The 72089-nt window shown below is 49.6% G+C and overlaps 1 protein-coding gene across 1 annotated transcript; it reads right to left on the bottom strand.

Moving 5' to 3' along the window:
* Positions 1 to 16311: 16311 nt before the first annotated feature.
* On the bottom strand, positions 16312 to 63816 carry LOC146073557 (solute carrier organic anion transporter family member 1C1-like). Its single transcript, XM_083180752.1, has 15 exons — positions 63682 to 63816; positions 61996 to 62116; positions 56258 to 56399; positions 46118 to 46250; positions 45923 to 46029; positions 40052 to 40198; positions 30623 to 30721; positions 29954 to 30169; positions 29578 to 29742; positions 27723 to 27918; positions 26815 to 26980; positions 19042 to 19226; positions 18210 to 18274; positions 17989 to 18106; positions 16312 to 16851 (listed from the first exon to the last, which is right to left on the bottom strand). The coding sequence occupies exons 2-15, from the start codon at positions 62101 to 62103 to the stop codon at positions 16635 to 16637; spliced, it is 2064 nt and encodes a 687-aa protein (XP_083036878.1). The 5' UTR covers positions 62104 to 62116; positions 63682 to 63816; the 3' UTR covers positions 16312 to 16634.
* Between the last annotated feature and the right edge of the window lie 8273 nt (positions 63817 to 72089).

Genomic DNA, 72089 nt, shown 5'->3' with positions numbered 1-72089 from the left:
GAGAGCTGTAATAACTGGGGAACACAGGGGTTGGCGGGGGAGAGCTGTAATAACTGGGGAACATAGGGTGTGTCAGGGGGAGAGCTGTACACAGGGGGTGGCTGGGGATCACGCGCACCGGGCGCTGGAGGGGGGGCACTGTCAGGTTCGGGGACAGCCAGCGGAGGTCCGGTGACAGGCAGCGGGGTTCCGTTTAGCTGCTGTAGCACAGCTTGACTCCATCCGTCTCTCCTACTAGAGTGGCGGCGGGAAGCGCTCATGACTTTGAAAAGACTTGCCGGACGCTGATTGGCTGAATTCAGCCAGTCAGCGTCCGGCAAGTCTTTTCAAAGTCATCAGTGTGTTATATATTTGGGGCAGATATACGGATGGTGTAATGGTTATAGCATTACTGCCTCACAGCGCTGAGGTCATGGGTTCTATCCCCACCATGTGTTATATATACGGGGCAGTACGGACGGTGTAATGGTTACATTACTGCCTCACAGCACTGAGGTCATGGGTTCTATCCCCACCATGTGTTATATATACGGGGCAGTACGGATGGTGTAATGGTTACATTACTGCCTCACAGCGCTGAGGTCATGGGTTCTATCCCCACCATGTGTTATATATACGGGGCAGTACGGACGGTGTAATGGTTACATTACTGCCTCACAGCGATGAGGTCATGGGTTCTATTCCCACCATGTGTTATATATACAGGGCAGTACGGACGGTGTAATGGTTATATTACTGCCTCACAGCACTGAGGTCATGGGTTCTATTCCCACCATGTGTTATATATACGGGGCAGCACGGACAGTGTAATGGTTACATTACTGCCTCACAGCACTGAGGTCATGGGTTCTATCCCCACCATCTGTTATATATACAGGGCAGTACAGATGGTGTAATGGTTAGCATTACTGCCTCACAGCACTGAGGTCATGGGTTCTATTCCCACCATGTGTTATATATACGGGGCAGTACGGACGGTGTAATGGTTACATTACTGCCTCACTGCGCTGAGGTCATGGGTTCTATCCCCACCATGTGTTATATATACGGGGCAGTACGGATGGTGTAATGGTTACATTACTGCCTCACAGCGCTGAGGTCATGGGTTCTATCCCCACCATGTGTTATATATACGGGGCAGTACGGACGGTGTAATGGTTACATTACTGCCTCACAGCGCTGAGGTCATGGGTTCTATTCCCACCATGTGTTATATATTCGGGGCAGTACGGACGGTGTAATGGTTACATTACTGCCTCACTGCGCTGAGGTCATGGGTTCTATCCCCACCATGTGTTATATATACGAGGCAGTACGGATGGTGTAAGGGTTACATTACTGCCTCACAGCGCTGAGGTCATGGGTTCTATCCCCACCATGTGTTATATATACGGGGCAGTACGGACGGTGTAATGGTTACATTACTGCCTCACAGCACTGAGGATATGGGTTCTATCCCCACCATGTGTTATATATACGGGGCAGTACGGATGGTGTAATGGTTAGCATTACTGCCTCACAGCGCTGAGGTCATGGGTTCTATTCCCACCATGTGTTATATATACGGGGCAGTGCGGACGGTGTAATGGTTACATTACTGCCTCACAGCGCTGAGGTCATGGGTTCTATTCCCACCATGTGTTATATATTCGGGGCAGTACGGATGGTGTAATGGTTACATTACTGCCTCACAGTGCTGAGGTCATGGGTTCTATCCCCACCATGTGTTATATATACAGGGCAGTACGGACGGTGTAATGGTTAGCATTACTGCCTCACAGCTCTGAGGTGATCTGCAAGGAGGGTGTGTGTTGCAGGTGCTCCAGAGAAGGTAGAGACTCAGACTTTTGCAGTAGCTCCTCCTCTGGGAATCCCCAAGCCAGGGGACCCTGGTGGGGGAAGCTTGCAGGCAAGGGCCTGCTGTACCTTTCTATGGTACGTGGAGGAGGCCGTGCAGTTGAGAGCCGGTCCAAGAGGAAGAACATCCCTGCTGTTGCAACACCTGCAGCAGGAGCCTCAGACAAAGATACAGTGAGTACAATGGAAAATGTCCCCCCGGATGAATCCGGAGGTACCCCTGTGGCAAGCCAGCCACGGGGGGAAATGATGGAAGAACCCGGCGGGGATGCAAACGCCGGTGGTGACATAGCAGTCGCTGCGGGGGGACCTGGTGAAATGGTGTCAGAAGAGTCTGAGGAAGAAATGCAGTCTGAGGATGAAGACTTAAGTGCAGAAGAAGATAATGCTTTTGAGAAAATGGGTCTGGAGGAATTAAATAAAGAGGCGAAAAAAGTTTACCAAAGAGTCTATAAAGCAAAGAAAAAGAGAAATTCTTGCCTTTCATGGGAGCGCCATGTATGGAGAGATAAGATTGTTACAAATTCAAAAATCTTGTCAAAATTAAAGACTCATATTGCAAAAAAAATGAAAGGCGAAAGAAAAAGCAAAGATTTACCTCAGGCGGAGAAAGGGTTAATTGCAAGCCAGGAGCTTCAGGATTCCCTTGCTCCAGCTGATGCAGATGAGTTAATGGAGAGCAGCTGCAAAGGAGGCGGCCTATTCCCTGCAAGTCCAGATCAGCTGATGGAAAAAACCAGCAGCATGGAGATGCAGCTGCAGATTGAGAAGCCCATGCAAATGAACTCAGAGGAAAAGAGAGTGCAGCTAACAGCTGAGGTGGAAGGCACTGAAAAGATGAAGCAGGTCCCCCGGGACACAGTAAGTATGAAAGTTGCAAATGTTGTGTCCCGGGGAGACTCTGGTGCAAAGTCTGAAACCAATGAAAAAAACTGTATGATACGGGACAGTGCTCTAACTCCGGCTGTGGGTGCAGGTAAAGGGGAAAGTTTTGTCTACATTGCAGACAGTACTCCCAACCTTGCAGGGACAGCTGGGGGAGGGGGAAATATGGACAGTGAAAAAATGGATACAAATTGTGCGATGAAGGATGATGGGCAGATGCCCGGACCGAGCAATGTCACTGCTAATGCCCAAAAATGTTTTAAAGGTGTTAAAGAAACGGCTGAGAGTAATGATAATGTTTCTAACAGAAATGTAAAATTGTGTGAAGCTGAAAAGTTGGCACAGGGCCAAAAATGTTTAAATAAGGCAAATTTAAAGGCTGATGAGGCACAAATAATGCAAACTGTATATGGGGATGTACTAGTACCTGAAAGAGCTGGGGCTGCTTTCAAGTTGATTGCAGAAAACATCCGTACAAAGAAAGTGCAGGTAAAAGCCGGTGATGGTACTGGAGTTTCTGAGCTTGGAACTCCAGACCCAATTCAAATGCCAGCACCTATATCGTATGCCAATATGATAAAACAAACAAATAAAAGAAATGAAGACAGACAAAGTCAGGTCATGAGCCAGAGTGTCATTCAGAGAAGGAGAAATGTGATACAGTTTAAGTGGGTTCAGTCAGATCCGGTCCCCACAAAAGAAAAATTTCTTAATTTAATCTTTACTCTGGATTGCAGTGCTCATGACCTAACGGCATGTATTCATCCAGAAAGGTCTCAAATTTTTGATCTCAGTTTTGTTTTTATGAGGAAAATGAATGAGGTTGTAGACCAATGGCAAGTAAGAAAATTTGAAGAAGCTTATAAGGGCTATGAAATTGTATCAGTGTCAAAACCAGAGAATGTCAGAGCAAGGATATTGGTGAGGGATGAAACTATCCCAGCTGACGACATAAAGTACTGGTTGAGTAGACAATGCATCTGGATAGGGGACATGGTTAAGGTTGGACACACCTTAGGAGTCTGGGGAGGTGCATGGTCTGTGCAGATAAGATTACACCAAGTTGAAGGAAGGACAAAACATCTCCCTTCGGCTGCTTATATCGGGAGAGACCGTATACAGGTGTTCTATCCAGGCCAGCCAAGGACCTGCTTTCGTTGTGGCGAAGAGGGGCATATGAGCAGTGAATGTGGAAACGTAAAATGCTCCCTCTGCAACGAGGCAGGTCACCCCTCGAGGTCGTGTAACATAGTAAAATGTAACTTGTGCGGCCTTGAGGGGCATCCCTACAGTAGATGCCCAGAATCTATGCGTCATATGGATAGAACACCTGGAGCGGGAACAAAGGGGAAATTCAAAAAGGCTACAGTAGAAGAGGAGACTCTGGTAGTTTGGGAAAGAGACAAAGAATCAGAAAGGGAGGAACAGTTTCAGGAAGTGAGGAAGAGGAAAAGTGCCACAAAAAGGAAAGGGGATGAAGAGATAGTGAGCATATCCAACAGGTTTCTATTTTTTTCCGAAGAAGATGAGGATAGTGAGGAGGAGGAGGAGGAGGAAGTCTATAAGGAAGGGGAGACTTTAGCTCTTAGGAAAGTTGAGAAAGAAGTAGGGAAGAGAAAGAAGAAAAAAGCAAATAAGAAAGGGAAAACGCAAGGGAAGAAAAGTAAGAAGGAGGAAGGAAAGGGGGAGAAAATAGAAAAAGTAGCCTTGGAGACAGGGAAAGTGGTAAAATTAATTAGTTCAAAAGAGAAAAAGGGAGAAGGGGAGCATGAAACAATACACAGAGAGGTGGTGACAAGGGATGAAGGAGAGCAAGGTGACCCGGAAAGAAACAGAGTCAACTTGCTAAATGTCTCAGACAGGCCTCCTGATCCTGTAAAAAGGAATGATGGTTTGTCTGAGGGTATGGCTGAGGATATGGATGTGTTGGGTGGTGGTGAATGTAAGGATGGTGGTGGGTCTGGTGTAAATAAGTAAAGGATTTGGTATTGCCCTACACTATGGTTTTTTGCATGGATCCTCACCCCATAAGATGTGCCACAATTAATGTGGCTTCTATACATTCTGAGCGAGCTCGGTTCATGGCTTTTGATTTTTTTAGAACAGCAGAGGTAGACATCTTTTTCCTCCAGGAGACCAGACTGAGGACCCTAGAAGCCTTGCATAAGGCTAAAAGGGAATGGAGTAGGGGGCCCTCATTCTGGTCTCTTGCGGCCGAGCCGTATACTGGGGTGGCGGTACTTTTTTCCGACATGGTAACCGTGCACAGAATCATAGAAATTGAAGTAGGAAGATGTATGGTTTTGGATGTCACCTTTAGAGGACATGACCTAAGGCTGATCAATATCTATGGTCCCCAAAAAGCTTGGGATAGGAAATGTCTTTTTGAGGTGATAAAACCATTCTTATTCACAGCCCAACAGGTCGTTTTTGGTGGTGATTATAACACTGTTGTAAGAACCAAAGACAGAGGAGGTACCAGAAGCAGTAGGACCTTGGGCTATGATGCAAATTATTTAGTTAGAATGGTTAGAGAGGCTGGTCTGGTGGATGTCCATATTAGGCATACTCCGGACCTCACTGGGTACACTTTTTATAGCGGTCAGAATAAAAGTAGAATAGATAGATTTTTTGTCAAAACAAATTCGAAAACTCTGCCTTCCAAGGTGGAGCCAGTAGAATTTTCAGATCACTGCTTTCTTAGTTTTTCATTGAATGCTTCACAGTCCATCCAGAAAGGGAGGGGTCTGTGGAGGCTGAACTCAGAGCTCCTAAAGGAAGAGAGTGTGAAGCAGTCTCTCAGAGGTCTCTTTGAGGATCATGAATCACTGTTGGAGGCAGGATGGAGTAAATCAGAGTGGTGGGAGGAAATGAAAAAGAAGGTCCAAGGTTTTTTCAAAAGACTGATTAAAAACAGAGGATTGAAAAAAAAGAGTGCCTACTATGTTCTTAAAAGGAAATTGGATTTCTTGATCTCTGAGGGTGGAGATGGTGGGGAAATCTCCCAGGTGAAGGCTCAGATGAAGGAATTTCAGTATAACCGATTGGCATCTTTGATTCTGGAGAGGGATTATGGTACATACCACTCACCGGATCCCTACCAGAATTGTAGAAAAGCCGTCGAGGCAAGAGAAGTCAGTGGCCTATATGATGGAAGGGGTGTGCTTCAGGAGAGGAGGGAAGGCATCCTGGAAGTCATTAGAGCCTATTATTCTGATCTCTTGTCTGAGCAAGCACCTATCAGAGAGAAGATGGAGACTTTTCTGAGGGAGACACCAGGTCTGATGGAGCCAGATGGCTCTCTTGAGTGTTTGGACAATAAGATTGGAGTAGAGGAAGTTAGGGAAGCAATTGATGGTTTGACATCAAAAAAGTCACCTGGACCGGATGGTCTAACATCGGAGTTCTATAAGGAATTCTCTGATGTATTAGCTCCCCGTCTCACGGATGTGTTCAATGCAAGTTTGGAGGAAGGAAATCTGCCTCCTTCCATGAGACGGTCGGCTCTAATCTTATTGTCCAAAGGAAAAGACCCAGCCCGTATTGAGAATTGGCGCCCCATCGCTCTTCTTAATACGGACAGGAAGATTTTGGCAAAAGTTTTCTTTAACAGAATAATGGAGTTTTCTGAGAGGCTTCTCTCCCCCTCCCAGCACTGTACAGTGAAGGGGCTTAGCACTTTTAGTGCGGTCCTTGGTGTCCGGGAAGCCGTGGAGCGGTGCAGGGCTGGGGGGGAAGGAAAATTCCTGCTGGCCTTGGATCAATCTAAAGCTTTTGACCGTGTCAATCATGAGTATCTTTGGAAATTACTTGAAAGGTATGGTTTTCCGTCAAAAATGGTCAATTGGTTAAAGGTTCTTTATAAAGAGGCCGAGAGCTTCCCGCTTGTGAATGGTTGGGTAGGGCCCAAATTTGGGGTAAGCTCGGGTGTGCGTCAGGGTTGCCCCCTGAGCCCTCTTTTATACGTGTTTGCAATTGATCCTTTCGTGAGGAGGATTGAGAGCAGCAGGTTGGAAGGGGTGCAGCTGTCACCGGAGTGTACTCTAAAGGTGGTAGCCTATGCAGATGATGTTACGGTGGTCTTGTCAGCGGAGGAGGAGGCAAGTGACATCAACCAACTAGTGACTGATTTTTCTGAGGCGTCTGGTTCGAAGATAAATCAGGACAAGTGTGAAGTTTTCTGGATGGGGGAGGGAGGGAAAGAATTTTCTCTCCCGGACACCCTCCCCAGGCCTAAAGATAGTATCAAAATATTAGGCATCCAATTTGATCACGGAGATTATTCCTTGCTAAATTGGGGAAGAAAGCTAGATGATGTCACCAAGAAGGTCAATTTCTGGAAAGGGTGCAAGTTCTCCCTGAGAGAAAGGGTTGACATTTGCAAAACGTATTTGATACCAATGTTCCTTTACATCAGCTATGTCTGTTTTTTGCCTCAGTCTTTGTGGTCTAGATTATGTTCCGTGTTTTTTCAGATGTTCTGGGGAAACAAGATGAACATAGTCAAGAGAGGAATCACGTACAGATCGAGGGCAGAAGGGGGCCAGGAAATGGTCAATCCTGTAGTCCTTTTTGTAACAACTTTTTTGAAATTGAATGTGGGAGGTCTATTTTTAGACAACCCCCCTCGATGGGTACATGGTTTCATGGAATGGATGTCTCCTTATTCTAGAACATGGATAGATGGTGGTCGGATGGGAAGACCTTGGACCAGGCGAGGTTACCTTCCGATTTACGTGATTCAATCCATAAAGATGATTACCAAGTGGAGTTTGAAGGTGGGTGATGTGAGAGATCTCTCGAGAAAGGAGATGGGGAAGAGGATCTTGCAGACCTACTTTTATGCTCCACTGGCTTTGAGAGATTGCCCAGGGGATGTCTGTTCAGCTGGGTTGAAACTGCTTAATGAGCAGAGGATCCCACTGAAGTTTAGAGACATTGCCTGGCTTTCTTTCCAAGGGAGACTTTACGTTAAAGGGAATATTAAGTTTAGAGGTGCCAATACCCGTGATTGTCCACGTGAGGAATGTCCTGGGGAGGAGGAGACAATGGACCATTTCTTTCTTAAATGTCCCTTCAATGTAAACATTTATCAAGATGTCTCAGTTGCTCTAGGGATCCCTTGTCTTTCGGGGCTAAGTTACCCGGAGTGGGTCTATGGGGCATTCAAAGGTTATGGGAATTTTGATTTATGCACAATTTATATGATTAGTTTAGCAGTCAGGTATCACACGTGGAATGCACGGTGTCATGTTATATTGAGACAAAAGATCCTCCCTGTTAGGACGGTGGTGGGTCTTATTCTACATGAGGTGAAGGTAATGATGGAAATGGAAAAGGAGAAGCTGGATGCCATCAGCTGGTCTCGCTTGTGGGGCCGGTTGAAACCTCCTTAGTAGGTGGCAAATAGTAGAACCTGGAACATACTGGGACTCTGTTCTTTTTATTTTCACACAAAATAGGGGGGATATGGAATATGAAATAAAAGAATGTTTTACATACATGTTTTGCTAGTACCAGATCCTTCACTTAAAAAATAAATGTAGGTGGAGAAAATGGTTGGGGGGAGTAAATGAAGAGATGAAAGGCGTCTTGTGGGTAAGGGTAATGAATGTGTTCTGTATTAAAGGTGATGGGTATAGTGGTGAAGGTGGAGGAGAGGTATGATAGGAATGAATGTAGTGAGAATGAATGAAGATGGAAGGACGGGAGGATAAGGTAAAAATGATGGTAAGTTTAAAAGTGGAGTGGAAGGAGAGATGTATGGGAAGGTATGAGTATGAGAGGGTATGGGTCAGGGTGGATGTTTTGGAGAAGGAGAAATGGTGGAGCTCAGGATCAGGAGAAAGTACAGAATAGGAAAGTTTATTTTGTATAAGATTGTTAGGTGGTGAAGGTGGGAAATTAAAAAAAAAAAAAAAAAAGGGGTGGGGGGATGGTGGGAAGGTATGGGGATATGGATCAAATTGATGTTTGTAAATTTATGTGAAATTATATTTTATACTGTATATGAAATGGTATATATTTTTGTACAAAAGGTTGCAATCTTCAATAAAGAAGCATTGTCATGGGTTCTATTCCCACCATGTGTTATATATTCGGGGCAGTACGGACGGTGTAATGGTTATATTACTGCCTCACAGCACTGAGGTCATGGGTTCTATCCCCACAATGTGTTATATATACGGGTGAGGTTACATTACTGCCTCACAGCGCTGAGGTCATGGGTTCTATCCCCACCATGTGTTATATATACAGGGCAGTACGGACGGTGTAATGGTTATATTACTGCCTCACAGCGCTGAGGTCATGGGTTCTATCCCCACCATGTGTTATATATATGGGGCAGTACGGACGGTGTAATGGTTATAGCATTACTGCCTCACAGCGCTGAGGTCATGGGTTCTATCCCCACCGTGTGTTATATATATACGGGGCAGTACGGATGGTGTAATGGTTACATTATTGCCTCACAGCGCTGAGGTCATGGGTTCTATCCCCACCATGTGTTATATATACGGGGCAGTACGGATGGTGTCATGGTTACATTACTACCTCACAGCGCTGAGGTCATGGGTTTTATCCCCACCATGTGTTATATATACAGGGCAGTACGGATGGTGTAATGGTTAGCATTACTGCCTCACAGCACTGAGGTCATGGGTTCTATCCCCACCATGTGTTATATATACGGGGCAGTACAGATGGTGTAATGGTTACATTACTGCCTCACAGCGCTGAGGTCATGGGTTCTATTCCCACCATGTGTTATATATACGGGGCAGTACAGACGGTGTAATGGTTACATTACTGCCTCACAGCACTAAGGTCATGGGTTCAATCCCCACCATGGCTCTAACTGTGTGGAGTTTGTATATTCTCACTGTGCTTGCGGGGGTTTACTCCGGTTATTCCGGTTTCCTCCCACAATCCAAAAATATACTGGTAGGTTAATTGACTTCCAATAAAAAAATAAACATAAACTAACCCTAGAATGTCTGTGTGTGCGTGTACATGTGGTAGGGAATATAGATTGTAAGCTCCACTGGGGCAAGGACTGATGTGAATGTTAAATTATTCTCTGTACAGTGCTGCGGAATTTGTGTGCGCCGCTATATAAGAAACTGTTAATAAATAAATAACAAATACCCTTTGTATCCTCTCCTGCTGCCCTCTTGTGGCAGCCTCAATAATTACACCTCATCACAATCACTGCTCCTTAGGACAGTGGTTCCCATACTTTTTTAAACCACAGCACCCGGAAGCACCCCAAAAATGTGGAAAAAAATTAATAAAATTGCGTAGATGTCATCCTGAGGGTCAGTTATGTGGCGAGGGACAGGATTTGCTGTTTTTCCTCAGATTTTAGTCTATTACACTGACCATATATCATTTTAATTGGTCCTGGACCACCAACCAGAGGCACCCCTGCAAGTGTCCTGAGCAGACTTGCCTACCCTCCTGGATAGGCCGGGAGGCTACCAAAAATTGGATCCACCGCCCGGCCCCCCGGGAAGGTAGGCAAGTCTCCCACTTGCTTACTAGAACCCCTGCACCCCACCAACTTTTTTTTTGAAGGGGGGGGGGGCAGTTGGGAGTCCCCCCAATCTGACAGAATAGACACGTGCGCACGCAGTGGCCGAAAACGTGGCACGACCTAATTTGCATAAGTGAGCACCCTCATTTGCATACACCACACCCCCTTTTCAGGCTTCACCGCACGAGTGTCCCTATTCTTCAACTGAAAAAGTTGGGAGGTATGCCTTCACTGGCGACTAAAATCCCAAAATTCACGGGTCCACAAGAGGGGCAGGGCTAATATGCAGCAATTAGCGTAAATTTGCATCATTTATGTCTCGCCCGTATCCACGTTCCCACGAATCACGGCATTTGTAGTACATGAGGGCGGAGCTTAATGACATTACCCTCATCCCCGACCCCTCAACATGTTGCCTTTCTGGGCTTCTCACGGAGAGACAAAATTAAAAGTAGGCAAGTATGGTCCTGAGGCCCCTGCAAGTGGGTTACTGGTACTTGTTGTAATATCGGTAAATAATTGCTGATTTATTTCAAAAAATAAATCTCTTAACATTATAGATATCTTTCTGTGATGATAAGCGCCAGAAATATAGATACTTGTAATACCGTGTACTGTTATTAGTGATACCATGTACTGCTACTAGTGACATTATGTACCGTTACTAGTGATACCATGTACCGTTACTAGTGATACCATGTACCGTTACTAGTGATACCATGTACCGTTACTAGTGATACCAAGTACCCTTACTAGAGAAACCGTGTACTGTTATTAGTGATACCATGTACTGCTACTAGTGACATTATGTACCGTTACTAGTGATACCATGTACCGTTACTAGTGATATCGTGTACCGTTACTAGAGATACTGTGTACTGTTATTAGTGATACCATGTACTGCTACTAGTGACATTATGTACCGTTACTAGTGATACCATGTACCGTTACTAGTGATATCGTGTACCGTTACTAGTGATACCGTGTACCGTTACTAGTGATACCATGTACCGTTACTAGTGATACCATGTACCGTTACTAGAGATACTGTGTAGTGTTATTAGTGATACTGTGTACTGTTATTAATGTCACTGTGTACCGTTACTAGTGATACCATGTACTGCTACTAGTGACATTATGTACCGTTACTAGTGATACCATGTACCGTTACTAGAGATACTGTGTAGTGTTATTAGTGATACTGTGTACTGTTATTAATGTCACTGTGTACCGTTACTAGTGATACCATGTACCGTTACTAGAGATACTGTGTACTGTTATTAGTGAGACTGTGTACTGTTATTAATGTCACTGTGTACCGTTACTAGTGATACCATGTCCGTTACGGGATGCAGTTAAGATCCCGGCGGTCGGGATCCCGGCGTTCAGAATCCCGACGCCGGAATCCCGGCCGCCGAAATGCCGACACTTTCTCCCTCCTGGGGTGTCCACGACACCCCTGGAGGGAGAATAAAATAGCGTGCCGAGCGTAGCACCCCCTTGTCGGCATTTCGGCTGTCGGGATTCCGGCGTCGGGATTCTGAACGCCGGGATCCCGACCACCGGGATTCAATACTGAATCCGTCCGTTACTAGTGATACCATGTACTGTTATTAATGACACATTGTATTGTTACTAGTGATACCATGTACCTACTAGTGATACCATGTCCGTTACTAGTGATACCATGTACTGTTATTAATGGCACAGTGTATCGTTACTAGTGATACCATGTACCTACTAGTGATACCATGTCCGTTACTAGTGATACCATGTACTATTATTAAGGACACAGTGTATCGTTACTAGTGATACCATGTACTGTTACTAGAGATACCTTGTACTGTTATTAATGACCCAGTGTATCGTTACTAGAGAAACCATGTACTGTTACTAATGACACCGTGTACTGTTAATAGTGATACTACTATGTACTGTTACTAGTGATACCATACCTCCCAACTTGTGTCCGGATGAAATAGGGACACTCGCGCGGCGAAGCCGCGTGAGCGCCCGAAAAGGGGGCTGGGCGTATGCAAATGAGGGCACGGCTTATGCTAATTAGCCGTGACCTCATTTTCATACGAGAATAGACGCTGTGCGCATGCGCACAGCGTCTATTCTACTAGATTGGGGGGTCTCCCAACTGCCACCCCCGCAGCGGGACAATGCCTGCCGCGGTTGGGACGTCGGGACAGGACCCGAAAATCGGGACTGTCCCGACGGAATCGTGACAGTTGGGAGGTATGGTGATACCGTGTACTGTTATTAATGTCACAGTGTATTGTTACTAGTGATAGCGTGTACTGTTACTAGTGATACCATGTACCGTTACTAGTGATACCGTGTACTGTTATTAATGACACACTGTAACGTTACTAGTGATACCGTGTACTTTTATAAATGACACAGTGTACTGTTACTAGTGATACTGTGTACTGTTACTAGTGATACCATGTACTTTTACTAGTGATACCGTGTACCGTTACTAGTGATACCGTGTACTGTTACTAGTGATACCTTGTACTGTTACTAGTGATACTAGGTACCATTACTAGTGATACCAGGTACTGTTATTAATGACATACTGTAACGTTACTAGTGATACAGTGTCCTTTTATAAATGACACAGTGTACTGTTACTAGTGATACCATGTACTGTTACTAGTGATACCATGTACTTTTACTAGTGATACCGTGTACCGTTACTAGTGATACCTTGTACTGTTACTAGTGATACCGTGTACCATTACTAGTGATACCATGTACTGTTACTAGTGGTACCGTGTACTGTTACTAGTGATACCATGTACTGTTATTAATGACACAGTGTATCGTTACTAGTGATACCGTGTACTGTTATTAATGTCACAGTGTACCGTTACTAGAGATACCATATACTGTTACTAGTGATACCATGTACTGTTACTAGTGATACCGTGTACCGTTACTAGTGATACCATGTACTGTTACTAGTGACACCGTGTACTGTTAATAGTGACACTGTGTATTATTAATAGTGACACCGTGTACTGTTACTAGTGACACCATGTACTGTTACTAGTGACACCATGTACTGTTACTAGTGACACCATGTACTGTTACTAGTGACATCACGTACTGTTACTAGTGACATCATGTACTGTTATTAGTGACACTGTGTACAGTTATTAGTGACACTGTGTACTGTTATTAGAGCCTTATTCATGCTGCATTGCTGGTGGGGCAGATGTAACATGTGCAGAGAGAGTTCAACATTTTAATGTAAACCTTTTGCTTGTGGATATTACAACAATTTACTAGTGAACGTTAAGGGTTATCCATCACACGGCTGCACGGTTTCCCATTCTGTGGGAGGTCCCAGAATATATTCATTTTTATTTATATTTCCAAAACCTTTTTTTTTTTCACTTGATTTTTTTTTTTAGTTGTTGCAAAATGACAGAAAATTTGTGTCTATCGCTTATGACCTCATAGAAATAGAGACAGACTTGGGGTGGGAAGGGGCACATAGTAAGGCTATTTCGCACTGTGCATCTCTTGCACTCACCGTGCCCGCGCCTGTCCGGAGGTGAATATGGCGGCAGATAAGTTCTGATGCTGACAGTTATCCACATGGACCGCGCTGTGCCATAAGCCAAATATGAGGTGTGTTGCGGACATTTAATAGTCAGTGTGATAGGGATTTTGGGATGCAGTTGGCAGCTATGTACAAAGCTCTTTGTTCTATGATATCCCTGGATGTATAAGGGAATGGCATACCGTCCAATCAATAGGCCGGAGGTTGCTACCTCATGCCTCATTGAGGACGAGGTTAATTCCCCTCTGGGAGAGCAGCCCTGTGCACAGAATGCCTGATGACAACTATCCCTATAACCGGTGCTGTGCCTCCCCAATGATGTGCAGTAGAAAATAAGGGGTTGGGTCAGTCGCACAAGATAACAATTTGAAATATAGGACCCCTCAAATGTTCAATCTTAAGCATAGATGAAAGACAGGGGTGTGCTACCTAGGGACAAAAACATTTGGACAGGTATATGGAGAGGAAAGATATGTCCTTGGTTAGGTGCACCTCAGAAAATAAGTTTAAAAATTAACCTTTATTAAGTCTTTATTAAAAGGCTGCGAAAATAATACTAAAATGACATACAACATACATGGATGGGGTTCACACAATTTAAAAACTGTGGTGGCAGGCAGAAAAAGCTGTTGTAATAAAGAATGTATTCAATGTGTGTCCGTGATTTAACCATGTGTAGGCTACCTGGATCTGTACAATAATCGCAGGTCTGAGTACTCTGCGATGAATGCTATCAGATCGCACAGTGAGGTGCCATACTGGAGTGGTATCGCTCCCTATTGAAAACTCCTTCTCTGGTTGTATGGTGTGGAGGCTGCCTTAGAACTGTGCAATTAGCACAGGTCCACTGGACTTCTGCGGTATTGTCAAAGGTTCTTTATTTTAGGTGCCGCTTCAGGAGTGGGTCAATGAACCTCTTATAACTCCTTTGACTTGTTATTATAATGTCCTGCCGTCTGCTATGACACCGGTGCAGGTGACCAAACAGTGTTAAGACCATGCATATAATCTGGGCTCTCCTATGATGGATTACGCCCAGGATAGAGTAATGGGGTCTCTGCAGGTCCTCACGTATGAACCTGGGTGTCCCTCTGTATCAAATGTACTTGGGGATTTCACTCCAGGACGGACATGCATGCACTCAGAGATATGTAGTTGGAATGACACTCTCTGGGTGCACTAGCACACAGTGGCACACGGGTAAGGGCCTCGGTATGGACTATAGGAACGTAGCACCAAACGGACACACAATCAATCAAAAATACATTGTAAGAAAAATAACAAACAGCTGTCTGCCTGCGCACCGCTAGCCGGCACATGCTTCGCAGTTCAGCTTCCTCAGGGCCCTGAGGAAGCTGAACTGCGAAGCGCATGCCGGCTAGCGGTACCCGTGTGCCACTGTGTGCTAGTGCACCCAGAGAGTTTCATTCCAACTACATATCTCTGAGTGCATGCATGTCCGTCCTGGAGTGTAATCCCCAAGTACATTTGATACAGAGGGACACCCAGGTTCATACGTGAGGACCTGCAGAGACCCCATTACTCTATCCTGGGCGTAATCCATCATAGGAGAGCCCAGATTATATGCATGGTCTTAACACTGTTTGGTCACCTGCACCGGTGTCATAGCAGACGGCAGGACATTATAATAACAAGTCAAAGGAGTTATAAGAGGTTCATTGACCCACTCCTGATGCGGCACCTAAAATAAAGAACCTGTGACAATACCGCAGAAGTCCAGTGGACCTGCGCTAATTGCACAGTTCTAAGGCAGCCTCCACACCATACAACCAGAGAAGGAGTTTTCAATAGGGAGCGATCCCACTCCAGTATGGCACCTCACTGTGCGATCTGATAGCATTCATCGCAGAGTACTCAGACCTGCGATTATTGTACAGATCCAGGTAGCCTACACATGGTTAAATCACGGACACACATTGAATACATTCTTTATTACAACAGCTTTTTCTGCCTGCCACCATAGTTTTTAAATTGTGTGAACCCCATCCATGTATGTTGTATGTCGTTTTAGTATTATTTTCGCAGCCTTTTAATAAAGACTTAATAAAGGTTAATTTTTAAACTTATTTTCTGAGGTGCACCTAACCAAGGACATATCTTTCCTCTCCATATACCTCCCCAATGATGTGCGCTACCCGCCATTACAGACGCACTGAGCAGTGTTGCGCTATTTGATGAGCCAGAAGGACGCACTGTGTCAGTGACCGGTAAGACTGAGCGCAGATTCATCCACCAGCTTGTGACTAGGGATGGCCATCGACCATCAATGATTTAAAATCATTGATGGTTCATGGCCAATGTCGAATACTTTTGCCATCAATAGGGGAGTATCAGATGGTTTCCCCCCATCAATGGAACAGCAAAACAATGTTTTGATTTTTTTTTTCAAAGTGCCGGGACACTGAGCATAGCTCCGCCCCCCCGACACCTGCAAAGTCCCACCCCCGTGTTTTGATTTGCCCACAGTCCAATAAATCAAACACAATGGATGACCATCGATACATAAAAATATCGATGGTCAGCCATTGCATAGTTTAGCACTATCGATGGCCAGTTGCAGAATTGCCATCGATGGCAACCGCAACAATGGCTATCCCTACATGTGACTCACTGTTATACATATATACATTATTATGGTACAGGAATATACAGGCGCCCAGGCGAGATGTCATACGATGATGACATCACACACACACATTCAGTATAATCGGAGCACAGTGTAACGGCGACACGCTGCGTCCTGGGGTTCACGCACTAAATGAACGTTTCTTTCTCTATCTCTATAGCGGCGGTGTCCTTGTCCTCTTTGGTGGCATCATCTGGGGGCGCGTCTTTCTTCGTGGTGCCCGATTGCGGTGCCCCATTTTCTGGTGACTTCACAGAAAGCTGCTTCTTTACCATAAATATAAACCAGATAAAGAGAATAAATGAGGGGGCACGGATCCCCGCGGTCAGGCCCAGGAAGGTGTTTCTGGGGAGAGAGAGACATTGTCACAGATGAGTCTTAGTACATCACACTCGCTAATTGCAGCAAGCGAGGGTTTATAGCGCGCTGCACACAGATGCGGAAATGTTGTGGTACATCGTACTCGCTAATTGCGGCAAGCGAGGGTTTATAGCGCGCTGCACACAGATGCGGAAACGTTATGGTACATCGTACTCGCTAATTGCGGCAAGCGAGGGTTTATAGCGCGCTGCACACAGATGCGGATATGTTGTGGTACATCGTACTCGCTAATTGCGGCAAGCGAGGGTTTATAGCGCGCTGCACACAGATGCGGATACATTGTGGTACATCGTACTCGCTAATTGCGGCAAGCGAGGGTTTATAGCGCGCTGCACACAGATGCGGATACGTTGTGGTATATCGTACTCGCTAATTGCGGCAAGCGAGGGTTTATAGCGCGCTGCACACAGATGCGGATATGTTGTGGTACATCGTACTCGCTAATTGCGGCAAGCGAGGGTTTATAGCGCGCTGCACACAGATGCGGATACGATGCGCAATATATGTAGTTCTCATTGGGCCCTGCGCTGGCGATTCCTCGCAGCTCTGTCACTGATAATGGTCGCTGATGTGCCAGCATTTGCAACCACGTCTGAATCAGACCCTTTGTGGGTAAAGTTAATGAGAATTCCGCATCTCCCCTAAAATGTGGTGTGACCCTGCAGCTGGACCACCTCGTGACCCCTAAAACGTGGCGTGACCCTGCAGCTGGATCACCTTGTGACCCCTAAAATGTGGCGTGACCCTGCAGCTAGGCCACCTCGTGACCCCTAAAATGTGGCGTGACCCTGCAGCTGGACCACCTCGTGACCCCTAAAATGTGGCGCGACCCTTGCGCTGGTACCATTGCCTGAGTCTCGGTCTCTGCTTCTGATTCTTAGTACATTTTGGTAATAATTATTATCTTATTGGCACCATATTTGGCGATGAGAAATATTGATTGTTAGGACCCAGCCCAGATCATTGGTAAATAAGCCCTAAATCATCTTTGGGTCCATCCCAGCGTTTTGGGACCATGTTCACGAGCCATCCCGTAGTCTGATACACCAGCACCACAGCGCCAGGTATCACCCGGGTTACTAGTACCAGGGCCTCATTTACCTAAAGGAGATGGCGTCATACATCCGGCAGGCCCCTCTTCCGCCACATAGTTTGGTCCCCCATTTCAGGCATGTTCTGTCTATGAGAGCCCCAAAGTAGATGGGGGCCGGAATCCCAGCTGCGAAATAAACACAGAAGCATTTACAATGAGTATACAGGTTATTGAGGTCTCTATAATACCCAGTTACCCCCTATAGAGGTGCCCAGCGCCCCCCACTCACCGAGCATTCTCAGCAGTAACATATAGACGCCCACAGCCAGGGCCTTCAGTTCTGGGGTGACGCACCTACAGCACAGAGAAGAACAGGTCTGTATACAGTGTGTGTGTACATATGCAGAGTATATATACATTGTGTTCTGTATTCCACAACAAACTTGGGCAAAAGGTTTTCTGGGTGGAACACATTTTACCCCTTTCCACCCCATAGTATCCTTGCTTTATGGGTGGCTGCAAATAACTGTCGCAGTTTCCAGACCGCCCAGCAGGTCATGTGGTCCAGGTCAGAGTTCACCACCTGTCACAATAGTGCTGCCTTATGATTGGCTGGTGGAGGTTTGGCCACATAAACAGTTACACCAGCAAATAATTTGGTTTGTGATGTTCCCATCTCAGACAGCGCCATCATAGACCTATGTCGCAGAAGTCACCCTGATAGTAATATATAGATATGGGGTGAGATGGAAGGGTATACAGTATGTACTATTTACAGTCATGCAGAAAGGCGTTATGCATGAGGTTCGGAGTTTGAGTCCCATGTGCACAATTACTGATTTTAAGTAAAGTGAAATATAACTGAAAGATAAAGTACATATAAATGACACTACTACAGAGATACTAATACTAAGCATTGGAGGAAGATAAAGTACCAGCCAATCAGCTCCTAGCTGTAACATGACAGCCAGGAGCTGATTGGCTGCTGCTTTATCTCTCTCTAAAGCTTAGTATTAATGATAGCTACATGTATGAATAAGTATCTATCTGGGAGGAATTCTATAACGTAGCATCAGGGATCACAGATGGGATGGCCAGACGCGGAGAAGCAGGACACTCACCAGAGGACCAGGACGTACGCTGCGGAGCCACCAAACGCGTACACCAGCGTGGAGATGGCTTGTGCTATTATATAATACAGGAACATTGTGTTACAGGTGTCATCTCTGGGGCACACGCCCAGCCTGGCCGAGGAATTCCTGGACGCCGTCCCTAAAAGTCCTACGCAGGAACAGTCCTGATACACCTGCCAAGCATGAAGCATGAATATATAAAGCATGAATATATAACGCATATACAGTATATATATATATATATGTAGAAAGTGGTGCGACTTCTGCGCCTTCAGTGTTTAAAGCAGTTTACATGGTGACAAGCCTTCTTCATTTCTTATATACACACTAGGTGATTAAGGCGCCCCCTTAATTTGTGAACGTTTGTATTGTGAGAAATATGGTTAGAATTGTATGAAAGATGGCCTGTATTGTAACTTGAGTTATAGGTGAAATGTGTTAAATAGAGAGCATATGATGTGGAAGGGGGGTGTATTGTTTTGTTTAATTAAAAAGCGGTTACAGAGTAAGATGTACATTGATAGTGTGGATGGTACAGTGACATTTGTGGGTGTGGGGGGGGCTGTGTGTGCATGTTGTTTAGGTGTGTGTGCAATAGTATAGTAGGGTGTTTCTGAGTCAGCGGCTCCCCACTGGCGGAGGTCACGACACAGGAAAACAGGAGGCTGGGTAGTGATAGGGGTGTGTGGGCATAAGGGGGACTAAAGAGGAGAGTGGGGGACACTGTGCAGCTTCTGCCAGTGGGTGAGGGTCCAGCGTGGCAGCACAGGAGTACAGGACGGTGGCCCTGAGTCAGTGTCCTCCTACTGGGTGGGAGTTAGGGTGCATGAGAGCAGGAGGCTGGGTGGTAAAGCATGATAGGGGAATGTGGGCAACACAGGGTGAGCGGGTCCCCACTGGTGGAAGTTACGGGGCAGGAGAACAGGAGGCAGGGCAGTGATAGAGGTGTGTGGGCATGAGGGGTAGTAAAGGTTTTTGGCTGTTGCAGAGTAGGGATGGGCATTGGTGCAGACGCCATCGATGGTTGGCATTGATGGCGATTTTGCACCATGCCATCGATAGTAGTAACATATTACTTGTATAACCATTGATTGTTGTAGCTATCGATGGTCATCCAATATATCTGACTGAATAGGCCGTGGGTCAATCAGAACTCGGTGGCGGGACTTCCGTGTGTGTGTGTGGGGGGGAAACCATCTGGTCCTCCCACATCGATGGCAAAAATTTTCAATATCGGCCATAAACCATCGATGATTTGAAATCATTGATAGTTGATGGGCATCCCTAGAACTGGAGGAGGGTGGGGACAGTATGCAGCTCCCGGCAGTGGGTGAGGGTCTCCTCCCACTGGGAGGGAGTGAGGGTGCATGAGAGCAGGAGGCTGTATAATAGTGGTATGTGGGCAAGACATTGATAAAAGTTGTGGCGCTGGTGCAGAGGACCGTGGGGTCACTTCTGGCAGTGGGGGAACCTGCAGCGCGGCAGCTAGGGCTGGATTTCCCACCTAGGGGCGGCACCTGCTTGTGGCGGTACAGGATCCCCCATTCTCACGGTGGTATGTGAAATGCAGGAGCGGGGTCGCGGGGGTCTGCTGGGGGGGAATTGCCGGAAAGGGGTCAGGGGAGTCTGCAAATTGCGGGAGGGGGCGCGGGGGGGCCTTGACTCACTGGAAGGGGGTTCCGCAAATTGCGGGAGGGGGGTTGTGGGGGTCAGTGAATTGCGGGAAGGGGGGTTGTGGGGGTCCGTCAATCATGGGAGGGGCGCGCGGGGTGCCGTGAATGAAGGGAGGGGGGGCGCGGGGGTCCGCGAATCGCTGGCGGGGGGCGCGGGGGGTCATGAATCGCGGGAGGGGGGGTTGTGGGGGGCCGCGAATCGCTGGAGGGTGGGTGCGGGGGTGCCGTGAATCGTTGGAGGGGTGTGTGAATCGTGCGGGGGGATGTCACGGGGGGTTGCGAATCGCGGGAGGGGGTGCTGGAGGTGCTGTGGGGTTCTGTGAATCGCGGGAGGGGTTCCGCAAATCGCAGGAGGGGGTGCGGGGGTGCTGGGAATCTCAAGAGGGGGTCCGCAAATTCCGGGGCGCGCAAATCGCAGGAGGGGGGTGCCGTGAATCGCGGGAGGGGGCGGGGGTTTGCAAATCACGGGAGGGGGGTGCAGCAAATTATGAGAGGGGGGTGCGGCAAATCGCGGGAGGGGGCGCGGTGGTGCCGTGAGTCGCAGGGGTGCCACAAATCGCGGGAGGGGGCATCGCGTGGGGCCGCAAATCGCGGGAGGGGGACCACGGGTGGTGCCGTGAATAGCGGGAGGGGGGGTCCGTGAATCGCAGGAGGGGGGTCCCGCGAAGGGGGGGAGGGTGGGTCGCGGGGGGTGGTCCCGCGAATTGCGGGAGGGGGGGTCGCGGGGGTGCCGCGAATCACGGGAGGGGGGTCGTGGGTGTCCGGGGGGGTGTTTGCTGGCAGATGGGGGGGGGGCGGGAGTAATGGTGGATGGTGGCTGTGGAGTAATGGTGGATGGTGATGTCAAGGGGGTGGGGTGTGTAGAACGTTATACACATAGAACACTTTTCCCTGGGGGGGCGGGTATGTGTATCCTGCTGGGCGGGAACGTTATATACACAGGGGATGAGTGACAGATCTGGCTAAATATATAAGAGATACCAGAGATTCTCGTGTAGCGATATCTGTCACTGGAACGATCTCCTTCCGTCACTTTCTCTCCTCTCAGCCGTCTCATTGGAGCATTTCAGACATGAGGGAAGTGTCCGGAGGAGGTTGTTATATATCCAGAGTGATCATTATGTGACGCAGTGAAAAAACACTTTATAGATACTTGTGCTTACAAGATAAGTTGGTGAACGCCGCCACCTTGTGGTTATACTGATTTAAATGCACATAGTGATCGCCTTGTGAAAAACAAGTTTTAAAATGTCATTTATTTTAAGAACTCACAATTGGATTGTATGTATCCAGGTGGTGTTTCCAGCAGGTGTCACCCAAGACCCTTAAAACCAAAAATGTCTCCCAGCACGGGAAAAACTCATAGCGTGATATTGTTTTTGTAAAAAATTTAACATTTATTTAAAACAATACAAATCAACTAAAAAGGTATAAATATATAGAAACAGTGTGGGTGGACCCGTACATTAGCAAAAGTAGAGGTATTAGCCCAACCGGTTTGGTCCCTTTATTCCATATGATGGGACGGAACCGGTTGGGCTCATACCTCTCCATCCCCCGCTGGCATCACAACCAGATAAGTTATAAACTACTTTTGCTAATGTACAGGTCCACCCACACTGTTTCTATATATTTATACCTTTTTAATTGATTTGTATTGTTTTAAAAAAAGATATATATTTTTCACCAAGTCACATAATGATCACTCTGGATATATAACAACCTCCTCCTGACACTTCCCTCATGTCTGAAATGCTCCAATGAGACGGCTGAGAGGAGAGAAAGTGACGGTAGGAGATCGTTCCAGTGACAGATATCGCTACACGAGAATTCTCACTTACAGAACTCGCTGTGTATATAGGAAATGAAGAAGGATTGTCACCATGTAAACTGCTTTAAACACTGAAGGCGCAGAAGTCACCTCTCTCTACATGTACTTTATGGTCCTACGGAAATTAGGCCAATTCGATGACTTCTGACGACACAGCACAGATTCTGGAGTGTTTTAGAATAGATCTTTACTAAACACTATTATCACTTGTATAACCATTGTCACACTTTCTACTATTTATTATTGAAATACTGGGAAACACTAAGTGAGTGAAAGCGCTATTTGTGCACCATATATCACACACACACACACATATATATATATATATATATATATATAATTGAAGCAGATAATCAGTGGCACTCTGAGACTTCAATACTTGAAAAAAATTTTTATCCCAATTACATTGTGCAAAAAAGAACCGATATTTCGGGGGTACGTAACTCCTGTTTTCAAGGTGCATAACTAGTGCACGTTAATAATGCACACCCCACCGGCCACCAATGTTGGTCTATGCCCCCTCCACACTGACCACCAATGTATAGCCTAGATGTACGGCAGCAGCGTGTGATACACAGCGTACATATATATAGTACATATATATATACACTAGGTGATTCATCGCGCCCTACGGGCGCTCTTCACACCGGTGTAAGGGGCTGCGCCCCTTTTATTTGTGAACGTTTGTATTGTGTGAAATATGGTTAGAATTGTATGAAAGATGCCTGTATTGCAACTTGAGTTATAGGTGAAATGTGTTAAATAGAGAGCATATGATGTGGAAGGGGGTGTGTATTGTTTTGTTTAATTAAAAAGTGGTTACAGAGTAAGATGTACATTGATAGTGTGGAGGGTACAGTGACATTTGTGGGTGTGGGGGGGGGGGCTGTGTGTGCATGTTGTTTAGGTGTGTGTGTGTGTGCAATAGTATAGTAGGGTGTTTCTGAGTCAGCGGCTCCCCACTGGCGGAGGCCACGACACAGGAAAACAGGAGGCTGGGTAGTGATAGGGGTGTGTGGGCATAAGGGGGACTAAAGAGGAGGGTGGGAGATACTGTGCAGCTTCTGCCAGTGGGTGAGGGTCCAGCGTGGCAGTACAGGATGGTGGCCCTGAGTCAGTGTCTCCTCCTACTGGGTGGGAGTTAGGGTGCATGAAAGCAGGAGGCTGGGATATCAGGCATGATAGGGGCATGTGGGCAAAACAGCGTCAGCGACTCCCCAGTAATGGAAGTTACGGTTCAGGAGAGCAGGAAGCTGGGTAGTGATAGGAGTGTGTGCGTATACGGGGGACTAAAGAGGGGCTTAGGGGTGCCGTGAATTGTGGGAGGGGCACGGGGGTGCCGTGAATAAGGGGAGGGAGGGGGCGCATGTGTCCGCAAATCGCGTGGGTCCGCAAAGCGCGGGAGGGGGTGTGAATCGCGCGAGGGGGGGTTGCGAATTGCGGGAGGGGGTGCGCGGGGGTGACGTGAATCGTGGGAGGGGGGTGCGCGGGAGGTCCGTGAATTGTGGGAGGGGGGGCACGGGGTGTGATGAATCACCTAGTTGGTTATATATTCTTGTAGAAGGATGGTAGGATGTTGCTGTCATTCAGAATGCATTTACAAAAACAGTAATAGTAGCAGTAAAAGTTCTGACTTAAAACACCTACAGTAAAACAGAACAGGTGTTATATATTATACAAAGAATTGGTTGATGATGTGTAGGTTGATTTGCACATAGTTGTCACTGGAAAAAAATTGCCACAAGAAAAAATCAACACAGAAAGGTCAACACATGTAAATGTTGACATAAGTGTGACACCTCATTGGTGTCCATGTCGACACATGAGAATGAATATGAAAACATTCAAAAAAAGAAAAATAAATCTTCAAAAACTCATGTCAACCTTTTTCATTGTCGACCATAGCCGTGTCAGTGTTTTGCATGTGCCATTTAATCCTGGGGTTGCCGTGAATCACGTGCGGGGGGGGGGAGGTGAGGGGTGTCCGCGAATCACGGGAGGAGGGGTCGTGGGTGGATGCCGTGAATTGCGGGAGGGGGGCTCGCGGGGGTGTGGGTGCCGCGAATCGTGGGAGGGGGGGCGCGGGGGGTTGCAGTGAATCGTGGGAGGGTAGGTCGCGGGGGCGGGGGGTTGCCGCAATGACAGGAGTGGGGGTGGGGGGGAGGAAATTGCGGTAGGGGGGTACTGCAAACCGCGGGAGGGGGGGCCCGGGGGGTTGGCGCGAATCGTGGGAGGGGGGGTCGCAGGGTGCCATGAATTGCAGGAGGGGGGTGTCACGGGGTGGGGCCGCGAATCGCTTGAGTCGCTGGGGGTGCCGCGAATTGTGGGGGGTGTGCTACGAATCGCGGGAGGGTGCCGCAAATCGCCACAGGAAAAAATCAACACAGAAAGGTCAACACATGTAAATGTTGACATAAGTGTGGCACTTCATTGGTGTCCATGTCGACACATGAGAATGAATATGAAAACATTCAAAAAATGAAAAATAAATCTTCAAAAGCTCATGTCAACCTTTTTCATTGTCGACCATAGCCATGTCAGTGTTTTGCATGTGCCATTTAATCGTGGGGTTGCCGTGAATGGGGGGGAGGGAGGTGGGGGGTGTCTGCGAATTGCGCGGGGGGTCGCGGGGGTGCCGCGAATTGTGGGAGGGGGGGTCGTGGGGGGTGGGTGACGCGAATCGCGGGAGGGAGGTCGCGTGGGGGGGTACCATGAATCACGGGAGGGGGTCGCTGGGGTGCCGCAAATCGCCACAAGAAAAAATCAACACAGAAAGGTCAACACATTAAATGTTGACATAAGTGTGGCACTTCATTGGTGACCATGTCGACACATGAGAATAAATATGAAAACATTCTTAAAATGAAAAATAAATCTTCAAAAACTCATGTCAACCTTTTTCATCGTCGACCATAGCCATGTCAGTGTTTTGCATGTGCCATTTGATCCTGGGGTTGCTGTGAATTGCGGCGGCTGGGGGGGGGTTGTCCACGGGAGGGGGGGGTGGCGTGGGGGTGTGTGCCATGAATTGGAGGAGGGGGGGTCGCGGGGTGGGTGCTGCCAATTGTGGGAGGGGTGGGCGTGTGGGTTGCAGCGAATCGCGGGAGGGGGGGTCACGGGGCCGGGGGGTTTGCCGCGAATCACGGGAGTGGGGGGGGGTCAGGGGGGTGCCGCAAATCATGGGAGGGTCGCGGGGGGGATGGTCGCGGGGGGTTGCAGCGAATCGTAGAAGGGGGGGACGCAGGGGTGGGGTGCCCCGAATCGCCGGAGGGGGGGTCGTGGGGGTTGGGGTTGCCACAAATCGTGGGGGGGGGGTGCCGCGAATTGCGGTAGGGGGGGTTCGCGGGGGCGGGGGAGCGTGCGAATCGTGGGAGGGCCCCGCGAATCGCGGGAGGGGGGCGCTCACCTTATGTGTCTGGTGAGTAGCTGTGTCTTTGCTGGGTAACATGGGGAGGCAGAGGGTGTCTGGCACTGTGCATACCTCCCAACATGACCTATGCCAGGAGGGACACAATGCTCTGCCGCTGGACTTTCTTCCTAATGTATGATTACCTCCATCTGTGTTGAACAGGTTAATTGATAGGAAAGGTGCTTCAACACAGGTGATGGCAATCATACATTAAAAGGAAAGTGCAGGAGCAGAGCAATGTGTCCCTCCTATGACTGTGGGCTCACTGGGCTGGTTCTCTGTCATGTGAGTCAGAGGCTCCACCCAGCGTTAGAGGGTCAGACACACTTTGAGTGACAGATGTAGCCAAATTTATAAGAGATGGTTTACATGATTACACCCTGCAGTACTCTGCACACCAGCCCTTTATTTACATGCGCAGTCATTGTAGCCAATATCTTATGTCTCTCAGTGTGGATGCAGAATATCTTTCATGATCAGCTCAAGGGGAATTGTTCCCCAGCGTCATATCTTCTAGTGTGTATGGGCCCAGTCTGGGATACAGAAGTCGCACAATGCGTACAGCGTCTGTTCAGCATTGCAGACGGGCGGAAAACGAGGGCATGGCCTGAGGACGCATCATCCCACGGGACCACGCCCAGTGTAATAGGCCACGCCCCTTTTCTGTTACTTGTCCTTTTTTCAGCTTTGGAGAAGTTGGGAGGTATGCGATTGTGGCATTCCCACTAAGCCATGACTGCGTTACTACAGGCCACGCCCCATTTATGCGCACAGGCGTTATATGAGACACACCCCTACAGTTCTCACTATTCTTTCCTGGATTAGTGGTAAGTGCCCGCCGGACTCACCATGTTTTTTCCTCCTCCTATGGACGACTTACACCCGGCCAGGCATGCGGACATATAGGTGACATTGTTTTCCCCGCACACCGGGTCCCAGCGGCTGGTCACACATCTGCAGTCTGAGTTACAGGAGGCGGATAAGAAGTTGTCCTGGAACATGTTCAGTTTGCTCCTGAAATAGAGGAGGGGAGACTCCTGATGACATCACTGCACCCCAAGTATCCACCTTCCCTATTATGCATCAATAAAACTGCGACGCCTCCTGGTACAGCAGATATAACGTAGCAAGCCACACAGAGAGCACCTATCCGTGTCAATCAGCCAATCAGCAGTGGTCTCTTATCTGCCATCGCCTCTCACATATAATACAGGGTTTCCGCCACAGTCGCCATCTGTCCTACACTACAGCGCCTCCCCTGCAGTGGTAACAGGGAAGCTGTGCTGTGCAGACCATTCTCCCCATTGCTAGAGGACAGAAGAGCTGATTGGCAGCCCCCCACTATACTTCTGCAAAGACCCCTACAGGCTGCTGCAATGGTAAATACAGAGAAGTAGCCCCCCCCCCCACACACACACACACTTTATCTCTCTCACTTTCCCATCATCAAGCTGGGTGACTGGATCATACAGCCACCAGAGAGGCCTCTACAATCTCATGGACATTATGAAACATATATATATATATATATAGCGCACCTGTCTGTGTGTATCACATGCCTATCTCAGTGTAAGCGTGCGAGCAGGGCCCTCCTACCTCCATGACTGTCTGTCTTATGCACTGTATATAAAACTGCTAGTAACAATAATAAGAGATCTGGCAATGGTTTCCTGTCTTTCTTTTCCTTATGGACTGGAAGCAATACATATACAATGTATATTAAACGCATATTTAGGAAATAAAAATCATGACTTGCCCGTTGTATGTGACCGTTATCCCAGCGACATCATTATTCTTGCAGCCAATCATAAAGAGAGACATAGAGAGGATGAAGGCAGTAAATGATGTCGCAAAGACCATCTTACAAGCTGAAAGCAGGCCAAACTTGTACTTCTTCATGATCAGCCCACCGAGCAGCATCCCCAGAGCAGCGGCTGGCAAGGTGGTAACTCCTGAAGGGGAAAGTATGGATTATTGCAGCTAACGGCCATTGTTCTAGTTATCTTGGGACCAGTAAATCCCGGCAGCAGCCTCTTGCTAAGTGACTTATTAGTACAGATGAGCATGTCTGGTTCTCAGAAAATCAAACCCACGTGACGGTAATCCGAGTTCAGGCTCTGATCATCCCGGCTGACTCTGATTCCAAAATAAGGCAAAATGTCTTATATCTTGCATTTTTTTTAAAACGTGTGTGTGTTCAGTGCCAGACAGTGGCATTGTTTTACAGTAACAGTGGGTGCTGCGCCACCTCATTAATAATATAAGCGATGCGAGTTAACATGGATTGTGATCACTGATCAGTCAACAGACGAGCAGGAGCAGAAAACAAATACTAGCGCTGTTGCTGCCGCCAGCAGAAAACTGTCCATTCCCAGAGACCCACTACTGTTGAGGATGTAGCGCACCAGAGTGACACAACATTATGACATCTGGTCAGGTCTAAACAATTGCCCAACATTATTGACACCTCTAAAGTGACTCAGCGCATGATGTACTAAGCCTTTCCAGTACATCACACCACTTATTGCAATCATACTAATCCCATATTTACTAGTTTGTTGTCAGTATTGCAAAGGACAGCTCTGTCGGAAAAAGCTGCCTTATGCGATGCCGTCTCTTCTGGGTTTCAGGCCAGGGAGTCCTGCTGCTGGCGTTACTCTCTGCACTGAAGCCCAGCATTGCCAAGCTTAGTACATATAGCAAAAGCCACCAAAGCCCCCCCAAAAATAGTCATATCAGACAGTCCCTTTGACTACTGGGAGGGGGGAAAAGGGCATTTTGGAGGCCCTTGTACAAACTGGCTTTGTATTACTTAGGCTCCCACCTTGAAGTGCATTCTCGAAAAGAGTTTTCAATGCAATCGGGAACCTTGTGAGTGATAGGTGAAGGAGTCTACTTTCTTAAAATGTGGAAAAGTTGATGTTCATCCAAATAGCCTACAAATTTCATGAGGAACTCCTTTAACAGCAATTACATCAAAGCACGTAAACTTCTATAATAGTGGATTCCAGGGGGGTGAATTCATATTGTGTGATGATGAAGTTAAGATGGATGAGGTTGAGGATGAGGATAATAATGATGGCTACATCATTCACAGTAGAGATCATTCACAGCACTATTAGTTTAGCTGCCATAAGCCCATTGGTAACTTGTTTTGTGAGGGACAAAACAAACCAATCACTTCAGCCACAAATGTGGCAGTCCCTGTCGCTGAACTGCTTGGTTTGTAAAACTGTATGCCCTTTTAAATATATAACATACTTGTGACAGAATGGACTGTCCCAAGTCCATTTCGACAATGTTGTAGCACAGAATTGAACAGATGACTAATGTTCTTAAAGAGGGCCAGGTGTTAAGTTTAATTCCTAGCCAGTCACTTCCTATAAAGACACTAAGGACAGGAAGCTGGAGCCCCTCTGAGGTCACAAATGACTATTATGGGATAAATGTCCAAGTGACCGGCTATCATCCCCCTTCACCAAGGGATTAATTATAGCAAGAACCCATTGTTCTACCCTAGGACTGGGGCATAAAACAGCATGGGGGGAGACATCATGACTCATCTTCTATTCATCCCCCTTTATGATGGTTATATTAAAGTGCCGACTTACCGGTGAAGAAGTTGGACTTGGAGATGGACTGGCCGTACTGCTGCTCCATGTACTTGGGTTTGTACGTTATATATCCTAAGAAACTGTTCAATTGCAGCATATTCAGACACATTAGCGTCACATATAGACGGTTACTGCCCAGCTTCTTCAGAGCGAGGAAAAACCCTGAGTGAAGACCATCAATGAGTTCCTGCTCTGGTTCCGCTACATCTCTTATATCAGATATATAGGCTGTATACACTTTATATACAAACTATGACGCATTATTAATTTATTATACCGTAGCAGTTAATGGATATTTAATCTTTGCATTATAATGACCCTTTAAACATTTGGTATCCCCCCACACAAACACACACACACACTAACAACTCACCTTTCATTGTTGAACTTTTAGGACTTTCCGACTCTGATTTTTCGTTCTTTTTGAACTTCAGTAAGTTGAGGTCATGTTTGGTCCCTTCCTTGGTCATAGTCTTGGGGAGGAAGCAGAAAGGGATCCCTGAAATTAACGTAACTGTTCCAGCCACCAGGAATCCGATCCACCAGGCACCGACCCAACGCGTGTCCTGTGGTGTAATGGTTATACTCTCTAGAAGAGAAATTATATCCTGCAATGTCTTGTACATATCCGAGCTCTGGAGCAAACGTAGGGGATTATCCCGAAAAGTGTATTATTTGCAATAGTGAGACATGGAGACAGAAGTACCTTAAATAAAATAAAATCTGACACGTGATCTGAGAGGTCGTCTTATTAATCCTGAGGGAACTTTAACAGAACTTTGAACTTGATTATCAATTATCCAAATGACCCCAAACTTCAAAGTGGATGACTCTGATCCCAGCAATGACAATCCTAAAGGTTCCCATATGTGACTGAATACAGTGGCCGCCTTGCTGTATATTCTCCATCTGTGCTGTCTTTTTAGGAAGATGCAGTAAGACGATCACATACCTGTATATTAGAACCCTTTTCTGATACACTGATATTTACAACTCTGGCTAGGTGAGTTCATGTTTCCTAAATATACATATGGAGACTTACCCGTGTCCACAAAGCCAATGTCCACGTAGAGTTTAGCGCAGAAAGATCCCATCATGAAGCCCATCATTGGGCCAATTAGCGCCACGGTGTGGAGACATGCTGCCGGACGGAAGAGCCGATTATTCAGTGATCCCCGCAGAACATTAATTCGCAATATCTCTATACACACAGGGAATGTGCTGTCAGGTGCCCCGGGGAATGTGCTGTAGTATGGTTATCTGCCCCGGGGGTATGTGCTGTCAGGTGCCCCGGGGTATGTGCTGTCAGGTGCCCCGGGGAATGTGCTGTAGTGGTTAGCTGCCCCGGGGGTATGTGCTGTCAGGTGCCCCGGGGAATGTGCTGTAGTATGGTTAGCTGCCCCGGGGGTATGTGCTGTCAGGTGCCCCGGGGAATGTGCTGTAGTATGGTTAGCTGCCCCGGGGGAATGTGCTGTCAGGTGCCCCGGGGTATGTGCTGTAGTGGTTAGCTGCCCCGGGGTATGTGCTGTCAGGTGCCCCGGGGAATGTGCTGTAGTATGGTTAGCTGCCCTGGGTATGTGCTGTCAGGTGCCCCGGGGAATGTGCTGTAGTGGTTAGCTGCCCCGGGGTATGTGCTGTCAGGTGCCCCGGGGAATGTGCTGTAGTATGGTTAGCTGCCCCGGGGGTATGTGCTGTCAGGTGCCCCGGGGAATGTGCTGTAGTATGGTAAGCTGCCCTGGGGTATGTGCTGTCAGGTGCCCCGGGGAATGTGCTGTAGTGGTTAGCTGCCCCGGGGGTATGTGCTGTCAGGTGCCCCGGGGAATGTGCTGTAGTGGTTAGCTGCCCCGGGGGTATGTGCTGTCAGGTGCCCCGGGGAATGTGCTGTAGTATGGTTAGCTGCCCCGGGGTATGTGCTGTCAGGTGCCCCGGGGAATGTGCTGTAGTATGGTTAGCTGCCCCGGGGGTATGTGCTGTCAGGTGTCCCGGGGGTATGTGCTGTCAGATGCCCTGGGGTATGTGCTGTCAGGTGCCCCAGGGAATGTGCTGTAGTATGGTTAGCTGCCCCGGAGTATGTGCTGTCAGGTGCCCCGGGGAATGTGCTGTAGTATGGTTATCTGCCCCGGGGGTATGTGCTGTCAGGTGCCCCGGTAATGTGCTGTAGTGGTTATCTGCCCCGGGGGTATGTGCTGTCAGGTGCCCCGGGGAATGTGCTGTAGTATGGTTAGCTGCCCCGGGGGGTATGTGCTGTCAGGTGCCCCGGGGAATGTGCTGTAGTATGGTTAGCTGCCCCGGGGTATGTGCTGTCAGGTGCCCCGGGGAATGTGCTGTAGTATGGTTAGCTGCCCCGGGGGTATGTGCTGTCAGGTGTCCCGGGGGTATGTGCTGTCAGATGCCCTGGGGTATGTGCTGTCAGGTGCCCCGGGGAATGTGCTGTAGTATGGTTAGCTGCCCCGGAGTATGTGCTGTCAGGTGCCCCGGGGAATGTGCTGTAGTATGGTTATCTGCCCCGGGGGTATGTGCTGTCAGGTGCCCCGGTAATGTGCTGTAGTGGTTATCTGCCCCGGGGGTATGTGCTGTCAGGTGCCCCGGGGAATGTGCTGTAGTATGGTTAGCTGCCCCGGGGGTATTTGCTGTCAGGTGCCCCGGGGAATGTGCTGTAGTATGGTTAGCTGCCCCGGAGTATGTGCTGTCAGGTGCCCCGGGGTATGTGCTGTAGTGGTTAGCTGCCCCGGGGGTATGTGCTGTCAGGTGCCCCGGGGAATGTGCTGTAGTATGGTTAGCTGCCCCGGGGTATGTGCTGTCAGGTGCCCCGGGGAATGTGCTGTAGTATGGTTAGCTGCCCCGGGGTATGTGCTGTCAGGTGCCCCGGGGAATGTGCTGTAGTATGGTTATCTGCCCCGGGGTATGTGCTGTCAGGTGCCCCGGGGAATGTGCTGTAGTGGTTAGCTGCCCCGGAGTATGTGCTGTCAGGTGCCCCGGGGAATGTGCTGTAGTATGGTTAGCTGCCCCGGGGGTATGTTCTGTCAGGTGCCCCGGGAATGTGCTGTAGTGGTTATCTGCCCCGGGGGTATGTGCTGTCAGGTGCCCCGGGGAATGTGCTGTAGTATGGTTAGCTGCCCCGGGGGTATGTTCTGTCAGGTGCCCCGGGGAATGTGCTGTAGTGGTTATCTGCCCCGGGGGTATGTGCTGTCAGGTGCCCCGGGGGTATGTGCTGTCAGGTGCCGCGGGGAATGTGCTGTAGTGGTTAGCTGCCCTGGGGTATGTGCTGTCAGGTGCCCCGGGGAATGTGCTGTAGTGGTTAGCTGCCCCGGGGGTATGTGCTGTCAGGTGCCCCGGGGAATGTGCTGTAGTATGGTTAGCTGCCCCGGGGGGTATGTGCTGTCAGGTGCCCCGGGGAATGTGCTGTAGTATGGTTAGCTGCCCCGGGGAATGTGCTGTAGTGGTTAGCTGCCCCGGGGGTATGTGCTGTCAGGTGCCCCGGGGAATGTGCTGTAGTATGGTTAGCTGCCCCGGGGTATGTGCTGTCAGGTGCCCCGGGGAATGTGCTGTAGTATGGTTAGCTGCCCCGGGGGTATGTTCTGTCAGGTGCCCCGGGAATGTGCTGTAGTGGTTATCTGCCCCGGGGGTATGTGCTGTCAGGTGCCCCGGGGAATGTGCTGTAGTATGGTTAGCTGCCCCGGGGGTATGTTCTGTCAGGTGCCCCGGGGAATGTGCTGTAGTGGTTATCTGCCCCGGGGGTATGTTCTGTCAGGTGCCCCGGGGAATGTGCTGTAGTATGGTTAGCTGCCCCGGGGGTATGTGCTGTCAGGTGCCCCGGGGGTATGTGCTGTCAGGTGCCGCGGGGAATGTGCTGTAGTGGTTAGCTGCCCTGGGGTATGTGCTGTCAGGTGCCCCGGGGAATGTGCTGTAGTGGTTAGCTGCCCCGGGGGTATGTGCTGTCAGGTGCCCCGGGGAATGTGCTGTAGTATGGTTAGCTGCCCCGGGGGGTATGTGCTGTCAGGTGCCCCGGGGAATGTGCTGTAGTATGGTTAGCTGCCCCGGGGAATGTGCTGTAGTGGTTAGCTGCCCCGGGGGTATGTGCTGTCAGGTGCCACGGGGAGTGTGCTGTAGTATGGTTATCTGCCCCGGGGGTATGTGCTGTAGTGATTAGCTGCCCCGGGGGTATGTGCTGTCAGGTGCCCCGGGGAATGTGCTGTAGTATGGTTAGCTGCCCCGGGGGTATGTGCTGTCAGGTGCCGCGGGGAATGTGCTGTAGTATGGTTAGCTGCCCCGGGGGAATGTGCTGTCAGGTGCCCCGGTGAATGTGCTGTAGTGGTTATCTGCCCCGGGGGTATGTGCTGTCAGGTGCCCTGGGGAATGTGCTGTAGTGGTTAGCTGCCCCGGGGGTATGTGCTGTCAGGTGCCCCGGGGAATGTGCTGTAGTGGTTAGCTGCCCCGGAGTATGTGCTGTCAGGTGCCCCGGGGAATGTGCTGTAGTGTGCTTAGCTGCCCCGGGGGTATGTGCTGTCAGGTGCCCTGGGAAATGTGCTGTAGTGGTTAGCTGCCCCGGGGGTATGTGCTGTCAGGTGCTCCGGGGGTATGTGCTGTCAGGTGCCGCGGGGAATGTGCTGTAGTGGTTAGCGGCCCCGGGGGGTATGTGCTGTCAGGTGCCGCGGGGAATGTGCTGTAGTATGATTAGCTGCCCCGGGGGTATGTGCTGTCAGGTGCCCCGGGGGTATGTGCTGTCAGGTGCCCCGGGGAATTTGCTGTAGTGGTTAGCTGCCCCGGGGTATGTGCTGTCAGGTGCCCCGGGGAATGTGCTGTAGTATGGTTAGCTGCCCCGGGGTATGTGCTGTCAGGTGCCCCGGGGAATGTGCTGTAGTATGGTTATCTGCCCCGGGGGTATGTGCTGTCAGGTGCCCCGGGGAATGTGCTGTAGTGGTTAGCTGCCCCGGGTTATGTGCTGTCAGGTGCCCCGGGGAATGTGCTGTAGTGTGGTTAGCTGTCCCGGGGGTATGTGCTGTCAGGTGCCCCGGGGAATGTGCTGTAGTATGGTTAGCTGCCCTGGGGTATGTGCTGTCAGGTGCCCCGGGGAATGTGCTGTAGCGGTTAGCTGCCCCGGGGTATGTGCTGTCAGGTGCCCTGGGGAATGTGCTGTAGTATGGTTAGCTGCCCCGGGGTATGTGCTGTCATGCCCCGGGGAATGTGCTGTAGTGGTTAGCTGCCCCGGGGGTATATGCTGTCAGGTGCCCCGGGGAATGTGCTGTAGTATGGTTAGCTGCCCCGGGGTATGTGCTGTCAGGTGCCCCGGGGAATGTGCTGTAGTATGGTTAGCTGCCCCGGGGTATGTGCTGTCAGGTGCCCCGGGGAATGTGCTGTAGTGGTTAGCTGCCCCAGGGGTATATGCTGTCAGGTGCCCCGGGGAATGTGCTGTAGTGTGGTTAGCTGCCCCGGGGTATGTGCTGTCAGGTGCCCCGGGGAATGTGCTGTAGTATGGTTAACTGCCCCGGGGGTATGTGCTGTCAGGTGCCCTGGGGAATGTGCTGTAGTGGTTATCTGCCCCGGGGGTATGTGCTGTCAGGTGCTCCGGGGGTATGTGCTGTCAGATGCCCCGGGGGTATGTGCTGTCAGGTGCCCCGGGGAATGTGCTGTAGTATGGTTATCTGCCCCGGTGGTATGTGCTGTCAGGTGCCCCGGGGAATGTGCTGTAGTGGTTAGCTGCCCCGGGGTATGTGCTGTCAGGTGCCCCGGGGAATGTGCTGTAGTATGGTTAGCTGCCCCGGGGTATGTGCTGTCAGGTGCCCCGGGGAATGTGCTGTAGTATGGTTAGCTGCCCCGGGGTATGTGCTGTCAGGTGCCCCGGGGAATGTGCTGTAGTATGGTTATCTGCCCCGGGGGTATGTGCTGTCAGGTGCCCCGGGGAATGTGCTGTAGTGGTTAGCTGCCCCGGGTTATGTGCTGTCAGGTGCCCCGGGGAATGTGCTGTAGTGTGGTTAGCTGTCCCGGGGGTATGTGCTGTCAGGTGCCCCGGGGAATGTGCTGTAGTATGGTTAGCTGCCCCGGGGTATGTGCTGTCAGGTGCCCCGGGGAATGTGCTGTAGTATGGTTAGCTGCCCCGGGGTATGTGCTGTCAGGTGCCCCGGGGAATGTGCTGTAGTGGTTAGCTGCCCCGGGGGTATATGCTGTCAGGTGCCCCGGGGAATGTGCTGTAGTATGGTTAGCTGCCCCGGGGTATGTGCTGTCAGGTGCCCCGGGGAATGTGCTGTAGTATGGTTAGCTGCCCCGGGGTATGTGCTGTCAGGTGCCCCGGGGAATGTGCTGTAGTGGTTAGCTGCCCCAGGGGTATATGCTGTCAGGTGCCCCGGGGAATGTGCTGTAGTGTGGTTAGCTGCCCCGGGGTATGTGCTGTCAGGTGCCCCGGGGAATGTGCTGTAGTATGGTTAACTGCCCCGGGGGTATGTGCTGTCAGGTGCCCTGGGGAATGTGCTGTAGTGGTTATCTGCCCCGGGGGTATGTGCTGTCAGGTGCTCCGGGGGTATGTGCTGTCAGATGCCCCGGGGGTATGTGCTGTCAGGTGCCCCGGGGAATGTGCTGTAGTATGGTTATCTGCCCCGGTGGTATGTGCTGTCAGGTGCCCCGGGGGTATGTGCTGTCAGATGCCCCGGGGGTATGTGCTGTCAGGTGCCCCGGGGGTATGTGCTGTCAGATGCCCCGGGGGTATGTGCTGTCAGGTGCCCCGGGGGTATGTGCTGTCAGATGCCCCGGGGGTATGTGCTGTCAGGTGCCCCGGGGTATGTGCTGTCAGGTGCCCCGGGGAATGTGCTGTAGTGGTTAGCTGCCCCGGGGGTATGTGCTGTCAGGTGCCCCGGGGAATGTGCTGTAGTGGTTAGCTGCCCCGGGGTATGTGCTGTCAGGTGCCCCGGGGAATGTGCTGTAGTATGGTTAGCTGCCCCGGGGTATGTGCTGTCAGGTGCCCCGGGGAATGTGCTGTAGTATGGTTAGCTGCCCCTGGGTATGTGCTGTCAGGTGCCCCGGGGAATGTGCTGTAGTGGTTAGCTGCCCCGGGGGTATGTGCTGTCAGGTGCCCCGGGGAATGTGCTGTAGTATGGTTAGCTGCCCCGGGGGTATGTGCTGTCAGGTGCCCCGGGGAATGTGCTGTAGTATGGTTAGCTGCCCCGGGGGTATGTGCTGTCAGGTGCCCTGGGGAATGTGCTGTAGTGGTTAGCTGCCCCGGGGGTATGTGCTGTCAAGTGCCCCGGGGAATGTGCTGTAGTGGTTAGCTGCCCCGGGGTATGTGCTGTCAGGTGCCCCGGGGAATGTGCTGTAGTGGTTAGCTGCCCCGGGGGTATGTGCTTTCAGGTGCCCCGGGGAATGTGCTGTAGTGGTTAGCTGCCCCGGGGTATGTGCTGTCAGGTGCCCCGGGGAATGTGCTGTAGTGGTTAGCTGCCCCGGGGGTATGTACTGTCAGGTGCCCCGGGGAATGTGCTGTAGTATGGTTAGCTGCCCCGGGGGTATATGCTGTCAGGTGCCCCGGGGAATGTGCTGTCAGGTGCCCCGGGGAATGTGCTGTAGTGGTTAGCTGCCCTGGGGTATGTGCTGTCAGGTGCCCCGGGGAATGTGCTGTAGTATGGTTAGCTGCCCCGGGGTATGTGCTGTCAGGTGCCCCGGGGAATGTGCTGTAGTGGTTAGCTGCCCCGGGGTATGTGCTGTCAGGTGCCCCGGGGAATGTGCTGTAGTATGGTTAGCTGCCCCGGGGTATGTGCTGTCAGGTGCCGCAGGGAATTTGCTGTAGTATATGGTTAGATGCCCCGGGGTATGTGCTGTCAGGTGCCCCGGGGAATGTGCTGTAGTGGTTAGCTGCCCCGGGGGTATGTGCTGTCAGGTGCCCTGGGGAATGTGCTGTAGTATGGTTAGCTGCCCCGGGGATATGTGCTGTCAGGTGCCCCGGGGAATGTGCTGTAGTATGGTTAGCTGCCCCAGGGTATGTGCTGTCAGGTGCCCCGGGGAATGTGCTGTAGTGGTTAGCTGCCCCGGGGTATGTGCTGTCAGGTGCCGCAGGGAATGTGCTGTAGTATGGTTAGCTGCCCCGGGGGTATGTGCTGTCAGGTGCCCTGGGGAATGTGCTGTAGTGGTTAGCTGCCCGGGGGTATGTGCTGTCAGGTGCCCCGGGGAATGTGCTGTAGTGGTTAGCTGCCCCGGGGTATGTGCTGTCAGGTGCCCCGGGGAATGTGCTGTAGTGGTTAGCTGCCCCGGGGGTATGTACTGTCAGGTGCCCCGGGGAATGTGCTGTAGTATGGTTAGCTGCCCCGGGGGTATATGCTGTCAGGTGCCCCGGGGAATGTGCTGTAGTATGGTTAGCTGCCCCGGGGTATGTGCTGTCAGGTGCCTCGGGGAATGTGCTGTAGTATGGTTAGCTGCCCCGGGGGTATATGCTGTCAGGTGCCCCGGGGAATGTGCTGCAGTGGTTAGCTGCCCCGGGGTATGTGCTGTCAGGTGCCCTGGGGAATGTGCTGTAGTGGTTAGCTGCCCCGGGGGTATATGCTGTCAGGTGCCCCGGGGAATGTGCTGTAGTATGGTTAGCTGCCCCGGGGTATGTGCTGTCAGGTGCCCCGGGGAATATGCTGTAGTGGTTAGCTGCCCTGGGGTATGTGCTGTCAGGTGCCCCGGGGAATGTGCTGTAGTATGGTTAGCTGCCCCGGGGTATGTGCTGTCAGGTGCCCCGGGGAATGTGCTGTAGTGGTTAGCTGCCCTGGGGTATGTGCTGTCAGGTGCCCCGGGGAATGTGCTGTAGTATGGTTAGCTGCCCCGGGGTATGTGCTGTCAGGTGCCCCGGGGAATGTGCTGTAGTGGTTAGCTGCCCCGGGGTATGTGCTGTCAGGTGCCCCGGGGAATGTGCTGTAGTATGGTTAGCTGCCCCGGTGTATGTGCTGTCAGATGCCCTGGGGAATGTGCTGTAGTATGGTTAGCTGCCCCGGGGGTATGTGCTGTCAGATGCCCTGGGGAATGTGCTGTAGTATGGTTAGCTGCCCCGGGGATATGTGCTGTCAGGTGCCCCGGGGAATGTGCTGTAGTATGGTTAGCTGCCCCAGGGTATGTGCTGTCAGGTGCCCCGGGGAATGTGCTGTAGTGGTTAGCTGCCCCGGGGTATGTGCTGTCAGGTGCCGCAGGGAATGTGCTGTAGTATGGTTAGCTGCCCCGGGGGTATGTGCTGTCAGGTGCCCCGGGGAATGTGCTGTAGTGGTTAGCTGCCCCGGGGGTATGTGCTGTCAGGTGCCCTGGGGAATGTGCTGTAGTATGGTTAGCTGCCCCGGGGTATGTGCTGTCAGGTGCCCCGGGGAATGTGCTGTAGTATGGTTAGCTGCCCCGGGGGTATGTGCTGTCAGGTGCCCCGGGGGGTATGTGCTGTCAGGTGCCCCGGGGAATGTGCTGTAGTATGGTTAGCTGCCCCGGGGGTATGTGCTGTCAGGTGCCCCGGGGAATGTGCTGTAGTGGTTAGCTGCCCCGGGGGTATGTGCTGTCAGGTGCCCCGGGGAATGTGCTGTAGTATGGTTAGCTGCCCCGGGGTATGTGCTGTCAGGTGCCCCGGGGAATGTGCTGTAGTGGTTAGCTGCCCCGGGGGTATGTGCTGTCAGATGCCCTGGGGAATGTGCTGTAGTATGGTTAGCTGCCCCGGGGGTATGTGCTGTCAGGTGCCCGGGGGTATGTGCTGTCAGATGCCCAGGGGTCAGAATGTCAGATAAGGTCATGGGGTGATTGGTCTTTGGAACCGCCGGTATTACCTATGTACAGAGGAGTGCTGTCAGATACCCCCGGGGTCAGAAGGTCAGATAAGGTCATGGGGTGATTGGTCTTTGGAACCGCCGGTATTACCTATATACAGAGGAGTGCTGTCAGATACCCCCGGGGTCAGAAGGTCAGATAAGGTCATGGGGTGATTGGTCTTTGGAACCGCCGGTATTACCTATATACAGAGGAGTGCTGTCAGATACCCCCGGGGTAAGATAAGGTCATGGGGTGATTGGTCTTTGGAACCGCCGGTATTACCTATATACAGAGGAGTGCTGTCAGATACCCCCGGGGTCAGAAGGTCAGATAAGGTCATGGGGTGATTGGTCTTTGGAACCGCCAGTATTACCTATGTACAGAGGAGTGCTGTCAGATACCCCCCGGGGTCAGAAGGTCAGATAAGGTCATGGGGTGATTGGTCTTTGGAACCGCCGGTATTACCTATATACAGAGGAGTGCTGTCAGATACCCCCGGAGTCAGACGGTCAGATAAGGTCATGGGGTGATGGGTCTTTGGAACCGCCAGTATTACCTATGTACAGAGGAGTGCTGTCAGATACCCCCGGGGTCAGAAGGTCAGATAAGGTCATGGGGTGATTGGTCTTTGGAACCGCCGGTATTACCTATATACAGAGGAGTGCTGTCAGATACCCCCGGGGTAAGATAAGGTCATGGGGTGATGGGTCTTTGGAACCGCCAGTATTACCTATATACAGAGGAGTGTTTTCAGGTCCAGAGAAGTCATCAATGTACGAAATTCCAAGGGGGGTAATGGGACTTTCTCCAATTCCTCGCAGCATATTTCCAATTAAGACATAAACCCACATGTAGGAGCCGCCTTCCTTCACGCACTCTGTAAATACATAGAGGTACTATAAATGTGTCCTCATACATGTAGCTGCGATACGTCATGCAGTGCGAGATGGCTGGCGTCAGTGAGCCGGCAGGTCACGTGCAACTCAGCTAACGTCAACGTTTGTATGCAGATATAGCTGCAGTCACACACATCATATAGGTATGCCACATAACATTTAGTCTGCTTGTGTGTCTGAATGATACAATTCCTTGGTTTTTTTAGACTGTCTATGACCACCACTAAATATTTATTTTCTTAGGATTACAGGGGCCAACATTTTGTGGGAGTACAGGGGGCATCTTTCCCTAGGAGATCAGGGGGCACATTTCTCTAGGAGATCACGGGTCACCATTCCTTAGGAGATCATGGGTCACCTTTCCCTAGGAGATCAGGGGGCATATTTCCCTAGGAGATCAGGAGGCATCTTTCCCTAGGAGATCAGGGGGCACATTTCCCTAGGAGATCAGGGGGCATATTTCCCTATGAGATCTTGGGGCATATTTCCCTAGGAGATCACGGGACACCTTTACCTAGGAGATCAGGGGGCATATATCCCTAGGAGATCCTGGGGCACCTTTCCTTAGGAGATCAGGGTGCACTTTTCTCTAGGAGATCAGGGGGCATATTTCCCTAGGAGCTCAGGGGGCACATTTCCCTAGGAGATCAGGGGCCACCTTTTCCTGGGAGATCAGGGGGCACCTTTCCCAAGGAGATCAGGGGACACCTTTCCCTAGGAGATCAGGGGGCACATTTCCCTAGGAGATCAGGTGGCATATTTCCCTAGGAGATCAGGGTGCATATTTCCCTAGGAGATCTTGGGGCACCTTTCCCTAGGAGATTAGGGGGCCCCTTTCTCTACGAGATCAGGGGGCACCTTTCCCTAGGAGATCAGGGAGCACCTTTCCCTGGGAGATCAGGGGGCATATTTCTCTAGGAGATCAGGTGGCACTTTTCTCTAGGAGATCAGGGGGCACCTTTCCTTAGGACATCTTGGGGCATATTTCCCTAGGAGATCAGGGGCACATTTCCCTGGGAGATCAGGGGGCATCTTTCCCCAGGAGATCAGGGGGCATATTTCCCTAGGAGATCAGGGGGCACCTTTCCCTAGGAGATCAGGGGGCACCTTTCCCTAGGAGATCAGGGGGCATATTTCCCTAGGAGATTAGGGGGCACCTTTCCCTAGGAGATCAGGGGGCACCTTTACCTAGGAGATCAGGGGACATATTTATCTAGGAGATCAGGGGGCACCTTTCCCTAGGAGATATGGGGCACATTTCCCTAGGAGATCAGGGGGCACATTTTCCTAGGAGTTCAGGGGGCATATTTCCCTAAGAGATCAGGGGGCACTTTTCTCTAGGAGATCAGGTGGCATATTTCCCCAGGAGATCAGGGGGCATATTTCCCTAGGAGATCAGGGGGCACCTTTCCCTAGGAGATCAGGGGGCACATTTCTCTAGGAGATCAGGGGGCACCTTTCCCTAGGAGATCAGGGGCACATTTCCCTAGGAGATCCGGGGGCACCTTTCCCTAGGAGATCAGGGGGCTCATTTTCCTATTAGATCAGGGAGCATATTTCCATAGTAGTACAGGAGACACCTTTGCCTATGAGATCAGGGGGCACATTTCCCTAGGAGATCAGGGACATATTTCCCTAGGAGATCAGGGGGCACATTTCTCTAAGAGATCAGGGGGCACCTTTCCCTAGGAGATCAGGGGACACATTTCCCTAGGAGATCAGGGGGCATCTTTCCCTAGGAGATCAGGGGGCACATTTCCCTAAGAGATCAGGGTGCATATTTCCATAATAGTACAGGAGACACCTTTGCCTATGAGATCAGGGTGCAGATAAATAATAGAACTAGATCGTTGAAAAAAATCTGTAATAGATTGAATTGTCTACAACCATCTGGCCAGCAACCTGTCTGACAACTCCCTGCTTGCTACTCTCCAATCTGGATTCCCCCTGTACACCACTGAAACTGCTCTGACCAAAGTCCCCAATGATCTTCTCTTGGCCAAATCCCAGAGTCACATTTCCCTGGTTTATCTCCCTCATGTGGTGTGTGTGTATATATACAGGGCTATTTTTCGGCCGGAACGGTCCGGAACGCCGTTCCTGAAGTTCAAATAAAAAATGACGTAATCAGGAATGGCGTTCCGGAACCTGCTCCAGGCCGCCCGTCACCAGCATCGCCTGCCCGCTCCCTGCTCCCCGCTACCCTGCCCACTGTTTACGGACTCCAGGTCCAGGAGAGACGTGCTGATACGTAACATTCACGTCTCACCCTGGACCGCTAGCCAATGGGTGCTTGCGATCCAGCAGCCAATCAACTGGTGGCTGCTGGACCGCGAGCGCCTATTGGCTGGCGGTCCAGCGGGAGATATGAATTTTACATCACCTTGCCATGAAAGGTCTCACTCCCCCGCCATGAAAGGTTTCACTCCCCACTGCAGATCGGTGCCAGCAGTGCCTAGCGCTGACACAGGCTGTTGCCGGGCAGCATCACATTATTACGTGTGTGCCTGTGTACAGCAGCACCCGCCTCCTCCCTCTCTTTACGCCGCTTCCTCCGAGTCGGATAGCGGTGTGAGTGGAGGAGGGGACGCTGCCACTGTCAGATTTAGGGGGGGGGGGGGGGGGGGAGGATGGGGGCACCTGTAAACCTGCAGCAGTGGCTCCCACCTCCATTTGCCATATTTACTGCCTCCCTTTCTATTCAGTTTAATTGCCCCCTCCTTCATCCAGTTAAATGTCACTCTGTATGTAAACCTGTCTAAAGTCCTGGTTAGGACAAATTTCCTCTCCCTGTCACCTTCTGCCTGATATCACTCACTGCCTCTCCATGTCCCCCTTTCTCATGTCACCCACTGCCACTCCCTGCTATCATACACTGCCTCATTCTCTTTATGTCAGTTTTTTGTTTTTCGTTTTTAAAGGGGGACACAAATCTCCATTACAGGCTGCTGTGGAAGGCCTCCTCCAGCTTACCGCAGCAGCACCAGCTCATGTCAGTGTGTGTACGCAGCGGGTGGGAGCCTTCTGCAGCAGACTCATGTCAGTGTGTGTGTAAGTGACGGCCGGGAGCTGAGTGTCCCTACCGGTCATCCTCAGGCAGCTCCCACCACCGCAGTCGGAGGCCTCCATTCCTCTCCCAAGTACTGTCTGCAGTGGTACTCTCTGCTGGCGAATTTCTGTCCCAGCGGCTCCGTGGCTGTCAAAATTCTTGTTAGGCGGGGGGAGACTGTGAGGTGAAGGACTGGGGAAGCTGGACAGCTTGGTATGTTATGGCAGGCTGTCCCCAGTCAGCTCCCGCTACTGTAGTTGGGGAGATGCCCAGGCTACCCCTTTGCAACAAGCATAAAAATTTCCACTGGCAAACGGCATTTATCCCCAAGGCAATGAATGTTTAATATCCCATGGCATCTAGCATGTTATCCCCTGGAAACAAGGCTTTAAACCCCCTGGCAACAAGCATGTTCTCCCCCTGGGCAACGAGCATTTAATTTCCCTGGCAATGAGCATGTAATCCCACATGACAACGAGCATGTAATCCCACATGGCAACGAGCAAGTAAACCCACATGGCAATGAGCATGGAACCCCTGGCAACAGCATGTAGGTAAGCAGCACTTATGTAGCATAATTTGTCATATGTATTACGGTGTTTGGCATAATACGTAATGGACATTATGGTGTGTGGCTTAATGTGTAATGAGCATTATGGTGTACATTTTTGGCGCGCCTCCGGCGCGCAATTACGCATTTCTGGTGTTTATTGTGAATTTTTCCTTAATCCGTGTGGCATTACGGGAATTGTGGCTCAATCCGTGTGGCATTATGAGAATTTTGGCTCAATCTGTGTGGCATTATGTGAATTTTGACTCAATCTGTGTGGCATTATGTGAATTTTAGCTCTATCTGTGTGACATTATGTGAATTTTCTTTTTTAAATGCAAGGCCCCTCCCCTTTGTAGCTCCTCCCATATTACCGCCCACTTTCTGCCCTGCCCACAGTTCCTGAACCTATTTTCCTACAAAAATAGCACTATATATATATATATATATATATATATATATATATATATATATATATATATATATATATATATACTCCCCCCCCCCCCACCCATTGACCATTGATCCTTTACCCAGAGACCCTTATGGGCACTTTCCCATTAGAGCTTTCAGATTATCAGCCTGTTGCACATTCTAGACCCCACAAGACATCTCATACCAGCAGGTTTGTACGTACTCTCCCATGTCATATTTCCCTATTCTTACTGACCACCTCCAGTTGTAGACCACATATATTATGGGCTCAACGCGCTGATAATCCAGATGCCCTGACTAGCACGGTTACCCATGGGGTTTACATGTACTCTCTTAGTGCAATGTTCCTACCTTTGCTATATAACCTGTCCTTTCATATGAACTAGTCAGTGACATTATACATGTGTATGACCTACATGCCAGGCTTTGCTGCTAACATTGCCAGCATTGGGCCCCGACTCCTAATGGCGGCCTCAGTCAGGGATGGTTACAGGGGGAGGGGCAGCGCGGGGTCCGGGGGCTGTGGCTGCGGCGGTGAAGCAGGCAGTCCGCATTGTCTGGTAAGTGCTGAGTGTGCGGACACTGGGGACAGTGCGTCAGAATTTGATAATTCAGAAGATATGCTGGCTGCTGATTGACTCAGAGTGCTCACTCTACCAGCCAATCAGAGCCCATTTCCATTTTCAATTCCAACTGCTGCCGCACCCATAGCTCCCAGGCGCTTCACGCTGCCTACACTCCGGACCAAACGCTGCCCGGGTACCTGTATTCGCCCCGGACTGCCCGCTGCACCCACAACCGCAGAGGGGGGCGCACTTCGAACTTTTGCTTGGGCACCAGTAGGCCTGGAATAAATACTCCCATAATCCCACAGTCCACTCTGGCCAGCTGATGACTATCACCTTTCCTCCCCTCTGGTATCCGCACTTCACTCCGGAATCCGAGACTTCTCCCTCATTCTATCAGACTACCTCCCCATCCTGTACATCAACCTGTCATCGAAAACCCACCTGTCCACATAACCATATGACCATGTACAGAAGTCTGCCCCACCCTCTTTCACCCTCCATCTCCTATAGCTCGTGCCCACCAGCTATAACTGGACCCCATCCTTGGTTCTCTGCCCTGTGACCACCTCTGACAGTGGCTCTATGCCTGCACCAATGAGTGTACATTAATGTTGATGATGATGACAGTCTGCTGAAGGGGGTATGAGAACATATTGAGCAATCCATTGGTCATCTGCAATTGGAACAAGGTTAGCCATCCGACACTGAACGTATAATAATGGCGTCTCAGCCACAGTCCCGCCCGCTGTGTTCTACATAGATCATGTTATGTGGCCAGGTCACCAAGGTCGTGTCATGGCGGGGACAGAAAAACTAAAGAAATAAAAAGGTGATTGCTCCTTGTGATATTTTAGACCTGGGGTAGCCAACTACAGTCCTCGAGAGCTACCAACAGTGCATGTTTTCCAGATCTCCTCACAGAAGTGAAGTATTTAGCTGCACCTGTGGATCTTTTGGAATGTGTCAGTCAGTAATGAGTGCACCTGTGCAGCAGCTAGGATGTCTGGAAAATGTGACCTGTTGGTAGCTCCCGAGGACCGTAGTTGGCTACCACTGCTTTAGTCCATAGAGAAATGTAGTTGGGTGTGGATTCAGTTTGTACCTGGATTAATGGCCTCAGTAACTGTCCCATTGGCCAAGCAGGGGGAAACACTGAAAGTGGAATTATTTTGTGAGCTCCGGTGTGTCCTCAGCGATTCATATCGATATCTGTGGAGAAATCAGACATTGAGATCATCACAGAAGAGGAGAATCCATGAATTATATGATACGGAAATGAGGCAAGGGCGTCACGTACGGTCCCATGAAGAAGTGCGGCGTAGCGGTGAGAAAACTTCCCAACGCCATCACGATGCAACCGGCTGCAATAATCCGCGGCCTGTGGAGTCTCGCCCCAAAATAGCTAACGATGGCGATCATCAGTAAGTTACCTGCACGGTAAAGTGAGAGAGCAATGACAGACTGCGCTGGTCAGAGGCACGTGGTCATATGTAACAGAGACACGTGGTCATATGTGTCCGTCATGTGGTCATATGTAACAGAGACACGTGGTCATATGTGGCAGTCATGTGGTCATATGTAACAGAGACACGTGGTCATATGTCAGTCATGTGGTCATATGTAACAGACACATGGTCATATGTGGCAGTCATGTGGTCATATGTAACATAGACACGTTGTCATATGTCAGTCATGTGGTCATATGTAACAGAGACACATGGTCATATATGTCCGTCATGTGGTCATATGTAACAGAGACACGTGGTCATATGTGGCAGTCATGTGGTCATATGTAACAGAGACACGTGGTCATATGTCAGTCATGTGGTCATATGTAACAGAGACACGTGGTCATATGTGTCCGTCATGTGGTCATATGTAACAGAGACACGTGTTCATATGTCAGTCATGTGGTCATATGTAACAGAGACACATGGTCATATGTGGCAGTCATGTGGTCATATGTAACATAGACATGTGGTCATATGTGGCAGTCATGTGGTCATATGTAACAGAGACACGTGGTCATATGTGTCCGTCATGTGGTCATATGTAACAGAGACACATGTTCATATGTCAGTCATGTGGTCATATGTAACAGAGACACAGGGTCATATGTGGCAGTCATGTGGTCATATGTAACAGAGACACGTGGTCATATGTGTCCGTCATGTGGTCATATGCAATAGAGACACGTGGTCATATGTGGCAGTCATGTGGTCATATGTAACAGAGACATGTGGTCATATGTGTCCGTCATGTGGTCATATGTAACAGAGACACGTGTTCATATGTCAGTCATGTGGTCATATGTAACAGAGACACATGGTCATATGTGGCAGTCATGTGGTCATATGTAACATAGACATGTGGTCATATGTGGCAGTCATGTGGTCATATGTAACAGAGACACGTTGTCATATGTCAGTCATGTGGTCATATGTAACAGACACATGGTCATATGTGGCAGTCATGTGGTCATATGTAACATAGACACGTTGTCATATGTCAGTCATGTGGTCATATGTAACAGAGACACATGGTCATATATGTCCGTCATGTGGTCATATGTAACATAGACACAGGGTCATATGTGGCAGTCATGTGGTCATATGTAACAGAGACACGTGGTCATATGTCAGTCATGTGGTCATATGTAACAGAGACACGTGGTCATATGTCAGTCATGTGGTCATATGTAACAGAGACACATGGTCATATGTGGCAGTCATGTGGTCATATGTAACATAGACATGTGGTCATATGTGGCAGTCATGTGGTCATATGTAACAGAGACACGTGGTCATATGTGTCCGTCATGTGGTCATATGTAACAGAGACACATGTTCATATGTCAGTCATGTGGTCATATGTAACAGAGACACATGGTCATATGTGGCAGTCATGTGGTCATATGTAACAGAGACACGTGGTCATATGTGTCCGTCATGTGGTCATATGCAATAGAGACACGTGGTCATATGTGGCAGTCATGTGGTCATATGTAACAGAGACATGTGGTCATATGTGTCCGTCATGTGGTCATATGTAACAGAGACACGTGTTCATATGTCAGTCATGTGGTCATATGTAACAGAGACACATGGTCATATGTGGCAGTCATGTGGTCATATGTAACATAGACATGTGGTCATATGTGGCAGTCATGTGGTCATATGTAACATAGACATGTGGTCATATGTGGCAGTCATGTGGTCATATGTAACAGAGACATGTGGTCATATGTGGCAGTCATGTGGTCATATGTAACAGAGACACGTGGTCATATGTGTCCGTCATGTGGTCATATGTCACAGAGACATGTGGTCATATGTGGCAGTCATGTGGTCATATGTAACAGAGACACGTGGTCATATGTGGCAGTCATGTGGTCATATGTAACATAGACAAGTGGTCATATGTGGCAGTCATGTGGTCATATGTTACAGAGACACATGGTCATATGTCAGTCATGTGGTCATATGTAACAGAGACACGTGGTCATATGTCAGTCATGTGGTCATATGTAACAGAGACACATGGTCATATGTGGCAGTCATGTGGTCATATGTAACAGAGACACATGGTCATATGTGTAAGTCATGTGGTCATATGTAACATAGACAAGTGGTCATATGTGTCAGTCATGTGGTCATATTTAACAGAGACACGTGGTCATATGTGGCAGTCATGTGGTCATATGTAACAGAGACACGTGGTCATATGTGTCCGTCATGTGGTCATATGTAACAGAGACACGTGGTCATATGTCAGTCATGTGGTCATATGTAACAGAGACACGTGGTCATATGTCAGTCATGTGGTCATATGTAACAGACACGTGGTCATGTGTGTCAGTCATGTGGTCATATTTAACAGAGACACGTGGTCATATGTAGCAGTCATGTGGTCATATGTAACAGAGACACGTGGTCATATGTGTCCGTCATGTGGTCATATGTAACAGAGACACATGGTCATAAGTCAGTCATATGTAACAGAAACGTGGTCATATGTGACAGTCATGTGGTCATATGTAACAGAGACACATGGTCATATGTGGAAGTCATGTGGTCATATGTAACAAAGACATGTGGTCATATGTAACATAGACAAATGGTCATATGTGGCAGTCATGTGGTCATATGTAACAGAGACACGTGGTCATATTTGGCAGTCATGTGGTCATATGTAACAGACACGTGGTCATATGTCAGTCATGTGGTCATATGTAACAGAGACACGTGGTCATATGTGTCAGTCATGTGGTCATATGTAACAGACACGTGGTCATATGTCAGTCATGTGGTCATATGTAACAGAGACACGTGGTCATATGTGTCCGTCATGTGGTCATATGTAACAGAGACACGTGGTCATATGTGTCCGTCATTTGGTCATATGTAACAGAGACACGTGGTCATATGTCAGTCACGTGGTCATATGTAACAGAGACACGTGGTCATATGTGTCCGTCATGTGGTCATATGTAACAGAGGCACGTGGTCATATGTAACAGAGGCACGTGGTCATATGTAACAGAGACACGTGGTCATATGTGTCCGTCATGTGGTCATATGTAACAGAGGCACGTGGTCATATGTAACAGAGGCACGTGGTCATATGTAACAGAGGCACGTGGTCATATGTAACAGAGGCACGTGGTCATATGTAACAGAGGCACGTGGTCATATGTCAGTCACGTGGTCATATGTAACAGAGACACGTGGTCATATGTGTCCGTCATTTGGTCATATGTAACAGAGACACGTGGTCATATGTCAGTCACGTGGTCATATGTAACAGAGACACGTGGTCATATGTGTCCGTCATGTGGTCATATGTAACAGAGGCACGTGGTCATATGTAACAGAGGCACGTGGTCATATGTAACAGAGACACGTGGTCATATGTGTCCGTCATGTGGTCATATGTAACAGAGACACGTGGTCATATGTAACAGAGACACGTGGTCATATGGCAGTCAAGTGGTCATATGTAACAGAGACACGTGGTCATATGTGTCCGTCATGTGGTCATATGTAACAGAGGCACGTGGTCATATGTAACAGAGGCACGTGGTCATATGTGTCCGTCATGTGGTCATATGTAACAGAGACACGTGGTCATATGTAACAGAGACACATGGTCATATGTGGCAGTCATGTGGTCATATGTAACAGAGACACGTGGTCATATGTCAGTCATGTGGTCATATGTAACAGAGACACGTGGTCATATGTCAGTCATGTGGTCATATGTAACAGAGACATGTGGTCATATGTAACAGAGACACGTGGTCATATGTCAGTCATGTGGTCATATGTAACAGACACGTGGTCATATGTGACAGTCATGTGGTCATATGTAACAGAGACACATGGTCATATGTGGCAGTCATGTGGTCATATGTAACAGGAGACATGTGGTCATATGTGCCCGTCATGTGGTCATATGTAACAGAGACACGTGGTCATATTTGGCAGTCATGTGGTCATATGTAACAGACACGTGGTCATATGTCAGTCATGTGGTCATATGTAACAGAGACACGTGGTCATATGTGTCAGTCATGTGGTCATATGTAACAGACACGTGGTCATATGTCAGTCATGTGGTCATATGTAACAGAGACACGTGGTCATATGTGTCCGTCATGTGGTCATATGTAACAGAGACACGTGGTCATATGTGTCCGTCATTTGGTCATATGTAACAGAGACACGTGGTCATATGTCAGTCACGTGGTCATATGTAACAGAGACACGTGGTCATATGTGTCCGTCATGTGGTCATATGTAACAGAGGCACGTGGTCATATGTAACAGAGGCACGTGGTCATATGTAACAGAGACACGTGGTCATATGTGTCCGTCATGTGGTCATATGTAACAGAGGCACGTGGTCATATGTAACAGAGGCACGTGGTCATATGTAACAGAGGCACGTGGTCATATGTAACAGAGGCACGTGGTCATATGTAACAGAGGCACGTGGTCATATGTCAGTCACGTGGTCATATGTAACAGAGACACGTGGTCATATGTGTCCGTCATTTGGTCATATGTAACAGAGACACGTGGTCATATGTCAGTCACGTGGTCATATGTAACAGAGACACGTGGTCATATGTGTCCGTCATGTGGTCATATGTAACAGAGGCACGTGGTCATATGTAACAGAGGCACGTGGTCATATGTAACAGAGACACGTGGTCATATGTGTCCGTCATGTGGTCATATGTAACAGAGACACGTGGTCATATGTAACAGAGACACGTGGTCATATGGCAGTCAAGTGGTCATATGTAACAGAGACACGTGGTCATATGTGTCCGTCATGTGGTCATATGTAACAGAGGCACGTGGTCATATGTAACAGAGGCACGTGGTCATATGTGTCCGTCATGTGGTCATATGTAACAGAGACACGTGGTCATATGTAACAGAGACACATGGTCATATGTGGCAGTCATGTGGTCATATGTAACAGAGACACGTGGTCATATGTCAGTCATGTGGTCATATGTAACAGAGACACGTGGTCATATGTCAGTCATGTGGTCATATGTAACAGAGACATGTGGTCATATGTAACAGAGACACGTGGTCATATGTCAGTCATGTGGTCATATGTAACAGACACGTGGTCATATGTGACAGTCATGTGGTCATATGTAACAGAGACACATGGTCATATGTGGCAGTCATGTGGTCATATGTAACAGGAGACATGTGGTCATATGTGCCCGTCATGTGGTCATATGTAACAGAGACACGTGGTCATATGTCAGTCATGTGGTCGTATGTAACAGAGACACATGGTCATATGTGGCAGTCATGTGGTCATATGTAACAGAGACACGTGGTCATATGTGTCCGTCATGTGGTCATATGTAACAGAGACACGTGGTCATATGTCAGTCATGTGGTCATATGTAACAGAGACACGTGGTCATATGTCAGTCATGTGGTCATATGTAACAGAGACACATGGTCATATGTGGCAGTCATGTGGTCATATGTAACAGAGACACGTGGTCATAAGTGTCAGTCATGTGGTCATATGTAACATAGACAAGTGGTCATATGTGGCAATCATGTGGTTATATGTAACAGTGACAGGTGGTCATATGTGTCAGTCATGTGGTCATATGTAACAGAGACACGTGGTCATATGTGTCAGTCATGTGGTCATATGTAACAGACAAGTGGTCATATATGTCAGTCATGTGGTCATATGTAACAGACACTTGGTCATATGTGTCAGTTATGTGGTCATATGTAACAGAGACACGTGGTCATATGGGTCAGTCATTTGGTCATATGTAACAGAGACACGTGGTCATATGTGGCAGTCATGTAGTCATATGTAACAGAGACACGTGGTAATATGTGACAGTCATGTGGTCATATGTAACACACAGAAACACGTGGTTACATGTGACGGTCAGAGACACATGGTTCCATGTGACGGTCAGAGAAACGTGGTTACATGTGATGGTCAGAGACACGTGATTACATGTGATGTTAAAGAAATGTGGTTATATGTGACAGTCCGAGACACGTGGTTACATGTGACAGTCAGAGACACGTGGTTATATGTGACGGTCAGAGACACGTAGTTATATGTGACGGTCAGAGACACGTGGTTACATGTGATGGTCAGAGACATGTGGTTACATGTGATGGTCAGAGACACGTGGTTATATGTGACATCAGAGACACGTGGTTACATGTGACGGTCAGAGACACGTGTTTACATGTGACGGTCAGAGACACGTGGTTAGATGTGACATCAGAGACACGTGGTTACATGTGACGTCAGAGACACGTGGTTACATGTGACGTCAGAGACACGTGGTTACATGTGACGGTCAGAGACATGTGGTCATATGTGACAGTCATGTGGCATATGTAACAGAGACACGTGGTCATATGTGGCAGTCATGTGATCACATGTAACATAGACATGTGGGCATATGTCAGTCATGTGGTCATATGTTACAGAGACACATGGTCATATGTGTCAGTCATGTGGTCATATGTAACAGAGACATGTGGTCATATGTGGCAGTCATGTGGTCATATGTCAGTCATGTGGTCATATGTAACAGAGATATGTGGTCATGTGTAACAGAGACACGCGGTCATATGTCAGTCATGTGGTCATATGTAACAGGGACTCATGGTCATATGTGTTAGTCATGTGGTCATATGTAACATAGACACGTGATCATATGTGGCAGTTATGTGGTCATATGTAACAGAGACATGTGGTCATAGGTGGCAGTCAAGTTTTCATATGTAACAGAGACACGTGGTCATATGTAGCAGTCGTGTGGTCATATGTAACATAGACACATGGTCATATGTGTCAGTCATGTGGTCATATGTAACAGAGACACGTTGTCATATGTGTCAGTCATGTGGTCATATGTAATAGAGACACATGGTCATATGTCAGTCATGTGGTCATATGTAACATAGACACGTGGTCATAAGTGTCAGTCATGTGGTCATATGTAACATAGACAAGTGGTCATATGTGGCAGTCATGTGGTCATATGTAAAAGAGACACGTGGTCATATGTGTCAGTCATGTGGTCATATGTAACAGAGACACGTGGTCATATGTGTCAGTCATGTGGTCATATGTAACATAGACACATGGTCATATGTAACAGAGACACGTGGTCATATGTGTCAGTCATGTGGTCATATGTAACATAGACATGTGGTCATAAGTGGCAGTCATGTGGTTATATGTAACAGAGACACGTGGTCATATGTGGCAGTCATGTGGTCATATGTAACAGTGACACGTGGTCATATGTGTCAGTCATGTAGTCATATGTAACAGAGACATGTGGTCATATGTAACAGAGACACGTGGTCATATGTCAGTCATGTGGTCATATGTAACAGAGACACGTGGTCATATGTCAGTCATGTGGTCATATGTAACAGAGACACATGGTCATATGTGGCAGTCATGTGGTCATATGTAACAGAGACACGTGGTCATAAGTGTCAGTCATGTGGTCATATGTAACATAGACAAGTGGTCATATGTGGCAATCATGTGGTTATATGCAACAGTGACACGTGGTCATATGTGTCAGTAATGTGGTCATATGTAACAGAGACACGTGGTCATATGTGTCAGTCATGTGGTCATATGTAACAGACAAGTGGTCATATATGTCAGTCATGTGGTCATATGTAACAGACACTTGGTCATATGTGTCAGTTATGTGGTCATATGTAACAGAGACATGTGGTCATATGTGGCAGTCATGTGGTCATATGTCAGTCATGTGGTCATATGTAACATAGACACGTGGTCATAAGTGTCAGTCATGTGGTCATATGTAACATAGACAAGTGGTCATATGTGGCAGTCATGTGGTCATATGTAAAAGAGACACGTAGTCATATGTGTCAGTCATTTGGTCATATGTAACAGAGACACGTGGTCATATGTGTCAGTCATGTGGTCATATGTAACATAGACACATGGTCATATGTAACCGAGACACGTGGTCATATGTGTCAGTCATGTGGTCATATGTAACATAGACATGTGGTCATAAGTGGCAGTCATGTGGTTATATGTTACAGAGACACGTGGTCATATGTGTCAGTCATGTAGTCATATGTAACAGAGACATGTGCTCATATGTAACAGAGACACGTGGTCATATGTGTCAGTCATGTGGTCATATGAAACAGAGACACGTTGTCATATATGTCAGTTATGTGGTCATATGTAACAGACACGTGGTCATATATGTCAGTCATGTGGTCATATGTAACAGACACTTGGTCATATGTGTCTGTTATGTGGTCATATGTAACAGAGACACGTGGTCATATGTGTCAGTCATGTGGTCATATGTAACAGAGACACGTGGTCATATGTGTCAGTCATGTGGTCATATGTAACATAGACACATGGTCATATGTAACCGAGACACGTGGTCATATGTGTCAGTCATGTGGTCATATGTAACATAGACATGTGGTCATAAGTGGCAGTCATGTGGTTATATGTTACAGAGACACGTGGTCATATGTGTCAGTCATGTAGTCATATGTAACAGAGACATGTGCTCATATGTAACAGAGACACGTGGTCATATGTGTCAGTCATGTGGTCATATGAAACAGAGACACGTTGTCATATATGTCAGTTATGTGGTCATATGTAACAGACACGTGGTCATATATGTCAGTCATGTGGTCATATGTAACAGACACTTGGTCATATGTGTCTGTTATGTGGTCATATGTAACAGAGACACGTGGTCATATGTGTCAGTCATTTGGTCATATGTAACAGAGACACGTGGTCATATGTGGCAGTCATGTGGTCATATGTAACAGAGACACGTGATAATATGTGACAGTCATGTGGTCATATGTGACCTTCAGAGACACATGGTTACCTGTGACGGTCAGAGACACGTGGTTACATGTGACGGTCAGAGACACGTGGTTATATGTGACAGTCAGAGACACGTGGTTAGATGTGACGGTCAGAGACACGTGGTTAGATGTGACGGTCAGAGACACGTGGTTACATGTGCCGGTCAGAGACACGTGGTTACATGTGACGATCAGAGACACGTGGTTACATGTGACGGTCAAAGACACGTGCTTATATGTGACGGTCAGAGACACGTGGTTACATGTGACGGTCAGAGACACGTGGTTACATATGACGGTCAGAGACACAAGGTTATATGTGACGGTCAGAGACAAGTGGTTACATGTGATGTCAGAGACATGTGGTTACATGTGACGGTCAGAGACACGTGGTTACATGTGATGTCAGAGACACGTGGTTACATGTGACGGTCAGAGATACGTGGTTACATGTGCCGGTCAGAGACACGTGGTTACATGTGACGGTCAGAGACACGTGGTTACATGTGACGGTCAGAGACACGTGCTTATATGTGACGGTCAGAGACACGTGGTTACATGTGACAGTCAGAGACACGTGGTTACATGTGACGGTCAGAGACACAAGGTTACATGTGACGGTCAGAGACACGTGGTTACATGTGATGTCAGAGACATGTGGTTACATGTGACGGTCAGAGACACGTTGTTACATGTGATGTCAGAGACACGTGGTTACATGTGACGGTCAGAGACACGTGGTTATAAGTGACATCAGAGACACGTGGCAATGTATGACAGTCAGAGACACAAAGTTACATGTGACGTCAGAGACACGTGGTTACATGTGACGATCAGAGACACGTGGTTACATGTGAAGGTCAGAGACACGTGGTTACATGTGACGGTCATAGACACGTGGTTATAAGTGACATCAGAGACACGTGGCAATGTATGACAGTCAGAGACACAAGGTTATATGTGACGGTCAGAGACACGTGGTATTAGGAGAGGGGAAAGATATTCACCAATCTCAAAGCCCCCATCCACCATTCCCACCGTGGAGGAGGAAATGTCGAATCGTCTCTCGATCTGCGTTATGGAACTTTTCATGTAACTTCCGGAAAAAGCTTTTGCAAAGTAAGCGAAACATAGCGACACCAGGAACAGCTGCAGGGAAGAGACGTTACACTGTTATTACACCAATATGTCTGTCACAGGCGGATCCTAGAGACACAACGTTGTGCCAGTACACACATGTGATGCCAGCTGCCCACCCTGTGCAGGCTTCCACCCACCTGCGTTCACATGGGTATGCCCAGGAAACACTGTCTGCCACAAAGGCGTTCGTACATGTGTATGCGCAGACCCAAAACATCGGTTGACGCACTTAATTTGCGTCTTAATGATCAATCCTGAATCACCCCCAATGTGAGCACTCGATAACGATATTACTGTACTACTACACGAATAGAAGCTTCTACAGCCCCACCTTGTGGCCAAACACAGCATCACTGGAACAGTCCCCAAGTTATACAATGAGGTGTGTCCCAGCCGCTTCTACAGCCCCACCTTGTGGCCAAACACAGCATCACTGGAACAGTCCCCAAGTTATACAATGAGGTGTGTCCCAGCCGCTTCTACAGCCCCACCTTGTGGCCAAACAGAGCATCACTGGAACAGTCCCCAAGTTATACAATGAGGTGTGTCCCAGCCGCTTCTACAGCCCCACCTTGTGGCCAAACACAGCATCACTGGAACAGTCCCCAAGTTATACAATGAGGTGTGTCCCAGCCGCTTCTACAGCCCCACCTTGTGGCCAAACACAGCATCACTGGAACTATCCCCGTTATATAATGAGGTGTGTCCCAGCCGCTTCTACAGCCCTACCTTGTGGCCAAACACAGCATCACTGGAACAGTCCCCAAGTTATACAATGAGGTGTGTCCCAGCCGCTTCTACAGCCCCACCTTTTGGCCAAACACAGCATCACTGGAACAGTCCCCAAGTTATACAATGAGGTGTGTCCCAGCCGCTTCTACAGCCCCACCTTGTGGCCAAACAGAGCATCACTGGAACAGTCCCCAAGTTATACAATGAGGTGTGTCCCAGCCGCTTCTACAGCCCCACCTTGTGGCCAAACACAGCATCACTGGAACAGTCCCCAAGTTATACAATGAGGTGTGTCCCAGCCGCTTCTACAGCCCCACCTTGTGGCCAAACACAGCATCACTGGAACTATCCCCGTTATATAATGAGGTGTGTCCCAGCCGCTTCTACAGCCCTACCTTGTGGCCAAACACAGCATCACTGGAACAGTCCCCAAGTTATACAATGAGGTGTGTCCCAGCCGCTTCTACAGCCCCACCTTTTGGCCAAACACAGCATCACTGGAACAGTCCCCAAGTTATACAATGAGGTGTGTCCCAGCCGCTTCTACAGCCCCACCTTGTGGCCAAACACAGCATCACTGGAACAGTCCCCGTTATATAATGAGGTGTGTCCCAGCCGCTTCTACAGCCCCACCTTGTGGCTTAACACAGCATCACTGGAACAGTCCCCAAGTTATACAATGAGGTGTGTCCCAGCCGCTTCTACAGCCCCACCTTGTGGCCAAACACAGCATCACTGGAACTATCCCCGTTATACAATGAGGTGTGTCCCAGCCGCTTCTACAGCCCCACCTTGTGGCCAAACACAGCATCACTGGAACAGTCCCCAAGTTATACAATGAGGTGTGTCCCAGCCGCTTCTACAGCCCCACCTTGTGGCCAAACACAGCATCACTGGAACAGTCCCCAAGTTATACAATGAGGTGTGTCCCAGCCGCTTCTACAGCCCCACCTTGTGGCCAAACACAGCATCACTGGAACAGTCCCCAAGTTATACAATGAGGTGTGTCCCAGCCGCTTCGACAGCCCCACCTTGTGGCCAAACACAGCATCACTGTAACAGTCCCCAAGTTATACAATGAGGTGTGTCCCAGCCGCTTCGACAGCCCCACCTTGTGGCCAAACACAGCATCACTGTAACAGTCCCCAAGTTATACAATGAGTGTGTCCCAGCCAGTCTACTCCCTAGTTTACATGAATTCCCTGAGTCTCCATAATCCCTGTGCAGGGCACCGGCTGTACCACACAGAATAGAGACGTTCCGCAATCACTCACTAACAGGGACGTTGTGCTTCTTGCTTCCTATTTCGTAAAAGTGTTAATTTTGCGCATTTGTTGATAATTCTTTAAAGATTACAATGTGCGGAACGCATCGTTTGCGCAATTGTTATTGACCATCAGACATAAAGTGGCTATTGTCTGTTTACACTGTCTGCTGGGAAGCGAGTCGCTAAGCTTACATAGGCCTCGGTATTTGTATTTGGTATTGCGTTATGTACTAACCTTTACCCTACGCAGTGCTAGCGGGAGGGACAAATACAAACCTTCATGCCATATTCAAAGCGTGCCGCAGTAGGAGGAGCCTAGAGGTACGATCCACTCGCTGATGTTACACCAAACTGGGGGTGTCACAGGGGTCTGACCATAATGGGGATTGCGCTGTGGGTGCCAATTAGCCTTCTAAAGGATCTCCCTGTGAAATGTGCAGCCTTTGGCTATTAGTACATAGAAGATAATTGGGAACCTCATGTCATGGATAAGAAACAGGCCGGCTAGGGGCATATTGCATTAAACGTGACGGATCCCACCACTGGGAGACTCCAGCAGGTAGCGGCATCGGGCAGCGTAGAGAGGGCAGATAACGGGGTAATCCAACACTAGCTTCTACGTTTTATAATGGTTTAAACATTATCCAGATATTTCACCATCCCCGGTGGGATCTGATAACTAAACCAAACAGCCTCGTTCTCCTGGGTCCACTCTGCAGCCAAAGTGCCTGTATTCCAGTACTGAGCACACACCAGGGGTCATGGTATATAGGTGGCAGCTGAGCTTATAAATGGCTGTAAGTCAATAAGAGAGACATGATGTAATAGGTCACATACATACACAAGACAGAGGCGATGTTATGTTACCCCATCCCAAATCCTCAGCCACATCCTCAGTCATCCTGTTCTGGAAGGTTGTCTTAACAGCATTATGGGCCCCCGGGCAAAGCAGGGAAGTGGGGCCCCTACCTACACAACATCAGGCATGATGATGTCACACCCAACATTCAGTGCGACCACTGGAGGAGGAGGGATGCCGGCCAATGCTGGCCAGCCGTAGGCTGCTCTGGGGCCCCTATGCTTGTGGGGCCCCTGGGTAGTAGCCCAACCAGCCCAGTGGAAAAGAGGGGCCAGGCAGAGAGGTTCTCCTACTATAGGGAAAACAGGGTCCAGCACCTCTAATGAAGGAGAGGACAAGGCTCACTGTGTGAATACCAGCACTGTGCTGATGACACTCCTGGGCTGTGCGGACCACTACACTGTGTGGACCCCTTCTGCTGTGGGGTCTCCTGGGCTGTGGGGTCTCCAGAGCTGTGTGTACCATTAGGCGGTGAGGACACCTGGGCTGTGGGGTCTCCTAAGCTGTGTGGACCACTAGGCTGTGAGGACCCCTGGGCTGTGTGGTCTCCTGGGCTGTAGGTTCCACTAGGCTGTGAGTACCCCTGGGCTGTGGGAGCTACTGGGCTGTGAGTACCCCTGGGCTGTGGGATCTTCTGGGCTGTGGGGTCTCCTGGGCTGTGGGGTCTCCTGGGCTGTATGGACCACTAGGCTGTGAGGACCCCTGGGCTGTGGGATCTACTGGGCTGTGTGTGCCCCTGGGCTGTGGGGTCTCCTGAGCTGTGTGGACCACTAGGCTGTGAGGACCCCTGGGCTGTGCGATCTACTGGGTTGTGAGTACCCCTGGCCTGTGGGGTCTCCTGGGCTGTGGGGTCTCCTGAGCTATGTGGACCACTAGGCTGTGAGGACCACTGGGCTGTGAGGGCTCCTGGACTGTGGGATCTCTTGGGCTGTGTGGCCCTCTGAACAGCCAGGCCCCATGTAATTAATTATGACATAGGAGTACAGCATCAGAAAACACTGCGGCCATATGAGCCCTGTTTGCCTAGCAACTTTTGCTACAATCGGCCACTGCAGTGTTCTTTGGTAATGTCCGGGACATGTCGGAGCAGTGAGCAAAACCCTATGCAAATTCTGCTGCAAAGTCCTCCCCTGGGTCACATGATCCGTGGAAGGACTGAGACGCCCACAGTCAGGGACTGGACACTCGCAAATACTGATTAGTGCCTCTGTAGGCTCCACAATTGGTTGGTGCAGTTTCTCTGCCCAAGTACGGCCTCTCATCTGTACACAACCACTTTCACCGAGACCCCCTGTACCCTGTACAGTACATGTGCTAAGACACCGCCCAGTAACCACCCACCTCTGTACAGTACATGTGCTAAGACACCGCCCAGTAACCACCCACCTCTGTACAGTACATGTGGTAAGACACCGCCCAGTAACCCGCCATCACTGTACCGTACATGTGCTAAGACACTGCCCAGTAACTGCCCATCTCTGTACAGTACATGTGCTAAGACACTGCCCAGTAACCATCCATCTCTGTACATTACATGTGCTAAGGCACCACCCAGTAACTGGCCATCACTGTACCGTACATGTGCTAAGACACTGCCCAGTAACCACCCACCTCTGTACAGTACATGTGCTAAGGCACCGCCCAGTAACCGCCCATCTCTGTACATTACATGTGCTAAGACACAGCCCAGTAACCGCCCATCTCTGTACAGTACATGTGGTAAGACACTGCCCAGTAACCACCCATCTCTGTACAGTACATGTGCTAAGACACTGCCCAGTAACCCGCCATCACTGTACCGTACATGTGCTAAGACACTGCCCAGTAACCACCCACCTCTGTACAATACATGTGCTAAGGCACCGCCCAGTAACCATCCATCTCTGTACAGTACATGTGCTAAGACTCCGCCCAGTAAAAGCCATCTCTGTACAGTACATGTGCTAAGACACTGCCCAGTAACCCGCCATCACTGTACCGTACATGTGCTAAGACACTGCCCAGTAACCACCCATCTCTGTACAGTACATGTGCTAAGACTCCGCCCAGTAAAAGCCATCTCTGTACAGTACATGTGCTAAGGCACCGCCCAGTAACCACCCATCTCTGTACAGTACATGTGGTAAGACACTGCCCAGTAACTGCCCATCTCCGTACAGTACATGTGCTAAGACTCCACCCATTAACACCGCCCAGGAACGCCAATCGAGACACCTCTGATACTGTGTGTCCTGGTCCAGCGGCCGTGCAGTATTCCGGCCCAACTTGGAGGTTTTGTTAACGGGGCAATCACTTACAAGGCAAAACCATACCGTGTAAAAAACTATTGCCCCGTTAGAATAAACTTCGGCCAGCATCCAGCACAGCACCAGGACTGGCACAGCCTTACATCAAGCCCCATATATTAGTGTCATCGTTCATCTACGGCATCTATGGCAAAGCTGCCGTTGTATCTCCGGGTTACACCGAACAGTGTATTTTACCTCCAGGATGTAAAGGAACTATACATGTTAGATTTGGCATTTAGCGATCCTATTAGTGTAATAGTGTCCTGATATAATAATCATGGGGAGATTTATTAAGCATTGGAGAGAAATAAAGTACCAGCCAATAAGCACCTAACTGCCATTCTACGGGTCGTGTTTGAAATATGACAGGAGATGATTGGCTGGTACTATCTCTCTCCAAGCCTAGATCTATCACCCCCCGTATACAATGTAGCCCTCCTGCGGGGGACATGACATTACCTTCAGAGGGGAGCAACACCGGGACTTCTTGGCGGGAGCAGATATGGTTCCGTCTGGCGGGGATAAGCTGGACTTCTCAAGCTCGTTGCAGACTTTCTCCGCAGTCATGTTACAGATTAGTCTGAAAGATAACGTTACAAGTCCCCAGGGGCGTATTACACACTCACACAATCTGCTGAATACTGGGAGAAAATATACATTGGGGGAAATGTAATAGGATGAGAGATTTGGTGAGAAATCTCCAGTTATTTAAAAGCGGCAATCACTTACACTGCACAACCAGTTTGATATTGCAGTGTAAATGTCACAATGAGTAACTTTATCATTGGGAATATAACCGGCATATTTTATCCTTCTAATGATGATCATTCCCCTTCTTTAAGGAGAGTCTTCCCTTTGTCTGGGATGGCTTCATGCCCTATCCCAAGATGGCAGCTGAAATCACTAATGAGTATGTGCAGAGTGCAGTCTTCCCTTTGTCTGGGGTGGCTTCATACCCTATCCCAAGATGGCAGCTGAAATCACTACTGAGTATGTGCAGAGTGCAGTCTTCCCTTTGTCTGGGGTGGCTTCATGCCCTATCCCAAGATGGCAGCTGAAATCACTACTGAGTATGTGCAGAGTGCAGTCTTCCCATGCTTCGTGGCTGTGGGTTGCCCATATCCCATATTAGTGAATGGGTCCACATACTGTATACACTGCATCGTTCTCACACGGTATCTGTTGTTGGGGACTCACCATGAGAATGCCCAGCATTTTCTTTGGACAGCCCATGAAACACTGGTCATTCCCATTGGCGAATCCCCTGGCCCGCCGCCCCATGCCCCCCTCCCACGCCTGTACTTCACGCTCGCACACAGCAGCTGCCCATCCGCATAAATAACTACTATGCGCAGTCGCCAAAAATCAGCACCCCGTGCGAACGTTACCGATTCAATCCGCATCACCCCCATAGTACAATACCAGTGAGCGGATTTCTCTCTGCCTGGATCTGATGCTGACTGGGATCTTTCTACTGAAAATTCTACTGTCAAAACTGATCGGGAAAAACTGGAGTTTGGTTCAGTCCAGATGCAGAACATTCGAGTGGATTCGGATTTTGGGAGAACTGAACCTTCCGTCTCCTGCTCAAACACCTCAAGACATGTCCCAAAAAGTTTTTTCAAAGTACTGATAAAAGGAGTAGAGGAGGGTTCTCACTAAACTTATCAGCTGGGGACACAATCCTAGTGGACGATATACACAGAAATATCATTAACATCGTTAGCGAACGTATCATTTGTACAAATCGCCCAACATCTCTCCAGCTTCCCATTCCCTGGTTCTTCCTAAAACCAGTGCACACGAGGGAAGGTTTCCAGTAAGACTGTAGTTTGCGGGTAGGGTGACCAACTCATCCCTTTAATCCGGGACACATATTAATTACACAGGTTCTGTGGCTGGCTTTCACCTGGTTTTAAACTGCCACACCTCAAGACTCCATTTCACCTGGTTTTAAACTGCCACAGAACCTGTGTAATTAATATGTGTCCCAGATTAAAGGGATGAGTTGGTCACCCTATTTGCGGGTGACATCAATGCGCCATTGACCACAGACAGGCAGCATAGAACGCGTACACGCCCCAGAGAGGAGGCAGAACACCCTATATAAATGGGGTAACACATAAGGTAACATAGAGGGATTACCTGTCCAGCTGTGACCGTCCCGTCCACTGGCTGCACACAGGATGAGACTCTTATTTGGAGGAATGACATGTCAGCAATCATTAACTTCTCCAGAACAAACAGCTGCCCTGATTGTCCCCTTCCCAGACCTGTTACCTGCTGTGCCAGGTGACCCCACACAGGCTGCAGCCGGCTGTCCGGAATCAGAGATTTGGGGCTGGATTTGTGTATTTGTGTCTTTCCTAAACCTGGACACAGAATTTATCCAACCAGCCATTGTTAGAGAGCAGCGGGGGGTGGGGAGCCATCCATTGTAATGCCGAGGGTGGTTTGCAAAAGAAGTAGCAAGTATTGTGAAAGCAAAAAAGTTGGCCTTTAAGAAATTTAAGCCGACGCAGAAGAATGAGGACAAAGAGGTGTATCTTGTTAGACAGAAGGAGGCTAAGAAGGTAATCAGACGTGCAAAAGCACAGGCTGAAGAGAAAATGGCCCAGTCAGTGGGTAAAGGGGGGAAAACTTTTTTTAGGTATATAAGTGAAAGGAGAAAAACAAAAAGTGGAATAATTAGACTGAAGACAGAGAGTGGAAGTTTTCTTGAGAGGGACAATGTAATAGCAGGTAATATTAATAATTATTTCTGCTCAGTATTCACTGCTGAAAGAGAGGGGAAGGGGCCACAGTTAAGTTGCAAGTATAGTCAGAAAACTGAGGGAGAGACAAGTACATTTACAGAGGAGAAAGTCCTCACAGAACTCTCAAAACTGAAAGTGGATAAATCAATGGGGCCAGATGGGATACATCCAAGGATACTAAAAGAGCTTAAAGGGGAGTTGGTAAAACCAATAACAGAATTATTCAACCAGTCACTAGCTACTGGAGTAATCCCAGAGGACTGGAAAACAGCGAATGTAGTCCCACTGCACAAAAGTGGAAGCAAGGAAGAGGTAAGCAACTATCGACCAGTGAGCCTTACATCAGTAGTAGGGAAATTGATGGAAACACTCTTAAAACAAAGAGTTGTAGAATACCTCAAAACCAGCAATTTACAGGATCCAAAACAGCATGGGTTTACTGGGGGAAGATCATGTCATACAAATCTTATTGACTTTTTTGACTGGGTGACTAAAGTAATAGATCAAGGTGGGGCTGTAGATGTAGCTTATCTAGACTTTAGTAAAGCTTTTGACACTGTCCCACATCGCAGACTGTTAAATAAACTTGAAAGCTTGGGATTGGATTCTAAAATAGTTGAATGGATAAGAGCGTGGTTGCAGGACAGAAAACAGAGAGTTGTAGTAAACGGAGTACAGTCAAAGGAGGGAAAGGTTACAAGTGGAGTACCCCAGGGATCTGTACTTGGACCGGTGCTTTTTAATATCTTTATTGGTGATATTGCAAATGGAATTGAGGGTAAAATGTGCCTTTTTGAAGATGACACAAAGGTATGCAACAGGGTAGACACACCAGGAGGGGTAAAACAAATGATTGAGGATCTAGGCAGATTAGAGAAATGGTCAAGAGAATGGCAACTACAGTTTAATGCCAAAACATGCAAAATCATGCACTTGGGTCTCTGAAATCCAAAGACTCAATATAGTATAAATGGCACTATAATGGAAACTACTGAGGAAGAGAGGGATCTAGGTGTCACTATTTCAGGGGACTTAAAAGCAGGTAGGCAATGTAACAAAGCAATGAAGAAGGCAAGTCAGATGCTTGGTTGCATAGGGAGAGGTATCAGCAGTAGAAAGAAAGAAGTAATAATGCCACTGTATAGGTCATTGGTACGACCTCACCTAGAGTATTGTGTTCAGTTCTGGAGGCCATATCTCCAGAAGGATATAAATACATTAGAGACTGTACAAAGAAGAGCAACTAAAATGGTGCATGGCCTACATCACAAAACGTACCAGGAAAGACTAAAAGATCTTAATATGTATACTTTAGAGCAGAGAAGGGAAAGGGGGGACATGATAGAAACTTTCAAATATATCAAGGGCTTTAACAAGGTACAGGTGGGAGACATTAGTCACAGGAAGAGGAGCAGCAGAACACAAGGACATACACTGACACTAGGGGGAGGAAGCTACAGGTGGGAGACATTAGTCACAGGTAGAGGAACAACAGAACACGAGGACATGCACTGACAATAGAGGGAGGAAGGTACAGGTGGGAGACATTAGTCACAGGAAGAGGAGCAGCAGAACACGAGGACATACACTGACACTAGGGGGAGGAAGGTACAGGGGGGAGACATTCTTCACAGGAAGAGGAGCAACAGAACACGAGGACATGCACTGAAACTAGAGGGAGGAAGGTACAGGTGGGAGACATTCTTCACAGGAAGAGGAGCAACAGAACACGAGGACATGCACTGAAACTAGAGGGAGGAAGATTCAGGGGAAATGCGAGGAAGAATTTTTTCACAGAAAGAGTAGTAGATAAGTGGAATAGCCTCCCAACAGAGGTGGTAGACGCAAATACAGTAGTACAATTTAAACATGCTTGGGATAAGCATATTGATATCCTTACAAAAAAATAAGGATCAAATATGGTTTGAGGTAACATGTTTAAAAAAAGGGGCAGACTAGATGGGCCAAGTGGTTCTTATCTGCCGTCAAATTCTATGTTTCTATGTTTCTATGAGGGTGGGGGACGGTCACACTACAGGGAACCCATCCATTGTAATGCCGAGGGTGGGGGACGGTCACACTACAGGGAACCCATCCATTGTAATGCCGAGGGTGGGGGACGGTCACACTACAGGGAACCCATCCATTGCAATGCCAAGGGTGGGGGACGGTCACACTACAGGGAACACATCCATTGTAATCCCGAGGGTGGGGGACGGTCACACTACAGGGAACCCATCCATTGTAATCCCGAGGGTGGGGGACGGTCACAGTACAGGGAACCCATCCATTGTAATGCCGAGGGTGGGGGACGGTCACACTACAGGGAACCCATCCATTGTAATGCCGAGGGTGGGGGACGGTCACACTACAGGGAACCCATCCATTGTAATGCCGAGGGTGGGGGACGGTCACACTACAGGGAACCCATCCATTGTAATGCCGAGGGTGGGGGACGGTCACACTACAGGGAACCCATCCATTGTAATCCCGAGGGTGGGGGGCGGTCACACTACAGGGAACCCATCCATTGTAATGCTGAGGGTGGGGGACGGTCACATTACAGGGAACCCATCCATTGTAATGCCGAGGGTGGTGGACGGTCACACTACAGGGAACCCATGAATTGTAATGCCGAGGGTGGGGGACGGTCACACTACAGGGAACCCATCCATTGTAATGCCGAGGGTGGGGGACGGTCACACTACAGGGAACCCATCCATTGTAATCCCGAGGTGGGGGACGGTCACATTACAGGGAACCCATCCATTGTAATCCCGAGGGTGGGGGGCGGTCACACTACAGGGAACCCATCCATTGTAATCCCGAGGGTGGGGGGCGGTCACATTACAGGGAACCCATCCATTGTAATCCCGAGGTGGGGGACGGTCACAGTACAGGGAACCCATCCATTGTAATGCCGAGGGTGGGGGACGGTCACAGAACAGGGAACCCATCCATTGTAATCCCGAGGGTGGGGGGCGGTCACACTACAGGGAACCCATCCATTGTAATCCCGAGGGTGGGGGGCGGTCACACTACAGGGAACCCATCCATTGTAATGCCGAGGGTGGGGGACGGTCACATTACAGGGAACCCATCCATTGTAATGCCGAGGGTGGGGGGCGGTCACACTACAGGGAGCCCATCCATTGTAATTCCGAGGGTGGGGGGACTATCACATTACAGGGAACCCATCCATTGTAATGCCGAGGGTGGGGGGCGGTCACACTACAGGGAGCCCATCCATTGTAATCCCGAGGGTGGGGGACGGTCACATTACAGGGAACCCATCCATTGTAATGCCGAGGGTGGGGGAAGGTCACACTACAGGGAACCCATCCATTGTAATGCCGAGGGTGGGGGACGGTCACACTACAGGGAACCCATCCATTGTAATCCCGAGGTGGGGGACGGTCACATTACAGGGAACCCATCCATTGTAATCCCGAGGGTGGGGGGCGGTCACACTACAGGGAACCCATCCATTGTAATCCTGAGGGTGGGGGGCGGTCACATTACAGGGAACCCATCCATTGTAATCCCGAGGTGGGGGGGCGGTCACACTACAGGGAACCCATCCATTGTAATGCCGAGGGTGGGGGACGGTCACACTACAGGGAACCCATCCATTGTAATGCCGAGGGTGGGGGACGGTCACATTACAGGGAACCCATCCATTGTAATCCCGAGGGTGGGGGAAGGTCACACTACAGGGAACCCATCCATTGTAATGCCGAGGGTGGGGGGCGGTCACATTACAGGGAACCCATCCATTGTAATGCCGAGGGTGGGGGACGGTCACACTACAGGGAACCCATCCATTGTAATCCCGAGGGTGGGGGACGGTCACACTACAGGGAACCCATCCATTGTAATGCCGAGGGTGGGGGACGGTCACACTACAGGGAACCCATCCATTGTAATGCCGAGGGTGGGGACGGTCACACTACAGGGAACCCATCCATTGTAATGCCGAGGGTGGGGGACGGTCACACTACAGGGAACACATCCATTGTAATGCCGAGGGTGGGGGACGGTCACACTACAGGGAACCCATCCATTGTAATCCCGAGGGTGGGGACGGTCACATTACAGGGAACCCATCCATTGTAATGCCGAGGGTGGGGGACGGTCACACTACAGGGAACCCATCCATTGTAATCCCGAGGTGGGGGACGGTCACATTACAGGGAACCCATCCATTGTAATCCCGAGGGTGGGGGGCGGTCACACTACAGGGAACCCATCCATTGTAATCCCGAGGGTGGGGGGCGGTCACATTACAGGGAACCCATCCATTGTAATCCCGAGGTGGGGGGGCGGTCACACTACAGGGAACCCATCCATTGTAACGCCGAGGGTGGGGGACGGTCACACTACAGGGAACCCATCCATTGTAATGCCGAGGGTGGGGGACGGTCACATTACAGGGAACCCATCCATTGTAATCCCGAGGGTGGGGGACGGTCACACTACAGGGAACCCATCCATTGTAATGCCGAGGGTGGGGGGCGGTCACATTACAGGGAACCCATCCATTGTAATGCCGAGGGTGGGGGACGGTCACACTACAGGGAACCCATCCATTGTAATCCCGAGGGTGGGGGACGGTCACACTACAGGGAACCCATCCATTGTAATGCCGAGGGTGGGGGACGGTCACACTACAGGGAACCCATCCATTGTAATGCCGAGGGTGGGGACGGTCACACTACAGGGAACCCACCCATTGTAATGCCGAGGGTGGTGGACGGTCACACTACAGGGAACCCATCCATTGTAATGCCGAGGTGGGGGGGACGGTCACACTACAGGGAACCCATCCATTGTAATGCCGAGGGTGGGGGACGGTCACAGTACAGGGAACCCATCCATTGTAATCCCGAGGGTGGGGGGCGGTCACACTACAGGGAGCCCATCCATTGTAATCCCGAGGGTGGGGGGACTATCACATTACAGGGAACCCATCCATTGTAATGCCGAGGGTGGGGGGCGGTCACACTACAGGGAGCCCATCCATTGTAATCCCGAGGGTGGGGGGACTATCACATTACAGGGAACCCATCCATTGTAATGCCGAGGGTGGGGGACGGTCACATTACAGGGAACCCATCCATTGTAATCCCGAGGGTGGGGGGGCGGTCACACTACAGGGAACCCATCCATTGTAATGCCGAGGGTGGGGGACGGTCACATTACAGGGAACACATCCATTGTAATCCCGAGGGTGGGGGACGGTCACACTACAGGGAGCCCATCCATTGTAATCCCGAGGGTGGGGGACGGTCACACTACAGGGAACCCATCCATTGTAATGCCGAGGGTGGGGGACGGTCACACTACAGGGAATCCATCCATTGTAATGCCGAGGGTGGGGGACGGTCACACTACAGGGAACCCATCCATTGTAATCCTGAGGTGGGGGGGCGGTCACAGTACAGGGAACACATCCATTGTAATCCCGAGGGTGGGGGAAGGTCACATTACAGGGAACCCATCCATTGTAATCCCGAGGGTGGGGGACGGTCACATTACAGGGAACCCATCCATTGTAATGCCGAGGGTGGGGGACGGTCACACTACAGGGAACCCATCCATTGTAATGCTGAGGGTGGGGGACGGTCACATTACAGGGAACCCATCCATTGTAATGCCGAGGGTGGGGGACGGTCACACTACAGGGAACCCATCCATTGTAATGCCGAGGGTGGGGGACGGTCACATTACAGGGAACCCATCCATTGTAATGCCGAGGGTGGGGGACGGTCACATTACAGGGAACCCATCCATTGCAATGCCGAGGGTGGGGGACGGTCACATTACAGGGAACCCATCCATTGTAATGCCGAGGGTGGGGGACGGTCACATTACAGGGAACCCATCCATTGTAATGCCGAGGGTGGGGGACGGTCACATTACAGGGAACCCATCCATTGTAATGCCGAGGGTGGGGGACGGTCACATTACAGGGAACCCATCCATTGTAATGCCGAGGGTGGGGGACGGTCACATTACAGGGAACCCATCCATTGTAATGCCGAGGGTGGGGGACGGTCACACTACAGGGAACCCATCCATTGTAATGCAGAGGGTGGGGGACGGTCACACTACAGGGAACCCATCCATTGTAATCCCGAGGGTGGGGGACGGTCAAATTACAGGGAACCCATCCATTGTAATGCCGAGGGTGGGGGACGGTCACATTACAGGGAACCCATCCATTGTAATCCCGAGGTTGGGGGACGGTCACATTACAGGGAACCCATCCATTGTAATCCCGAGGGTGGGGGACGGTCACAGTACAGGGAACCCATCCATTGTAATCCCGAGGGTGGGGGACGGTCACATTACAGGGAGCCCATCCATTGTAATCCCGAGGGTGGGGGACGGTCACACTATAGGGAACCCATCCATTGTAATGCCGAGGGTGGGGGACGGTCACACTACAGGGAACCCATCCATTGTAATGCCGAGGGTGGGGGACGGTCACATTACAGGGAACCCATCCATTGTAATGCCGAGGGTGGGGGACGGTCACAGTACAGGGAACCCATCCATTGTAATCCCGAGGGTGGGGGACGGTCACATTACAGGGAACCCATCCATTGTAATGCCGAGGGTGGGGGGACAGTCACACTACAGGGAACCCATCCATTGTAATCCCGAGGATGGGGGACGGTCACACTACAGGGAACCCATCCATTGTAATGCCGAGGGTGGGGGACGGTCACACTACAGGGAACCCATCCATTGTAATGCAGAGGGTGGGGGACGGTCACACTACAGGGAACCCATCCATTGTAATGTCGAGGGTGGGGGGCGGTCACACTACAGGGAACCCATCCATTGTAATGCCGAGGGTGGGGGACGGTCACACTACAGGGAACCTATCCATTGTAATCCCGAGGGTGGGGGACGGTCACACTACAGGGAACACATCCATTGTAATGCCGAGGGTGGGGGACGGTCACACTACAGGGAACACATCCATTGTAATCCCGAGGGTGGGGGGCGGTCACACTACAGGGAACCCATCCATTGTAATCCCGAGGGTGGGGGACGGTCACAGAACAGGGAACCCATCCATTGTAATCCCGAGGGTGGGGACGGTCACATTACAGGGAACCCATCCATTGTAATCCCGAGGGTGGGGGACGGTCACAGAACAGGGAACCCATCCATTGTAATGCCGAGGGTGGGGACTGTCACACTACAGGGAACCCATCCATTGAAATGCCGAGGGTGGGGGACGGTCACAGAACAGGGAACCCATCCATTGTAATCCCGAGGGTGGGGACGGTCACATTACAGGGAACCCATCCATTGTAATCCCGAGGGTGGGGGACGGTCACAGAACAGGGAACCCATCCATTGTAATGCCGAGGGTGGGGACTGTCACACTACAGGGAACCCATCCATTGAAATGCCGAGGGTGGGGGACGGTCACACTACAGGGAACCCATCCATTGTAATGCCGAGGGTGGGGGACGGTCACATTACAGGGAACCCATCCATTGTAATCCCGAGGGTGGGGGACGGTCACACTACAGGGAACCCATCCATTGTAATCCCGAGGGTGGGGGGCGGTCACATTACAGGGAACCCATCCATTGTAATCCCGAGGGTGGGGGACGGTCACACTACAGGGAACCCATCCATTGTAATCCCGAGGGTGGGGACGGTCACATTACAGGGAACCCATCCATTGTAATGCCGAGGGTGGGGGACGGTCACACTACAGGGAACCCATCCATTGTAATCCCGAGGGTGGGGGACGGTCACACTACAGGGAAC

The sequence above is a fragment of the Crinia signifera genome, chromosome 4 (assembly GCF_055691185.1).
Source record: "Crinia signifera chromosome 4, ASM5569118v1, whole genome shotgun sequence".
In the NCBI taxonomy this organism is placed as follows: Eukaryota; Metazoa; Chordata; class Amphibia; order Anura; family Myobatrachidae; genus Crinia; species Crinia signifera.
Note: the sequence above shows the minus strand (reverse complement) of the source record. Positions and strands in the feature narration are given on the sequence as shown.

Coding starts and splice junctions, on each gene's coding strand:
- LOC146073557 (XM_083180752.1), bottom strand. CDS start 62,103: ATGACTGCGGAGAAAGTCTGCAACGAGCTTGAGAAGTCCAGCTTATCC. Junction 56,400..61,995: donor GGTGTTGCTCCCCTCTGAAG/GTAATGTCATGT, acceptor TCTTCCCTGCAG/CTGTTCCTGGTGTCGCTATG. Junction 29,743..29,953: donor TAAAAGTTCAACAATGAAAG/GTGAGTTGTTAG, acceptor GTCTTCACTCAG/GGTTTTTCCTCGCTCTGAAG.